Source organism: Ctenocephalides felis, unplaced genomic scaffold (genome assembly GCF_003426905.1).
Source record: "Ctenocephalides felis isolate EL2017-DRISC unplaced genomic scaffold, ASM342690v1 CF-g0.4_SCAFFOLD_01886, whole genome shotgun sequence".
NCBI classification, from domain to species: domain Eukaryota; kingdom Metazoa; phylum Arthropoda; class Insecta; order Siphonaptera; family Pulicidae; genus Ctenocephalides; species Ctenocephalides felis.
Genome location: NW_020538040.1, coordinates 109,421,955 through 109,494,043, shown reverse-complemented (window position 1 = coordinate 109,494,043; position 72,089 = coordinate 109,421,955). Strand labels below are relative to the sequence as shown.

Sequence of the window (72,089 nt, the reverse complement as noted above, 5' to 3'; positions counted from 1 at the left end):
TAGTATTTTGCGTAAAAAAGAATCGAAATATAATTATTTCAAATAATAATATTCATCAATTTCTATATATTAGTATTTTGCGTAAAAAAGATTCGAAATATAATTATTTCAAATAATAATATTCATCAATTTCTATGTATTAGTATTTTGCGTAAAAAAGAATCAAAATATAGTAAACGCAAAATACTAATATATTGAAATTGATGAGTATTATTATTCGAAATAATCATACTTTATTTGTTGAATATGTTTTTATAAAACATTTAAGGTACCTACTTTAAAATCCGTTTCATTTTACATAAGAGTATTAAATAAACATCTTTATTTATTAGTGTGCTCATATTCATTTTGGGTTTGTGAGACTGATGACCCTGAGGGATCGTTTTTGGACAATTCTTTGAACAGTTACGACCTCCTAGAGAGACTATTGTATTGCATTTGCAATGATTGGTGTTCATAGTTGGTCGATGAGTGGTGTTCATAGATTACGCTGTCGATTCTTTTTGAGTACTATCGACGAAAAGAATCGATATTGGAAAATAGATCGAGCTAAAAAATCGATAGCAAAAGTACTCACTATCGACCGCAAAGTATCGATATTTACTCAGTACTCGATATTTTGTTCTAACACTAGTTACACGTACCTATAATTCCTACATCTCAGCTATACACAAATGGATTAGATACACGATAGCGTGCAATATGCATAAATTGTATGAAGATGCTGCATTATTATCATTCATCCTTCTCTGCAACTATTCAACTTAATTTTTGAATAGAATAGGGCTGGGGTACAAAGGTCTAATTTGACTTTGAGTAGGTAATTATATTGCTCTTGTAAACCAAATAACACATATCAAACAAACACACACACACATACACACATACATAATTTTTTTCTAAGGTATGCCAAAATGTTCCAACATTTTGGCATACATTTGAGAAACATTTTGCAATTACTATAACTTACCCTACGGGAAGTTATACACTAGTGCCGCATAAGGCATTGTGCCTTAAGGCAAATGTTGGAATGTTCGCCGTTCCGTAATGAAATAATACAAAAATATTAATTTTTTTTGTTATAATTTATTTTTGTTAATTGAGACTAAAAATATTAAATGTTTTCAAATATATTATTATATTTATTTAGTTATTTATTCATAAGCAAGCCGTAATCAATAATAATAAATATTATTTCAGGCTTTTGTAAAGCTTATTCATATTTAATACTTAAAGGAAAGAAATTTTATAATATTTATAGTAGCTGCACGATTCTCGCTTTTGAAAAAAGAGCTAAAAAAAAGCATTCGAACATTAATTACAATGTTCATCATCAATGTAATAATACCAAAGTCTATTAGACTACCAGTCAAGAACATGGTAGAAAGTTATACTGATTTAAAACCGTAAAAATTGAATTAATAAAATAGCAATGAGAAACTTGTTGGTATTGGTATTTTGCCTTGAGGCCAGTTACATGAACTTTTCGATATATGTAAATACGACTCAATCAACAGAAAATAAATTATTTTATGAGTGATTCAAAGTATTCCGAGTGGATTTATTACACATCGGAGTATTTTCTAAAAGCAATTTTTCTCAAATCAATAATTTTCATAACATATTCGTAGGACTGATAAGCTGATTGACCTAAAAAAGTAACTTTTGTGAAATTATTATAGCTTTTTTTATAGTTTTAACAATTTATTGCATTATATAGAAAAAAGTAAATAAAACACTTCAAAATTTTAAATATAATATAATATATAATAATAATAATATAAAATAATATAACAATATTACAAAAAAAAAATATTATGATAACCATTGTCCTGAATGACAACAAGCAGGAATATTCATATCGAAAGTTCACAAATGAATTTAATCTGGTTTTTCCAAAGCCGAAAATTCTGAAATTAACCGTTAACACTCTAGTTTGCAAAATAAAAATCTATCTAATAATATATATTTTTTTATTTCAAATATGTAACAATAGGAATATGAGAATGATTTGTTTTATATATAATAAATCCTCGAAATAATTACAGTAAGAGCGGCAAGGTGATGTATTATTATTTAATGAGAAATATTTTACGTACAACAAAAAATTTAATATTGAATATATAAAGTTTACCTCATTTTATCCATATAAATAAAAATTAAATAATTCATTATTTTGCCCTTCATAATAATTATAACATTAAACTTTTTTCGAGTTTTTCGTTTTTCATTTACATCTCAAAAATATGGGTTATTCTATTGGAAAATAATTTCACTGCTCGAATCGGCATTGCGCGGCCCTTTCTTGTTATGGGCATTATTGTAATGTAGACGTATATTCCAAGATTAAGGCCAAGCTTCAGGTTAAAATTAGGCGCTAATATAATGTAAAACGTGAATAATTTGTTATTCAACTGCTATCGAACTACGTTTGAACAATATTTCGAGCTATTTATTAGCGACAAAATTCATTCCGTATTCATCCGCTGCAAATGTACAACATTAATGTTAAACTAGCTGTAAGTGGAATTCTGTCTTAAGGCAATTAAGGCATCGTGCCTTAAGGCAAATTGCTGGAACTTCCCGGTCCAAAAATTATTTTTTTAAAAACGATTAACATTTTTGAAAAAATTTTACTTCGAAAAAATTAGAGAGAAACTATAGTTTTGACAAAAAATTTTTGAAAAAAAAAATGTTTTTTTCATTTTGACATACTTTGGAAATTCTGAACTGTTTTTCAAAGCAATCGTACTGCTTTATCCGCATAGAAACAAAATGTCAAAGCGCGTAAGCGCCGCGCCGCCGTCTAACGGATAAGCATTGGTACGGAACCCTAAAAAATGTAAAAAAAAATTATACTTATTGTTAAAATCTTTATAAAATATCTGATAATTTGATGTGCATATGTCTAATGATCATTTTTGACCGCCAAATGGCATTTTTTTTTTACTTTTATCATTAGATCTCCGAAACCGCTAGACCTGCCTTCATGAAAATTTGATCAATTCTTCATCTTGTCAATACAAGTAAAATGTTTTTTGAATTATTAAAATCGGACGCTCCGTTCTCCTAAAAACTGAGTTACCGTTTTCGGCACTTTTTGCCCCGTATCTTTGGAACGGCTGGACCTGCCTTCGCCAAAAACTAATCAGCACGTCTCCTTATCAATACGAATCGAATGCTTTTTGAATTATTCAAATCGGTTGATCCGTGTTCCCGAAATCGTCGACGAAAATTTGTATCCGCACATACATACACACACGCACATACATACATACATACATACACATACACACACACACACACATACATCCATTTTTTCTAAGGTATGCCAAAATGTTCAGAAACCTCTGAAACGTAAAGATATATAAACATTTTCATTTTCGATTTTTTTGCGATTACCTTGCCCTACGGGAAGTTAATAAAAAGCTTTAATATAATTTTTATATAAAAAATCAACGTTTAAATCAAATGAAAGCAAAACTAGCTGTAAGTGGAATTCTGTCTTAAGGCAATTAAGGCATCGTGCCTCAAGGCAAATTGCTGGAACTTCCCGTACCAAAAATTATTATTTTTTTGAAAAAAATTTACTTCGAAAAAATAAGATTTTTGACAAACAATTAGACAAAAAATTACTTTTTTTGAAAAAGAAAAAATTTTTTTTAATTTTTTTTTTTTAATTTTTTTTTTTTGAAAAAAAATGTTTTCTTTATTTTGACATATTTTGAAAGATCTAAACTTTTTTTCAAAGCAATCGTACTGCTTTAACTGCATAAAGACGAAATATCAAACCGCGTAAGCGCCGCGTCGACGTCTAACGCGTAAACATTGGTACGGAACCCATAGGAATGTAAGCCAAAATTATACTTATTGTTAAAATCTTTATAAAATATCTCATAATTTGATGTGCATATGTCTAATGATCATTTTTGACCGCCAAATGGCATTTTTTTTTACTTTTTTCATTAGATCTCCGAGACCGCTGGACCTGCCTTTATGAAAATTTGATCGGTTCTTCACCTTATCAATACAAGTAAAATGTTTTTTGAATTATTAAAATCGGACGCTCCGTTCTCTTAAAAACTGAGTTACCGTTTTCGGCACTTTTTGCCCCGTATCTTCGAAACGGCTAGACCTGACTTCGCCAAAAACTAATCAGCACGTCTCCTTATCAATACGAATCGAATGTTTTTTGAATTATTCAAATCGGTTGATCCGTGTTCCCGAAATCGTCGACGAAAATTTGTATCCGCACATACATACACACACGTACATACATACATACATACATACATACATACATACATACATACATACATACATACATACATACATACATACACACACACACACACACACACATACATCCATTTTTTCTAAGGTATGCCAAAATATTCAGAAACCTCTGAAACGTAAAGATATATAAAAATTTTCATTTTCGATTTTTTTGCGATTACTATAACTTACCCTACGGGAAGTTAATAAAATTTGCAATTAAAGTCGATTTTATCTCATTACACCTTTGAAATATACATACTTTTTTCTCTAATGTTCAAGTATGTAAAGTAAAGAAAAATGAATGAAATTTTGTTCGATTGCCTGGGACACCAAAAAATTTTACAACTGGACATTTCTTGGTCATTTTATCATAAATTGCTCGGTTGTCTGGTTGCCTAGTAGGTGGGTACCTTTATGGTTCCCATCCACTAGGCAACCAGGAATCTGAGGAATTTATGACAAAATGACCAATAAATGTCGTGATGTAAAATTTCTGGGTGTCGAAGGAAATCGAACGAAATTTCATTCATTTTTCTTGAAGATCGGAAAAAAAAGTTTGTATGTTTCGAAAGTATGTAATGAGATAAAATCGACTTCGTTTCGATAAAATCGAATTTTAGTTTCTTTTAATTTCATTTAAACATTTATTTTTATATAAAAATGATATTAAAGTCTTTTGATTTGAATTTGATTTTCATATTTTTATTGTTACATAACTATTTGAAATAAAAAAATATATAAATATATATATATATATATATATATATATACAGTAGAATCCGATTAGTATGACGCCGGATATATTGACAACCGCTTATTATGACGTAATTTTAAAGGCAGTTTGGTTTCCATATAAAATTTCTTAAAAAACAGCTGTCTAGTCGGATATGTTGACCTCGCTTACATTGACATTTCGCTTATAATGACCCATTTTTGAAAAAAAATTTGGTCCAAGTATAATGACCGACATGATTTTACACCTCCGATAACATAAAGTTCATGTTTTTCATTGCACATTGTTATGGTATGGCACCACTGTGAACTACCCTTGTGTGTCAGGTCGCTACATACCTTCAGGTCTCTATGTTGCACGAGATTCGCGCTATGGAAACTTTGGCAACTTTCGGCATGGACGACCTCGTGCAAAAAATAAGTAGGCTCATTCTTGGTGTTCGAAATTTGGAAGCGATAACATCTGCTATAATTTACTGAATAAGTAAAGTTCTATATTTTTTACTATTTTTACCCAGTAATTGAAATTCAAGCAAAAATTACAGACTTCTTACATTAAAAAATGCATTGTTATGTCATATTTTTAATTAAATTTGTCAATTTGTTAGTATGTGTCATTTTTTACCTTAATTTTTGTATTAAATTACTGAAATTAATAACATATTCGCCAAAAAATGTTTTTTTTTTGTTTTTTTTTTCAGTACGCTTAGTATGACGACCGCTTAGTATGACGATTTTTCGCCGTCCCTTGAATGTCATACTAAGCGGATTCTACTGTATATAATTATATATATATATATATATATATATATATTTCTATATATAAGGTGTTAACAGTTAGTTTAGAGAATTTCGGGCTTTGGAAAAACCCGATTAAATTCATTTGTGAACTTTCGGTATGAATATTACTGCTTGTTGTCATTCATGACAATAGTTATCATAACAAAAAAGGATTAATGCATTAAACGTAACGTTACAATTTTCAATAATATATTTTTATATTTTATGAGAGAAAAAGTATAGTTTTGTCTCATTTTATAACTATGGTCTCATAAAATTGCCACGATATCTAGGTAAAATCTGGTTGCTCCGATCTCCGCCAAAGCTGCGGATTTGCTTTTGGTTTCGAGAAGTATAAATTTTTATCATTTTACTACGGATAAAATAAAAATCTTCAACCCGGGTGCTTCTTTTGCACTGTTAATTTTTTTATAATACTTTTTGAATCATATAATAAGCGATGTCTTGCGATATCGAAAATATTGCTTATCTTAAATAATATTAATATATTATATTAATTACATCTCTATTTTGAAACTGCCTAAGAGCCTGTGTTTCAGGATAGTAATCTGATGTCATGTTACAATATGACAGTTTTTGGTGTAATTTTTCTCGGAACTGTCATAACGTTGATGTACAATAGTTGTTTGAAAGTAACTCTGCTATTTTGTACTAGACGACAAGGGGCCGCACGAGAACCTCCCGGAGGCAGCATGCAGCTTCGAGGCCGCAGGTTCCCTACCTGTGGTATATACTATTAAGACCAAGTACTCTATCGATATAACACGTAATTCGTCTAATTTTAATTTTAACAAACTACTCAATTTCTCAAACTTTGATGAATTTTTAAAATTAAACTACTTGTCGTAAGGCCGCAATATTTCAGTAAGCTCTATAAGGCCACGATATATGTCGCCACAAAAAGTTCCATAAATTTTTTTTTTTCAATAGTTAATTACAAGAAAATGCCTCGGTAGATTTTCACCTAAAACTGAGCAGCGTCATTCCCAACTAATATCTTTCGAACAGCTTTTGATTTTTCAAAATCGATTTGGTAGTACAAGTATGAGCATAAATGTGAACAAAAAGTTTAATACTTTTTTCCAAATTACAAAAAAAAAAACGGCTTGGCCGATCGTCTCACAAAACTGAGAAACGATAATGGAGATAAATCAAATGGCTTTTAAATTTCTGAAATCGTTTCAGGCGTTTTTGAGCAAACGTTGATGAACGATCTAATTTCGACAAATGCTGAAAAAACGATACCAATTTTTGCAAACTTTGACGAATTTTCAAAGTTAAACGAGTTGTAGTGGGTCTGTAATATTTTAGTATGATCTATAAGACTATGGTATCTATCGGCAAAAAATAATTATGAAAATCGTCGATTTTCTTTTTTAACACTTTATTACAAGGAAACGGCCACGATCTCTACCAAAAATTTTTCAGCACTATTCCCAGCCATTATCTTTCGAAGAGTTTTGGAATTTTCAAAATCGATTCAGAATTGCGGGCTAAAACGTTAACAAATTTTGTTTCACTTTTTTGCTATTTATAAAGAAACGGCTCGGCCAATCGCACAAAACTGACAAACATTAGTCCTCATCGAAGTGCATCAAATAGCTTTTAAATTTTTGAAATCGGTCCAGCCGTTTTTGAAGAAACGTCGATTTACGGCAAATTATTTGTTCACACGTGCACACATACTTTTTCCAAATTTGGTCTCATTCGATTCAGAATGGCTTGAAACACCAAGAAAACCTAAAATTAGCAAATCGGATTTTTTGATGAAAACAAATTTTTCCTTCGGGTAGTTAATTAGCAAAATTTCATAAATAAAATTATCATAAGTAAACTTGAAAGAATGATTTGATGGTCGTTTTACGCTACATTATACAGATTGAGACTCAATCATACATACGCTCCGTTTCACCTGAACAGAATTGAGATCGATATCGATCCTAATTGCTATTGCTTGGGTGAAGCGACTTAGGCGAATGCAGAGCACGTCGTTGTGGAATGTAAAAGATGGGAAAAGCACAGACAAAACTATGAGATGAAATAATAAGTCAAAAAATCTCTCTTCCAACTAATTTTATAATACTCTTGACAGATATAAGAATATATGGTGCCCTATATACTTATATTAAATCCAATAAAATAAAATTATAAATGATTATAATGATTATAAATGAGAGGTGACAAGTAGGTATCATAGATTTATTAGAATAAGGTCTCTACATATAGTAAAAAACATCTGTGTAGATATTATGTAGGGTAGGGCGGGGCTAGTAGAGCAAATTTTAACTTAAACGGATGTAGCTCCTCAATGAAAAGTCTCAATAAATTGCTATATGGCTTAATGGATTTGTTGTTTATCGCTTAACAAAAGTGTTAATACTATTTATTGGTAATAAGTAAAATTTAAAAGCTACAGTTGTTTAAATGCAAAAAGTCAAGTATGCTCAATGTACCCCATAGGTGGGGCAAGTTGAGCACTAAGAAAGTATAATGAAATCATAGGTTCAATGTCGATTAGTGATGAAACTAGTCGGGCGCATGGCATTGTGCCTTAAGGCAAATTGCAGAAACTTCCCGTACCAAAAATTATTGTTTTTGCAAAAACGATTAACATTTTTATACGCCACGTCGCCGTCTATCGGATAAACATTGGTACGGAACCCATAGGAATGTAAACAAAATTTATACTTATGGTTAAAATCTCTATAAAATATCTGATAATTTGATATGCATATGTCTAATGATCATTTTTGACCGCCAAATGGCATTTTTAACTTCCCGTAGGGCAAGTTATAGTAATCGCAAAAAAATCGAAAATGAAAATTTTTATATATCTTTACGTTTCAAAGGTTTCTGAACATTTTGGCATACCTTAGAAAAAATGGATGTATGTGTGTGTGTGTGTATGTGTGTGTATGTGTGTGTGTATGTATGTACGTGTGTGTATGTATGTGCGGATACAAATTTTCGTCGACGATTTCGGGAACACGGGTCAACCGATTTGAATAATTCAAAAAACATTCGATTCGTATTGATAAGGAGACGTGCTGACTAGTTTTTGGCGAATGCAGGTCTAGCCGTTCCGAAGATACGGGGCAAAAAGTTCCGAAAACGGTAACTCAGTTTTTAAGAGAACGGAGCGTCCGATTTGAATAATTCAAAAAACATTTCACTTGTATTGACAAGATGAAGAATCGATAAAATTTTCATAAAGGTAGGTCTAGCGGTTTCAGAGATATGGAGGAAAAAGTTAAAAAATGAGCCATTTGGCGGTCAAAAATGATCATTAGACATATGCTCATCAAATTATCAGATATTTTATAGAGATTTTAACAATAAGTATACAATTTATTAACATTCCTATAGGTTCCGTACCAAGGCTTATGCGTTAGACAGCGACGCGGCGCTTACGCGCTTTATATTTTGTCCCTATGCAGTTAAAGCAGTACGATTGCTTGGAAAAAAAGTTCAGATCTTCCACAATATGTCAAAATAAAAAAAAATTTTTTTTCAAAAAAAAAAAAAAAAAAAAAAAAAAATTAAAAAAAAATTATTTTTTTTTAATTTTTTTTTTTTCAAAAAAAAGTAATTTTTTGTCCAATTTATAGTTTCTCAAAAATCTTATTTTTTCAAAGTATTTTTTTTTTCAAAAATGTTAATCGTTTTTAAAAAAATAATAATTTTTGGTACGGGAAGTTCCAGCAATTTGCCTTAAGTCACGATGCCTTAATTGCCTTAAGACAGAATTCCACTTACAGCTAGTTTTGTTTTGAATTTTTACGGGAAGTTCTAGCAATTTGCCTTAAGGCATGATGCCATGCACCACTAGTTTTTACTTTTTTTATTAGATCTGCGAAACAGCTAGACCCGCCTTCATGAAAATTTGATCAATTCTTTATCTTGTCAATACAAGTAAAATGTTTTTTGAATTATTAAAATCGGACGCTCCGTTCTCTTTTTTTGCAATTACTATAACTTGCCATACGGAAAGTTAATAAAATAAGTTTTTAATAACCAGTTCTATATTTATAGTCTGCATTGACAGAGAAAACAAAACTTATAGTAATTTGCTTTGAATAATTAATGAAAAGTAGAATCAACAAAACAATATCGTATCTTAGGAATTATTTTACCATTATACTCGTATTCAGTATTTTTGTTTAAAATCATTATTTCTTTATATTATTACTTATAGACTTAGCTTAAATCTTAAAAATAATAATTAATTTTTGGAAGTTAATGGTAATTGTATTAGTGATAGTACAAGTTTAGCAACTATGCTCAACTAACCCCAACTCGGAATTTCAAAATAAAAGTGAGTTTATAAAAAAACCGTCAGAATTATACTCAGAATCTCTGTGCATATTAAAAGTACTATAATTATATGGAAGAATAACACATAACTTTTGGTATATTACCAATGAAATGCGTATGTTAATTTATAATAATAGTTTATTAACAGTTTATGTACAGAGATATCTTATAGCGACAACTAACCGGGACCGACTGGCTGTTGAGCAATCTGTACGCACCATCCGGTTCGACCCTTACGATGGCGACATTGCCATACGCCAGCAGTACTCCCCCTCTAGTGACGAAGTTCAGGAAAATCCGGCCTGCCAAAATGCGGAAACCGAACTCGGCGTCCTAGTCTTGTTGAAGAGTTTGGTTGTGCAATTGGCTGAGGCTCTGTCGGGCTCAACGGTTGAGATCTGCTGTTGTTGTCAGATTCCAGCTGGATTGTTTGCGAAATCTCATTAGGCTGCGACGGAATGGATTCAGCATTTTCTTCTGGCGCTAGTGTGTATGCTGGTTTCAAACGGTCGATAGAAAGGTGACAATTTTGCCACGCATACATACCACAAAAGTTTTTGCTGATCTGGATTTTACCTCAAAAGGACCTTCATACAGATTCTGCAGAGGTCTCTTTGGGCCTTTGTTTTGAACGGAAACGCTCTCCGCAGTCGCTAAATGTTCAAAATCAAATGTTCTCTTCTGGCCATGCAGGTTATTCACAAAGTTTTTTTCGCCGTAATCACTCGTCGGTGTTACGTGTAGCATTGGTCCAGGCAATGGCAAGGCTTCTCCATATACGATTTTCGCAACAGTAGCTTGCAGATCTTCCTTCCATGCTACCCGAATTCCTAACATAACAGTCGGTAATATCTCTATCGATCTCTCACTGCTATGGTATCTGATAGCTGCTTTGAGCTGGCGGTGGAATCTTTCAACCATCCCATTGGCTTCGGGATGGTATGCCGTAGTCTTGTAATGACTATTCGAGACTCGAACTGCCTTCCCTGGTTTGACGTTAGCCGCAGCGGTGTACCAAATCTTGCAATTCAATTAGAATAAAAGGCTCGCGCTACGGTGAAGGCTTCTTGGTCTCTAATTAGAATTGCTTCCGGCCATCTAGAAAACCTTTCGACGCATGTCAGGCAATACCAATATCCTTCTGACAATGGTATTATCACTATATTGATATGCACGTGCTCAAATCTACCCGATGGAAGTTTAAATTGTCCCGTTGACGCCTGCACATGCCTACTGACTTTTGCCCGCTGATATGCGATGCAACATCGAGCCCACTCGCGGCAATCCCGTTTGATGTACGGCCACACATATCTCTGTGTAACTAGCTTGATAGTAGCATTCATACCAGGGTGTGAAAATCCGTGTAAGCTATCAAACACCGCCCGCCGTAACTTTGTTGGAACATACGGTCTAGCTGTTCTCGTAGGGATGTCGCAAAGGATGACACGTCTTAGTCCTCAAATCGAATAATTTTCAGTTTGAGTGACGTGTTGTTTTCGGTGCGCAACTTAACTACTTCTTCATCTATTCTCTGATCTGCTGCTAATAACTTCTTATCTATTCCGGCACTTCTTATAGACTCCACTCGCGGTAATGCGTCGGCGACAACATTTTTCTCTCCTGACATATGACGTATATCGGTCGAAAATTGGGTGATAAAGTCTAAATATCGGAATTGACGAAGCAAACACTGACTATCCTTTTTGATAAATGCGAACACTATTGCTTTATGGTCAGTAAAAATTGTAAAAGTTCTTGCCTCAACCATATGGCGAAAGTATTTCACCGCTTTATACACAGCATGTAGTTCACGATCGTAAGTTGCGTATTTTCGTTCCGTTGTGCTCAGTTTTCGCAAAAAGAATGTCAAGGGTTGCCAGCTGTTAGCGACCTGCTGCTGTAATGAGGCTCCAATGGAATGTTTGCGTCCCAGAAAATAGCTAAATGAGCATTAGCGTGTGGGTGGGATAGTAGTGCTGCTTGAGCCAGACTCTTCTTACACGCTTCAAAAGCAGCTGACGTATGCGCTGTCCACTCTACCAAGATTTTATTCTTCGGATCCTCACGCAGAAACTCAATTAACGCTTGAATTTGATGATGCCCAAAAAACCGCTTCAGCTCTTGCAATCGCTGACTTTGTGAATGTCCTAATAGCTTCAACCTTCTCTGGCAAGGGGCGAGCACTCTCAGCCAAAACCTCATATCCCCAAAACTTTACACTTGTTTGGCCGAATACACATTTAGCTGGATTTATTACTACTCCAAATTCCAAAAGTTTACCAAACAGAGTCTCTAGGTGCGCCATATGTTCTTTCTCGGACGACGAAGCTACAAGAATATCATCGATATAGGCGTAACAAAAATCTAACCCTTGCAACAACTCATCGATAAATCTCTGGAATGTTTGCGTGGCGTTGCGCAATCCTAACGTCATGTATGGAAATTCTATAGTCCAAACGGCGTTGTAAAAGCGGTTTTTGCGATATCTTCTTCCGTCACCGGAATTTGGTTAAGCGCTTTCACCAAGTCTAAAGTTGAGAATATAGTTTTCCTGTCTAAGGCCTGGGCGAAATCATAAATATGACGTACTGGATATTTGTCGGGCTTCGTTCGCGCATTCAAACCCATATAATCGCCACATAAACGCCACTCATCACACCCTTTTGGAACCATATTTAGCGGGGCTGCCCAACAACTTTTTGATGGTCGAGACGTTCCTAATTTCAGCATAGCTTCAAATTCCTTTTTAACAGCAAGTAGTCTGTCCGGGGTCAATCTCCGCGGTTTTTAAACCACCGGCGGTCCAGGACTAGTTTCTATATGGTGCTGCATCGCGTGTTTGCGCAACCTAACAGCGCCGTCTGGTCGTGTTAAACCAGGAAACTTTTCAAGCAACTTATGGACGATTTTTCACGCCCAGTCATTTTAGGTTAAATTAGGCAAGAATCTCGGAATGTGAGATACCCAGCTGTAAGTTTGTAAATAGTTGTATATTGACATTCTAAAAGTTGTCTCAAAACCTACATATGGTAGGGTGTGCAAACTATTGAATTTCGGGGTCAAAGGTCACAAAACTCGCGGTTTTTCGCTTTTTTTGTAAATATCTCATTTCTTATGGTTTGTTGCTAATTATGTTTATTATCAATATTGTAGAATACAAAATTCTCTGCAAATTTTGTTTGAAAAAAAATTTCATACGGTGAACCATTTTTGAGATAGAGCGCGGAGAGCGCGCGGTCACAGCATCACTTCAGGTCATCCGGTGCCTTCGGGTCTAAAACGCGCTATATATAGTTGATAAACTATCGATAGATCAATGATTATAAATATTTGTCAATTTTTATTAACTATTATATTATATTTTATCATTTTCTTCATGCCTTAAATCTATATCTATTCAATAATACTGATCACCGTTTCCTAAAATTAAAAAATAATTAAGGAAAAAACTTAAATCATAATATGATTATTATCCCATAAACTAGTATCCGACAATTGTAGTTTTGTCGAGAAAGTAATGCCGCTTTCCAGTGTTAACAAATCTGTAAAAATAAATGATTGTAAAGTTGCAGTGAATCCATTATTACTCATCCAAAGAATTACTGTCAGCAAATAATTTGAAAGTAATCTTGAAGAATATCTTCAATATGAATTGAGTCCGTATCTAACAGCTCTATTTGATAATAATGGCATTGTATGATAGTATGAGCCCAATAATTGATTTTGTTCTCAATGAAAATAATGTGACGTTCATTATTGATGGCGGATTTCTTCTTCATCATGTTGTATGGAGCAGAGAAGATACGTTTTCTATTATTTTTGATAAATATATAAATTATTTACAAAGGCATTACAGACTACAGACTACAGTAAGAACGTAAAAGCTATGAAGCAGCTGACAAGAACTGCACTTTCAAAATCATATTAAGTCATCATTCAAATCATTTCGATAAAACAATAGTTGTACCAGTTTCTTAAATTTTTTTTTATCAAATCAATTCAAATCAAATTTAAAGGCTGCAAATATAACTACTAAATAAGCCAGAGATGATGCGGATGTCCTTATTTTGAAAGTGCAATTCAAGTATCAATGTCTGGAAAAACTGCAATTATAATAGGACAAGATATTGATTTACACGTCATTGAGCGTACCCTGCCTCACAAAAAAGTAATTTTCTTTAAAAAAGTTGGGACAGGAAATGTAAAAACGGAGATATACTCGACTAAAATATTTGATAATTATCCTCATTGCAAAACACATAATTTATTTCTGCACGCATTAAGTGGATGTGACACAACTTCTGGGCTTTTTAAAAAGGGAAAAAAACATTTTTAAAAGTTTTTGAGGAACTGACAAATTGGTATGAACTAGCTAAAGCATTTGAGGAAGAAAATTGTTCGGCCCAGAGATTATTAGAGAGTGGTACTCAAACCTTATTGGCAGTCTATAATGCTCCGAAATCTGTGAAAGTTTCGATCATCTTCGTTATATGCATTACGTCAAGTCTACAAAACTTCATAAACCTGTTCAGCTTGCAAATATTCCACCAACAAGTGCAGCTGCTCATCAACATTTCAAACGTGTATATTATTAAGTTCAAACATGGTTAGGACATGATTTGGAACCAAAGGTATGGGGTTGGGCAATGCGAAACGATATTCTGGAGCCTATTATGACAATTTTACCACCTACTCCAGAACATTTGCTAAATACAATTTTCTGCAACTGCAAGACTGGTTGTGGTTCGCGATGCGGATGCAGGACAGCGGACTTGCAATGCTCTTTAGTTTGTGGCCAATGTAATGGGCAAGCTTGTTTCAATGCTCTACCATACCAGAGCGACATTAACGAAGATGGAACTTCTGACACCGAAATTATCGAAGAACTTGAGACAAATGACATTGCAGACGATAATGAAGACCAGTTTGAAATTTACCAGCAGCCGGAAGACGACGATGAAGAGGAAGATGATTAAAATTTTAAATTGTAGTTTTTGTACCCTTTATTTCATTTTTTTACTTAAAAAAAAATAAATGTATCAAATGATATTTTTAAATGAAAAAATAAATTCCTAATTTATTTGTTTTTTTATCATGTAAAATTTATTAATATTAATTAGGTTTAAATTCAAATATAATTCTTATATTTTCATTAACAATTTTGCAATTACATGAGCAGGTAAGTGTTGTTGAATAAATTAATACTGAATAAAAAGTGAACAGGTTAGGAAAAAATTATAAAATATAATATAATAGTAAATAAAAATTGACAAATATTTATAATCGTTGATCTATCGATAGTTTATCAACTATATATGGCGCGTTTTAGACCCGGAGGCACCGGATGACTGTGATGCTGTGACCGCGCGCTCTCCGCGCTCTATCTCGAAAACGGTTCACCGTATGAAATTTTTTTTCAAACAAAATTTGTAGAGAATTTTGTATTCTACAATATTGATTATAAACGTAATTAGCAAACAACCCATAGGAAATGAGATATTTACAAAAAAAGCGAAAAACCGCGATTTTTGTGACATTTGACCCCGAAATTTAATAGTTGCGCACACCCTACCATATGTAGGTTTTGAGACAACTTTTTGGATGTAAATATACAACTATTTACAAACTTACAGCTTGGTATCTCACATTCCGAGGTAAAATGCTAAAATGACTGGACTATACGACGAAGGGATGAACCGTCTCGTCGGTTCTCTACCTGTTTTCTCAAGTCAGAAATCTCCGCTCGCATGTTCCGCAATTCTGACGCGATGTTGCCATAAAAATCATCCGCGTGCGATGTGCTTGCAATCGCCATTGTTGTTGCACCCGATACTGTCTCCAATTCCATAATTCTGTCGGCGGCTTTCGCATTTAAATCTATGTCACTGTTTTCCCGTACAGATATTAACGCTTGCACATGCGTAGGCAATCGCGACGACCGCATTAAGTTTAGCATTTCTTTTGAAACAGCTGAACCCGCTAATGAGCGTAGGTGCCGTAAAAACTGTGATGAAGATCTATCACCCATTTACTGACCTTCCAACAACTGACGTAGTTTTGTTTCATTGGAAATGTCATACCGTTTCAACAATTCACGTTTCAACACACTATATGGATTGTCTTTAGGGGGTTTCAGAATTATACCGCAAACTTCCGACGTATACCGCGGGTCCAACTTACTAATGACCGTATGAAATTTTACACTTTCATCCTGCACTTTCCGCTAAAGCAAACCACAATTTTGGGTCCTGCTCGTAAAAATGTGGCACAACGTTATCGCGAGGCACTACTACTGGCGTACATGCCTAAACGGACGGTGAATAATTTTCGAGATATTTTGATTGCTCAACGTGCCCCTATGCTCAACTAGCCCCGCTCTACCCTAGTCATACTATGAAATGTTTAAATGAAATATTTGAGATTAAACTTATGTATATTGTAAATGGCTAATGTAGTCGTATAGAAAGTCAATAAATCAAAAAAAAAACTTGAAAGGAAAGAAATGGTTGTACAGTAGATAAAATGATCAGACTACTTAGATAAAAGATAGGGATTATGCAAAAAAATAGTTATTGAAATCAAATAGAGATATTTTTGCGATGTCATATAAAGCTAATTATTTAAAATGTTTAACCAAGGTAGTATGGAATTTTTTGTTGTCTAAGTTTTGGATACTAATGCGTATTAAGAATTGGCAACTGACCGAAAATCTTCAAACAAACTGAAATTATTATGATAGTCAAAAATGCTAGAAAACTACTATCAGGAATAATAGATAAGCTTACTGTCAAATTATATAACCAATTCCGAATTAGGAGAGCATTCGACCATACAACAATGCCACAGAGTGACAACGGCAATTCGCCAAGCATTCGAAGAAAATAGATACTGCTCCGCAATATTAATTGACATAAAACAGGCATTTAAAAAAGTGTGGCACAATGGTCTATTGTTCAAAATATAATAAAAAATTGCTTTCCGGGCATAAATTACATGTTAATAAAATCATATTTAACAAACATATCCCTTAGAGCAGTGATTCCCAACGTGGGGCGCATGCTCTACCGGGGGGCAATTTGTAAATTCAGGGGGGAATTTAAAAATGTAGGTGATTTGTATGTAATGTAGTATATGATCGGTAAAACAGTTACCAAAAAATGATTATTAGATCTAACTAAAGTGTGCCGGTTTGGTCGGTACCGTCCTAGTTTTTAACGTTGCTTTCCTGGTGTCGGAGTCATGTTTTTGTCCTGGGTTGACCTGAATAAATTTAGCTTGTATTTGCATTTTTCTCATCACTTTATGGAAAAATTATAACTACCCGTCATAATCTGAATATGATATATGCGATAAACTGCTTATATAAAACTAAACATTATGAAAGAGAATGTTGCGGAATGCAAAAATTTTAAATATCCACATAGCTCTAATCTTCTACTTTTAAGTTTTTATTTTCAAATTTACGAAAATCACAAAAAAATAGGTAAACGAAATTTCTGATTGCTTCGCACAAGTGCCTTAAAATCAGTGACAAGATTCATGCACAAGAAAGTGATATTTTTTACTAAAGTTAATTGGGAAGTTTAACGCGAACAGAATTTTATACAAGGCTTCAAAAGCGGAAAACAGGTAAACAAAAAATACGAAGTAAGTTTTTTACTCGCTGTTAGAAACTATAGATGGAATTAATTTAAAATAAACTGATTTTTATTGTTTCCTTAAATAGTTTAAAGGTCGGCAACTAACAATAAGTGCGGCTGTTAACATAACATTAATAACAATTTAATAGTGATTTTATCTTGAAAGTTAACATTTTTCAGGTACAAAAAAAATATATATAAGGGGGGCATAACCTTTTTAAATACTTCAATATGGGGCGGAGCCCAAAAAAGTTTGGAAATAACTACTTTAGAGTGAAAGTAGGCAGCGCAGTTTTGCAATTTTACGTTATAAACGCCAGAGTGCCACAGGAAAGCATAATGAAACCTCAGTTATTTACCCTATTTACACATGACATCCCAACTAATCCAAATACAATTCTTGAAACATTTGCGAACGACACCATAATTTATGGCAATCCACGACGACCCTACAATATCATCGCTAAATCTACAAGATCACCTTTTCGAATTGGAGCTCTGGCTCATAAAATGGAAAATTGATATCAACGAAAATAAATTGAAACACATGACATTTACTACAAAAAGTCAAAATTAATGTATTTATGGATGACATCAAAATCCCTACATGCAGTATTATAAAATACCTAGAAATAAAATTAGATCGCCGATTAAGGTGGAAACTACATTTTAAAGACAAGTGCAAAGAGATAAAAGCCAAAATTAAACAATTATATTGGATGATAGGAAAAAGGTCGAAAATGTCGCTTGAGAACAAACTGCTAATTTATAAGGCTGTTATAAGAGCGTTTTGGACCTATGAAATACAGCTGTGAGGAAGTGCAAGCGCATCGAACATAAAAAGAATACAAAATAAAATATTAAGAGCAATCGTTAATGCTCTATAGTAGTGACCTTAAAATCGACACTGTATGCGAAACCATAAATAAGTTCAGCAATAGATATCATTTAAAGATTGCTCAACATAGTAACCCAAGCATTCAACACATTGTACAGAACATACCGACCAGAAGACTCAAAAAAAATGGCCAGACCACCTCGAGTCAAGTCAAGTCATGTTTATCAAAATCAATGACAAGTTTGTGTCTGGTGTTGTAGTTGGAAGAGAAAAAAGCGATGTTAAAAAGTTCCGAATTGTTTTTGATGGAAGATAATGTTACCAGCAGAAAAATGCACGGAAAAGTTAGAATATTTTTTTTGGAAAAAGGTTCTGCTGGAGGCTTTACTAGGGAAAGGCAAAATTATTTGTATAGCTCTTTTCCGAAACTTAAATATTTTAATGAGTTCGGATGAAAAACCCCAAAATTGCAAAATTTTTGATACTTGCAAAAAATTATAAGCTGAATTATTGATAGTGAAAGAGGTAATATTATTGGATAAAGGATATTTTGTACAAAATGATATGATTTAAGTTTTATCGTTATTCAAGACGAGATTATTATCTATTCCTGACATAACCACACTTAATTTATGTTGTAATTCATTAGGAGATTTGGTAATAACGCTGGTGTCATCCGCAAAAAGTATAAAATCACAAATATTTGTACAAAAAGGTAAATCATTAATATAGATGAGGAATTAGAGAGGCCCTAAAATCGATCGAAATATTTGCTCGTAATCATTATTAACTTCCCAAAAAAGAAGTTTATGTTGTCATCAAAAATTCCGATTAGTTAATTTTATGTTTTCTCGACGTTTCAAGCCATGTTTGTGTGTATGGTTTGAAGGTTTTTTGCATTAAATCGACGTTTCCTCGAAAACGGCTGGACCGATTTCAAAAATTTAAAAGCCATTCGATGAATCTCGATGAGCGTTTCTCAGTTTTAATAAATATCTACGGTCTTAATAAAGATATGAAACTATTGAAGTCCTACGGAAACTGGTTAAAATATAAAAATTGTTGATTTTTGAACATTTGCTTCTAGAAAATAATCCGAGTTAACGTGTTCATTCGTTTTCAATTATGTGTAATAAATCCACTCGAAATACTTTAAATCACTCATAAATTAATACATTTTTTATTGATTAAGTCGTTTTCTTGTAATTAACTGTCGAAAAAAAAATTTAAACCGATTTTTATGGAACTTTTTTCAGCGATATATATCACGATCTTATAGAACTTATTGAAATATTATGGCTTTACGACAAGTAGTTTAATTTTAAAAATCCATCAAAGTATGAGAAAATGAGTAGGTTTTTTGACATCAGCTAAAATTAAAATTAGACGATTCACTTGGTATAACAATAGAGTACTTAGTCTCAATAAAAATACGAAATCATTAAAGTCTTCCGAAAACTGGTTCAAATATAAAAATTGTTGATTTTTGAACATTTGTTTTTGGAAAATAATCCGAGTTAACGTGTTCGTTCGTTTTCAATTATGTGTAATAAATCCACTCGAAATACTTTTAATCACTCTTAAGTTAATATATTTTTTATTGATTAAGTCGATTATTTACACATCGGAAAATTCATGTAACTTGCTTCAAGGCAGATTACCAATACCAATTAGTTTAAGTAAACGCTTTGTGTTCGATTAGACAGGTAAGATGCAAATAGTTTCAGTGAACGTCCGCAAATACCACAATTTTGTAATTTGTCAAAAAAAATTTATGAGAAAAACTATCAAATACTTTAAACAGATTGCAAAATATTGCTGTACAAAATATGGCTTCTTCAAAGGAGTTAATAATGTTATGAGATAAATTGTAAATTGAGTGGGAAGTAAAATGGTTTTTACGGAATCCATGCTGATTGTTATATATTTATTAACAAAATATATACAAGTATATATATATATATATATATATATATATATATATAACAAAAGATTTTAATGTGGTATACAAGGTTTTTTCTATTATTTTATCAAAAGAGATCAAAAGCGAAATGGGACGGTAATTATTTATACCGTCTTTATTATTTTTTTTAGAAAAGGGAAAATTCTCGAATGCTTGAGGTGAGATGGAAATATTTCTTTATTGAAACATTTATTTGAACATAGCATAAATTTATCTACGAAAATGGGATAAAATTCTTTAAGAATAAGACTAGGCATTTGATCCGGACCAGCTAAACTTGTAACTTTTATCGATAGGAAGGTTTGCTTTAGTTCTTCTAATTGGATAGAATAAAGAATGAATGTAAAATTATTACGCGCGGATACTGTTGTGGAGTATCGAGGCAAAGTATCGATACTGAATACTGAAAAAAATATCGAAGCAAAATATCAATTTCAAAAAAGTATCGTGGCAAAAGTATCGATACTACTCAGTATCGAATATTTAATAGTTTTCCTCAAAATCAAACATAACTGCAAGGAAGACCTGAAACTCACTAAAGATCGAATTACAATATTATGATAAATCCTATTGCCTGTATTTGATGCTGTTAAATCAGCATCATTTTTAATATTTTTATAATATATTTTAGTTTAAAAAAATATTTTTTCGATACTAATTTCAAATTCGAATTACATCAAAAAGAAAAATACTAAACAATTATAAAATAGTATGGTTATGTGACGAAACGACAACAGATAGTACATGTAAAATACACTTGTCAGAATCGGACAACACTAAATCTCTGTCAATCCTAAAGTTAGAAGATTTGCATATAAGCAATAGTCATTAGCGTTTAAGAGCTTGTTCGTCCGTACTAGTTTTGTGGTATATTTTCGAGAGTTAGATGTTATTTTATTAAATAAATACGTTATCAATCGCAGCCAGCGTTCCTTATTTGTGTTCTTGTAGTTAATTTCTTCTTCAGCATCCAATTCCAAGCAATCTGAGAATTCCGGACTTCAAGCCGCCATCCGACTGGGGCGCTGACCAAGCAGATGACATCGAGCTTTTTCCATAATATATTCAATTTTACAAAATTCTTGGAATAGCTATTGAATCAAATACAATAAGCTATTTCGAAAGGATCTAACCAACCCTAATCAGTAACATTAATCCTTCGACGCCGGATCCTAATTTTGATTAGGATTTATTGAATATATTAAGAAAATAAAATCCAAGATGGCACCTAAATTTGTCGTGGGTGCAGAGATTGACCGATTGACAGCTAAGAGTGAAATATATTTTTCAATAATGCAAGAAACGTATGACATTTCTCAGCAAATTAACAATACTTCAAGTAAGTTAAAATTTCTTGAAAATTCATACCTTATTAAGAATGCACGAGAACAATGCACAAAATTAAAAGACGAAATAAGCAAATTAAGACATTTAGAGGATCCGAGTTTTGTTCCTGAGCATGCCGACATAAGAGCCTTGGAAATCTTGTACGCGAAGATCAAGCATGTAGAAAAAATGTTGGATAATCATAATATGTGTAATTCGTCGATACCGGACAGTGTTCTGAAACATCATTTACCCTTCATAGAAGTTTCCAAATTTTTCGGCGATATACAACAATTTTATGAAACATTTAAAGCATTAATTCATGAAAATACAAGATTAGATAACGTATCCAAATTTCATTTTTTAAAAGATGCGTTAGGAGGTCCGGTATTAAAATTTTTTCATTCCATATTACCAACTGCAAATAATTATCCTATTTTATGGGAAGCACTATTACAAAATACTAGAATAAACGATATTTAGCCACCACTTACTTTAAATAGCTCTTATCGTTTAAAACCATTACATCTTCACAAATCGCATTGTTTCTAGAGCAATTTGATACAGCAGTACAAGTCCTTTCACAATTAAACATTCGTGATTCATTTGACTTTATGATAACATCTATGTCATTCTCAAAAGTCGATTATATTTTGCAAAAAAAAGTTGAACATTCTTATCAAGGAGAATTTCCAAAATACCAAGATCTCCTCCAATTTCTCCATAAGTCGCAACAAGCGAAAAAGTCAAGTTTATGGTATGACAAGTAGGGGGAAGTCCCGTAACGCCGGACGGCACCAAGCGTCAAACACTCTATTTAACACGTATTATGTAAGCAAGTATAAATCTTTTCATTTCAAAATACAAGTGAAAGGGGCGCGGGAGATACCCAGATACAGGATCACGCGCTAAGGTTCGCCTGTGACGCAAACGGCCACGGTGAAAGCAACCGTTTCCTGTTTTAGGCGCAAAATTACGGCGTCATCTAAATATCTATGGAATTCTAGCATATTTATGCATTTACATTTGAGTGGTATGCAAAGATAAAAGTTGTACTTGATTGTTATCCGTAAAATAGTAAAATATTATTAGATCTTTTAACAAATTTTAGTAGGTGCCACCAAATGATCGAAAATGTCTGTCCCTTAGCCCCGGACACTAAGTCGTCCCTTAGTGCCGGACAGTAAACATATTGATATTTCTTGTGAGAATATACGTAATTTATTCCAATTATTTAATTTTGATCTGTATGAGAGCTAATGGTCACTACATATCAACATTTTTTGTATTTCCTAGTCGAAGAATGAAAAGCTTATGGTGAATGCTGAAAGCATCAGTGTGGCCCAGCCAAGAGGGGGGATAAATAGTAACTTTTTTGTACAATATCTAAGAATATTCGTCAAAGACATATGCAGACATTCAAGAGTGTGGAGATGGCTATATATGTGATTAATGCAGGTTATTTTGAAATGTCCGGTACTAGGTGCCAATGTTTAAAATCATATTTTTTGATACCAAAGTTTGATTGATAGTATTAATTATTTTTTTCGGTTATTAATTATTAAAGATTGCGGTTTTGTTAATTTAGTTTGATTTCTAACTTTCTTATCTTACATAAATCATATTTTAATAAAAATTTCGTAAAATATTTTTTGATTTATTTATAACGCCACTAGGGTACTTCCCTCTATAACTAACAATTACACATATGATAAGCAAAATGACAAAAATCTAAAATTTGTCGATCATTTCTTTTAAAAAGTAAATATGAAAAGATGTGCTTTGTGTGTCGGGAACAACACGCAATATTTGCATGTTCAAAATTACTAGAAATGAAAATTTCTGATCGGCAAGCACGTATAAAAAATTAAAATTTATTTGTAAAATGTTTAAGCCATAAGACGGCAATTGCATGTCGATCGAATAAAACTTATATATAAGACAGCATCATACATTGTTGCATACTGATAAGAATTTTGCAAATACGAATCAGAACAATCCGTCTAATTCGAAATCTAACTAGTGGTGTGTATGGCATCGTGCCTTAAGGCAAATTGCTGGAACTTTCCGTACCGTAACAAAATGTTCGAGGAATATTAAATATTTTCAAATAGATTATTATAAATATCGTAATATTGTCTAATATTTATAAGAATTATATAAACTGAATTGCAAAGTTAAAAATATTTGTTTAAAGTATATTAGAACTTAAGTCAGAATTACAATTCAAATCTGAATTATTTTCGATATACAAAAAAAAAAATTGAAAAAAAAAATTAAAACAAAATATTTTTTTCAAAAGCAATTATTTTGTACTGAAAATATTTTTTCCAAAAGCGCGGGTGTACTGGTTCTGGTTTCTTCAATTTTTCAATGTGTTCCACAAATTTGATTTGAACCATATTTGCAGTACTAAAAAAGAAAACAATAAGCTTTTAAATAACGCTAATGATAAAGTAATTAAACAAAACGCACTATCCGAAAACATTAATTGAAAAATTATTTTATCCTTTTTAGCTAATAATAGAGGATTATTTAGCATATATTACTATACATTATGTGGTTTAAGCCAATATGAGTAGAATCACGTAATTTTTTTTTTGATATCTTTTATGGTTACGCCAAAAATTGAATTTGAAAAAGGGGCCACTTTGGCATATTTTCAATGATATCTCGGCCATAAGGTGAGATACAAAGTTGAAGTTTGGTATATCGGATGTTTTCAAAATGACCTTCAAAATGGCGTATAAATTATTCAAATACATGTGTATTAGTCAATTATGTATGTCGTGACTTTTATGTACTCGTCTGGCAGACCCTTGCAACCGTCAGAATGGGCTGGCTTTTTACATATGCTTTCTGAACAGTTAAAAGAAGACACCCTCAAAATTTGAGCCTTGTGCGAGCAAGTTATAAAAATTTTTTTTTTTACATTTTCACAAATTGAAGGGATGATGACGCAACCGCGGAATGACTGCCAGAATGGTACTTTCTTAATGAGCCGATAATAAAATATCATTAAAAAAATTTCTGGCTCTGTAAAAACAGGTTAGTCAAATAGTTCACTGGCTCTTAGACTATAACACACTAGTTAAGCGACCTGTGGTCAAACTCTGTCCTTTAGCTTTTCAATAACTATATTGTGTTAAGGCATTACAATTTATGTCGTATCGGCTAAATTTATATAAAAAAATCTCAACAATTATAAATAGTATCGTTTTGTGACGGAAGTATTTATTTATGAATTTAGTATCGACTAATTTATATCAAAAAGAAAAAGACTCCACAGTTATAAAATAGTATCGTTTTGTGAGGAAAGTATTCATTTACTTCCCGTAGGGTAAGTTATTGTAATCGTTGAAAAATCGTAATTGAAATTTTCTACATTTCTTTACGTTTTGAAGGTTTCTGAGCATTTTGGCATACCTCAGAAAAAATGGATGTGTGTGTGTGTATGTACGTATGGATACAAATTTTTGTCCACGTTCTTGAGCGCACGGATTAACCGATTTGAATGGTTCAAAAACATTCGATTTCTGTTGATAGGGAGATGTGCTGATTAGTTTATGGCAAAGACAGGTTCAGCCGTTTCGGAGATCTGGTGCAAAGTGTACCGAAAATAGAAATCGATATTTTGAGAGAACGGAGCATCGGATTTAAATGATCTAAAAATATTTAGTTTGTAATGATGAGGAGAAGTGATGATTAGTTTCTGGCAAGTCCAACCATTTCAAAGATACAGGGCTAATTCTGCTAAAAATTGCAGTTTTTAATAGAACTAAGCGTCCGATTTGAATGATTCAAAGAACTTTCGGTTTGTTTTAAGAAACTTATTGCTTTTGGAATAAAAATTCTTTTTTCAAATTTTTTTGTATATCGAAAATAATTCAGATTTTATTTTTAATTCTGACTAAAGTTCTAATATACTTTGAATAAATAATTTTAACTTTGCAATTCAGTTTTTATAATTCTTATAAATATTAGGCAATGTTACAATATTTATACCAATCTATATGAAAACCTTTAATAATTCTCGAACATTTCTTTATGGTACGAAAAGTTCCAGCAATTTGCTTTAAGGCACCCCACTAGTTTATGAATTTGTATCGGCTAATTTATATAAAAAAAAACTCAACAGTTATAAAATACTGTCGTTTTGTGACGAAGTATTCATTTAAAAATTTAGTATCGGCTAATTTATATTAAAAAGACAAAGACTCCACAATTATAAAATAATATCGTTTTGTGACGGAAGTTTTCATTTTTGAATTTAGGATCGGCTAATTTATATCAAAAAGAAAAAGACTCCATAATTATAAAATAGTATCGTTTTGTGACAAAAGTATTTAATCATGAATTTAGTATCGGCTAATTCATATCAAAAAGAAAAAGACTAAACAATTATAAAATAGTATCGTTTTGTGACGAAAGTATTCATTCATGAATTTAGTATAGGCTAATTTATATCAAAAAGAAAAATACTTAACAATCATAAAACTGTGTTGAATACTTCACTAACGACTTAAAAATGATCCAACTAGAGAATATTTCCAAACATTTTTCAATACAAAATATTCTGTACTTTTTGTCTATTGACAAACCTTCTACAGTCTTTGAACCATTTCCCGTATCATTAATGTAAACAAACACGGAACCTATAGAAATAAGAACAGAATTTATTCATTCATTTAAATAATTTGATGTGCATGTGTCTAATGATCATTTATACTTCATTCATTTAATTTTTTACTAGATCTCCTAAACTGCTAGACCTGCCATCATGAAAATTTAATCAGTTTTTCGTCTTCTCAATATAAGTAAAACGCTTTTTGAATGATTAAAATCGGACGCTCCGTTCTCTTAAAAACTGAGTTACCGTTTGTGGCACTTTTTGCACCGCATCTTTGAAACAGCTAGACGTGTCTAGCCAAAAACTAATCAGTACGTCAATACTTATCAATGGCAATCGAATGTTTTTTGAATAATTGATATTGGTTGAGCCGTGTTCCCGAAATCGTCGACAAAAACTTGTATCCCCACTCACACATACACACATACATAATTTTTTTCTAAAGTATGCCAAAATGTTCAGAAACGTAAACGTAAAGATATATAAAAATGTTCATTTTCGATTTTTTTGCGATTACTATAACTTACCCTACGTGAAGTTAACAAGCTGAGACATGAAATGAATACAAATTCCGAGGATTTATGCATTTACCTAAAATTATAATTTCAATTGAAGTTTTTAACTACCCTTTATTGCACACAGAAATAAAAGTTTGCTCTAGAAATAGAGTAACCATATGATTTTTATGATACATATGATACATTACCAAGAATTATTATTATATTATTTCATGAAGTTGCAAAAGTATCATTGTTTTGATTTAAAATAAGAATTGGGAATTAAAATTGTGATTTCAACAGAAATATTTGACGATTATAAATAATTACCTATTTACAAAATTAACGACTCTCAATAGAATTATTTAATGATCTCATTGAAAGATTTCAATTTAGAATTGAAAATAAAATAACATCAATAGAATTACTTAATTATTATAAAAGTATCGAATTTTAAATATGAAATCGAAAAAATAATAATTTTGATAGAAATACTCAATGGCTATAAATAAGTATTTATTTTTTTTATAAAGAAGTAGCGACTTTCAAATAAAATTACGCTATAATGTTCACAAATAGTTACTGCACATTTTATTATTTAAATTAATTACAAAAAAATTACAATTATAATCAGAATAAAAACTATATACAAAATTTTAACACCGCGTATACTATATAATGATGGCTTACAAAACTAATTAATATTAAAAATAGACAGAAAAACAAAATATAAATTAACATTACCATAATTACTTTTTTTATCTTTAAATATATAATATAAAAAATAAATTTTATAATATTGTAGGGTATGGTATATTTCGAAGCTTTTACCCAATCGATTTAACATATCAACTATACACCATATCTCCTCGACTGAAAACTAATGAGAAAATTCCGTAGAAAATTAGCATCAATTTGTACGGTGAATAACGCAAATCATTAGTCGAATATAAGAGATATAATTTGAAGAGGAATGAATTAAATTGATATATAATCGAAAACAATTTAATGCATTATTATTACGATATCTGTCGCTGTAATAAAAAATATTTAGAAAGATAATATTATTGAAATTATGTGGCTAGATACAACTAAAAAGTTTTTGATAAATAGTATCTTAAATTATATTATTGTTTAACAAAATGATGAACTGATGAAATTATGAACAACTAGATAGATCCAAACGGTTAAGTGCAGTTCGTTTAGAAAAAACCCGATAGCAGGACCAATGATTGTTGCAAACAGTAGCGGCGCGAGGCGTCGGCGGTGTCGGCGGCCGCCGACGGCCTCGCGCCTGGGGTGGCCTCGCAAGGGCCTCGCAAAATTTTTAATTTTTTCAAAATTAATTTTTCGATATTATTCAGTTTTTTTCGTATTGTTGCGCGAGCAAAAAAAGTGATTAGTGCCTTACTGGCACAATCAATATTGCCTGTCAACACCGTTGATTATTAAATTTTCGTATTTCTTAGGAGAGCATAATGTAAACAATCTTTCCTTCAATTTAATCAACACTTTCATATTATATCGTATAGACAACATTTTTTTTTAGTGCGTTGTGTAAAGTGAGTTAGTAAATTGAGTTAGTACCTTGAAGTTTAGCTTATTAGTGTAAAGTAATTATCTTTAATGAAAAAAGTGTTTTAAGTTGTGATTTGGATCATATTTTGAAGTTTATAAGGTAAGTTAATTACAACTTCTATAAATACTTTAAACATAATGATCTTATCGACATCAATATGTATAAATACTTATATTATTTCGCAAATATTATGTATTTTTCAACATAAATCAAAATAAACTCGGTGTAAGTGGCAATTGCAAAAGCATTCCAACATATGTAAATAATCGGCTTAATAAAAAGGAAATCAGATTTAGCAAACTGAGACGTTAATATTTCGAAATTCTGAATCGTCCGAAAAATTTTGAGCAGTTTTTATAATTAACTTTTTTAGGTCTATAATATTTCAATATGTTTGTTAAAACTATATCATTATACAAGGTTTTATCAAAATTTTCAATATATTTATTCACCACTCAATTGCAATCAAAACACAAAGAGTTTTCATAATGAGTTCACAAACGATTCATAAATTTTGGAAATCGTAGAGCCGTTGCTTAGAAAACGTTAGCTAAAAGTCTAATTTTTGTATCACGTACGAACACGTTGGATTCTGAATAGTTTGAAATTGGAAGAAGTATGAATGTTTGTGTGAGCATGTGAGCAAAACTTTACCTTTTATCGGTGTTATCACAATTTGATAAAATTTTATAAGAACTTGCGTTGATTAATTTTGCAAGACAATTGGCTGAGCCCTTTCTTAAGTTAGCATAAAAAATTCTAATTTTTTTGTGCACGTTTTGAATAAAAATCCTGAAGATATCAGCCGAGGCATTTTTTCGTAATCAATTGTGAATTTTTTTTGGAGAAACTTTTATACATGGGCCTACGACAAGTGTTTTATCTATAAAAATACATTGAATTTTAGAATAATGATCCGAGCTTTCAAATCATGTCTACTTGCGTTCCATGTGCGTGTTCGTTGCAAACAAACTATTTATTGCAATTACAAATTATGATTAATTAATAATCTAATTATTTAATTGGAAATTATATTGATTTGTTTTTAGGGTAAGAAAACCAATTAAAATTTTTATTTATTTGTTTAAATCTGAATTCTTATTTATTAAGTAGATTATTTATACGTATTCGGTTCATGAAACATTCTTCTAGATAAATTAACACCTACTAGTTCCAATTTTGTTGTCAAACGATTAAGAAGAACATGGAATGTCGATAAACCATACAATGAGTGAATCGAATTTATTGGTGAAAATAAACTTCTCGTTTGAGATAATGCTTTAATTTCAGTATTTTTCTAATTAAGGTCATCATGTCTGGAGGATCAGCTAGAGACAGAGATATAGGTAGAAAATGGGAATCCGGCGCATTAAAAAGAAAAAAAAATGCTGTAACTGTTATGTCCAACCAAGCTCTGAGTTCCAGTATGATGAAATTTCTCAAGAAATGTTCTACTGGTGTCACTGTTTCACAGTCACCAAAAGAAACTTCAGTTTCAGAGCTAGTATCAAACAAAAATTTAGCTGAAAATTCGTTACCTGGAACATCAGGCAAATCTGCTATGATCTAAGTGTCCGAACCCAATAAAGAGTTGGAAAGTGAAACGATGATTCAAAAAATCAAGCACAAGAAGTTTATTTAAAAGAGTCATTTATAGACTTAGATCCAGGAATGTGGGTATTGCCATTAAACAATGCACAACGTCATGACCTAATTCAAAACGGATCCAATCAAAATTTAGGGATATCTGACGAAAGTTACCCAAAAGACGCAAATAATAGACATTTTTCCAAATTTCATTTCACTCGAAAATTAAGTAACGGCGAAACGCAACATCTGCAAAAACCGAAAAGTTAGATTATGCTAGATTATGTAATATTCGTTTATTTTAATTATTTATGTTATTATTTTATTTGCAATAAATTTCATTTTATCATACATTACTTTAACTATAATTCAATTTTTGTAATTCAGCATTTTCCTAAAAAAAAGCGAGGTGGGGGGCCTTGCAAACTAATTTCGCCGACGTCTACAGATGGTCTAGCGCCGCCACTGGTTGCAAAGGTAAAAAAATTGACTAAGATTTAGGAGTTGCTGAAAATGTATGTAAGTATTCTGATGCTCAATAACATCAAGTTCCGACATGAAATTCGAATACTCGTTGTAGCTAGAAATGTAATTTCAGCAAACCAAGCCTTGCAGATAAATACAACAATTGTTAAAGATTCAATTTCGTTTCGAAAACATATATTATATATACATATACATATACAATGTATATGTACATATACCAAGTATATGTATATATATATATATATATATATATACTAGATGACCCGACAGACGTTGTCCTGTACCCACATCTACGTTTTTTTAATATCCTTTAATAATATTTATACCGTTCAGTTAAAAATAATCATTATTGGTTTTCGAATTACTATTTACACCAATATATGAGTGACGTTAGATGAAGAACTGTTTCAAATAAAATGATTATTCTCAATTCTCACAGTTAACACTTTAATTATTCATTTAAAAAATATTAAAAAATTGTGCAATAAAATTGTATATTAAAAATTATACACTGCAAATTTATTTCCAATAGCTCAATTTAATTAATTCCAAGGGTTATACAATTCTTCAGTCATACCTGTAGATGTGGATGTATAAATAAATGATTTTTTGTTTATTTACAACTAAAACATTGATTTTCCAAATTTATCAAACGAAAAGTCATCGTCTGCCTTTGTGATATATGGTCATAGCTCATAGCATAAGACCCACGTGTTGAAAATTTAAGTAGTTTAAAAGGTATAACAAATTCAGAAAGAATTAATATATAGCATTCGCGGGATAGTTACAATATCACCTTGAAAGTTTCTATCCAAAACAATTGCTTCAAAAATGTTGCCTATAATTTATATAATTGCGTACCATATTTGAACTGGAAATGTTTGGCAAATGACAGTATTCATTTGTTTTAATGTCAAACCATGCCTTAAATATTTTCAAGGGCAAACAATGATAAGCGGTTTTTTGTAACTTTTTCCATTTATTTCTAAAATCTAACTATATTTCTATGAATCTAAAAATTCTAGAAAATTTCCCGAACAAACTTCAAGTAGATTCATGAAAATCCGAATTATAGTTTAGGAGGATTAAATACACATTGAAATCGAAACCATGGTTGTTAGAGATAGCGTGGCCTACAAGTGTACTTTCCATACCATACAACAAAAAACTACACTCGTAGACCACGCTATCTCGAACAACCATGGTTTCGATTTCAATAATCCGCACATATTTTAATATGAAAAAAATTTATTTAAAAGAAGTATTGCAGAATCGATGTTAATAGCTCAGACGTATAATACAGTAAATTTACGGACAGATACCAATATATTACATGATACATATCTAAATCTTATTAATACTTTGTAGTTTTTTATGTACTTAGGTATGTATATGTATATATGTGTATGTTTATAAGTATAAGTGTATGTTTAATATGGTTGTATGTATGTGAGTATATGTGGGTGTTTTTATGTATATATGTAGGTATGTGTGATGTGTATATGTGTATGTATGTATATATGTGTTTCTGTATGTATGTATACATATGTATATATAATATATATACATATATATATATATATATATATATATATATATATATATATATATATATATATACGTGTGTATGTGTATGCGTATATATATATATATATATATATATATATATATATATACTAGCTGACCCGGCAAACGTTGGTTTGCCATCAAAAATATTTTGCCCCTTTGCAGTGAAAATTATAGTTATTATTTGAACAACAACAACATGGATCAACCTGGATCAATTCTATTGATAAAAATTTCCGTAAAACGATAAATTAAAGTTTAGAAAAAATTTATAAAATTTATCATAAGTAATCAAGCGATGCTTTTACTTATAAATGTATTCGATTTAAGTTGATTGTGAAGATTTTCTATTAGTATCTTTATTTTTCAATTTTTAATTAGTGATATTTAAATTATATATATATATATATATATATATATATATATATATATGAATTATATATTTAAATATTATTAAAAATACACTTCTAAATAATTCTCGTTTCAATTACGAAGAATTATAATATATAATATTCTAAGCAAATTTACTATTAATTTAAAACACCACCTATATAACTTTCAACATACATATATTTCATAAATACCATTATGCAAACATACAATTGACTGCATAATATTTTTCTAAACTTAAATATTACGACATATAAAAAATATATACTATATAATTAATTTATTATATTACATACATTATGCTTACTTATCTATGCATACATTATTCTAATTTTAATTATTTACTTGTTTCATATAGCTGTATCACATATTCCCATTCCATTATTATTACTCAATAATGAATGCTTTTATAAATCTAGCTTAAAACCAATTGATGCACAATATTTTGGACCAAATCCTCTTTGGTCAACATATAATTACCTGTGCAAAAAACATTGATTTTCTAATTCAAGTCCAAAAACGGGCATTGTTTGTCCCTGAGCCATGGTGATAGTCATCGCAAATGCTAATTGTATCAGAAATTGTTACCTCTTAAATGGTATCGTGCAATCTGATGGTATCGAAGAAATTTATTCTAAAAGAATCACTTCTTATTTAAAACTTTCTTGCAGCACATGGCTTCTTTTTTATTTCTAAAGTTCATTGCCTGAAAATATTGGAGCATGTTTGTTGCCTTCGTCAAAATTGGGCTGTAATGTTAACACAATGTGTTGAAGGCTGTAATATTAGCACATTTTATTCATTGTAGTTTCCTGTTTGATGAATTCACTATGAAACACTTCTATGTTTTAATACTTACATGGTTATTTTTCAATAGACTCAATAGTGTGCACCATCAATACAATTAACTTAATTAATAATAGTCAGAACCAACTGCACGTTAATCATCCATAGTAGTCATTTGAATATTTGAATTTTACCACTGTGCGTTATTAGATTTAGTTGTTATTAGAGTTAGTTGCTGTTAGGAAAATGATAAATTTGGTTATAATGCTTCATTTGTATCGTGTAATAATATAACGGTGTTCAATATATTAATATACATACCGTAAATGGTGATATTCTCTGCTAAAACTCCGCTTGCAATAAGCATTTGACATATAATAACCTAACCTCACAAATATATTTCACCGTATGCTTCTTATCAAATCACAATTGGCAACATAAAAATACATAATATGTTTCCAACCGTCACCGTAGCTCATAGAAACGCATCGTAATGCGTTAACTCCTGCATCAAATTTGTGACTCTATGGTTTTTGTCTAGAGTGGTAGACTCTCGACAGAACTCAAACTATGGCGAAATGTCAAAATGTTTTTTAATTAAATAATATAAAATTTCGGCTATTAATTGAGATTTTTATTATATCCCATGTCCTAAATGGGATCCATATGTACACGGTGAGCAAAACCAATTTTAAATCGGTTCAGTATTTTAGGCGTCCATCGAGGACAACGCCTGTGACACTAAATTTATATATATATATATATATATATATATATATATATATATATATATGAATATATGTGTGTGTATATATGTGTGTATTTATATATGTATTGAAATGATATAAGTAGTTGTTAGTAGGTCTAGGTATGGGTTGGGGTTCAATGTTGGTAGATCCACACTCCAGATCAGATTATAAACAATAATTAGTTACATTATTAGATTATTTTTATTTGATACAGTATGCAATCTAATATCATATGAATTCGCTCAAGTTGCATAATTATTGTGTGTCTGCTTTGTCAATACATGCAGCATTAAAATGATTATGTAGGCAAAATTTTGACCTATTTGATTTATATTGTTTACATATCAATAAACTTTTAAAAATCTATATCATACAATTTGATTAATTATTGGATCCATTATCACTATTATTAATTGGTTTCGAAATATAATGACGTTTCTACTAAGATTAGTAAAATAATAAAAACTTTTGCACAAGTTTCTATTAACAATGATAGCGACTACGATTAAAAGTGTCTTAATAACTTCGTAACTTAACTTCCATATTACTATGGTAAATATAGTGACTATTTATTTATGTATTTCTATCGTTATAATATAATAACAGTAACAATATAAAATATAAAATATAAAAAGCAAATAAAGTTTTAGGTATAATTTCAAAACAAAAAAACATTGCATATAAATATATAACCACAATAATTATATACATAAATATATGAATATAAAAGACATAAATGTATATATCTAGTGTTATTTTTTAAATATGTATTACCTTTATATAGAATATTTTCCGATGCGCGCCAAGCGCAATGTGCACTGGTTTGCTATTGAGAGACGCTACTTACACGGATATTCTACGGGTTCTGCGTGTACTACCTTCGTTTTTTTCAACTTTTTATAAAAAGTTCCACACCGATTTAAATATAATGTTGGATAATAAAAGTAAAATATACAGGCTTTTAAACGATGCTATTTAGAAAGTAGTCAAATTAACCGTTCTGGTCGAAAATTTCAAATAAAAACTTATTTTCAACTTTTCATCCAGTAAATGACAATTTTTTAACATTATTCATTATAAATAATATAGACAAGATCAGTACAAATAGAATGACGTAAACAGTTTTTCGATATCTCTCATATTTCCGACAAAATGTGAGTTTGAAAAAAGGGGCCACTTTTACATGTTTTCACTCATATCTCGGCCAAATGATTAGCTACGGATTTGAAATTTGGTATATCGAATTTTCTCAAAAATACCTATAAAATGGCATCAAAATGATTTAAATACCAGGGTGGGGCCAATTCTGTATGGAAACACGCCCATACCCTTTATAGTTTTTCAAAAATCTAATTTTTTCGAAGTAAATTTTTTTGAAAAATGTTAATCGTTTTTAAAAAAATAATAATTTTTGGTACGGGAAGTTCCAGCAATTTGCCTTAAGGCACGATGCCTTAATTGCCTTAAGACAGAATTCCACTTACAGCTAGTTTGTCTTACAATTGTGTGTTGTCACATACTTCTATATTAATAGATTCCTGGACTCTCTTGATTTTATAACTTTTATTTTCAAATTCTATTTTGAACATTCTATTTGTACTATAAAAATATACAATATAAAAATATTAATTTGAAATTATTTTATTTAGTATGTCAGTATTAATGAAATATGAGTGGCCATTCAACTTCGGAATCATTGATACAAATTATTATTATATTTTTTTTGTGTATTTTATTACCATGTGAATTATTGATACTATGCATCAAAATTACTTTTGTTATAAGTGAATAAATAATTAAGATGATAGAAATTCTATTTGTGTTATTGGTCTTATTATATCTGCTTTGAACGCTCGAAATTCATAGTTATTCATAATTATTATCCATAAAAATAAAAATACAACTATGAAAATATTAGTATGTCAAATGAAACAAAATGAATTACGATGAAATTATTTAAAAAGCAAAGCTAAAATATAAAATTAATGGAATTTCAATTGAATAAAAATATGACGCCAATTAATACTTCACCAAATTTTGTAGAATACATCAAGATTCATAAAAATTAGCGAAGCTAATACATCATAAGCAAATTTGTATTTCGTGTCTTGTTAAAATTTGAAACCGAATGTTGCGTGATATTTCTTTACTCAAATTTCAAAATAGAATTATGATAAAGCTTCTTATACTATTAATGCAAATAATTGAAATTACATTCAGTATGAACAATTATAAAAAATTCAATAAAAAAAAAAATATTATCGTTAATTTACGCAATTAATATAATAGAAAACAAATTTACTCAATCGCTTACTAATTTTGAAAATAAAATTTATTAAACTTGTAGAGAAGGAAATTTTACGTTCAATATAACGCCAATAAATTGAACTGAATTTAAAATGAAATCATTTTGTATCAATAATTCAAACATTGCACATTTCTATTTTCCATTTTTTCTTGCAATTTTTAATTCGAAATTCTATTCTATGGGGGTAGTTACATTGCTATTATTGACATTAATTTGAATTTATCCCCTTTATTTCTGTAACATTTTGGATTGTGGGCAGTTTATTAAAATAAATTATTATTGAAATTTGCATTTTCAAGTTCAATTATTTTCACACAAATCTTCAAAGTTCATTTTATGTAATATTCGATCACAAATTAAAATTTCATTCTTATGTAATATTTTTAAAATTATTTCTGTACTTAACATTAATAGTTGGAATTTATTCTCATGCAATATGTAATAATATCGATATAATCGATGAGCGTGTTTTGGTCCTAAAAATGAAAATAACGAAATAGAATTTGTTTGAAAGATTTTATTGACTCGTTCTAGCGGATGCGTGAGTCTCATATAAGTCATCAAAATTACGTCAAATATATTTAAAATCTCGAGGTTTTCACTAACCTTGCGAGCATTCGGGTTTTTCCTACCCTGATTATTTTTTTTTCATTTGTCAGATACCTATTGTTTCATTGAACAATTTAATATTAAGCTATCTGAAATGAAGGATTGGCACTATCGCCTAAAAAGTGGCACAATGGCTACACTAAATCCCTTAGGCATTTTGCCCTGATATTGGCATTTAAAGCCTAATTAAAAATCGTGGCGTTATAAAAAGATTTATAGAAGTAAATTGGAAACTCAAAGTCATTAACTAAAGTCACTTACTTCTCAATATTACTTTCTGAGTATTTTATATTATTATTCGATGACTTTGCTAATAATCTTTACAATTATTTTACTTTGTCATATTTCTAAACATATTTCTGTTATGAAATTCGGACCTGACAATGCTCGTGATTGTTTTTGTTAAAAAGTGTTTAGTTAACAATATTCACTTGAACTTAACCTTAACGGATATGTGAAATCAACAAAATAATAGTGGTGTAAACTATAATCGAACTGCCCATTGTTACGTAAATGTTACCCAAGTACAACCAAAATCCTAATACTTAAAAAAATATTCAAATCGACAAAATATTATTATTTATATTCTAATTGACAAATAAAATCTTTAAGAAAAAATTGACGACTATGATGTTCTGATCTGGATGTGTAGTTTATGCCAAAAGAAGGATTGGTTTTTCTGACTTGGGGAGTGAGCCTTAGTCAAGAAGTCTGCGTCGATTTGCGTAGTTCTGTCTGCGTAGTTTATCTCGGTAAAGCTGCCACCTTTAATGCCTTTAGTTCCTCTTGCTAGTCCTGGTCTTGCTGCTTGCTGGATGCTCTGCTTACTTGGATGACTCTGCAGCCTCTGGGTGCCAAGAAAACTTGATCCAGAATTCACTAAGCACAATTCACAAATCTGACACTTTACTACAAGATTTCTCACAACCAGATTTAGTAATTGGGACAAATTCAAAGAAATTCTTGATCATAATATAAATTGTAATGTTCCATTAAAATCCAGTGATGATATAAAAGAGGCTATTGCATCTCTCATAAACACAATACAACTAGCAGCTCAAAAATCTACTCCTACGATTGATAGTTCTTCTACAAAACAAATTCCAATTCACATTAAAGAAAAAATAGCCATAAAAAGACGTCTCAGAATAAGTGGCAAATTACTAGATCCCCGTCTGACAGATCAAACTTTAACAAAGCTTGTAAAGAATTAAAAAAGAGTCTACATGATATTAACAATGCCAACATGGAAGAAAAACTAGATAATCTAACAGCAACTAGTGACACTAATTATTCACTATGGAGAATGACCAAAAACTTTAAAAGAGCTGTTATACATACTTCACCAATTAAAAAAGATGACAATTCTTGGGCAAGGAATCGTCAGGAAAAGGCAAATGCGTTCGCAGATTATTTTGAGCAAGTTTTCCAACCAATTCCATCACAAATACCATGTCATAAAGAAAAATTTATACATGACTTTTTATCAACAAACGTTGAAGTATCTGAAGAGACTGTACCTATCCGATTTTCTGTTTAAGAAGTTAAGGAAATAATTAAAAACTCCAAATCAGGTAAATGTCCTGGCAATGACTTCATTACAAGCAAGATGTTAAAAGAGTCTACACCTAAAACAATAAGATTTATTACTATCTTATTTAATTCAATTTCGAGATTGAGAATATTTCCGGACGTATGGAAAACTGCCAGGATTATCGCCGTTCAAAAAGAAGGGAAAGATCCATGTATGCTGAAATCATACAGACCCATAAGTTTACTTTCTATTCTTTCAAAAATTTATGAGAAACTGTTGCTTAAAAAAATTTTAAGCGAATTAGAAAGTAAAAACGTTATACCCCAATACCAATTTGGATTTAGAAAATTGCATTCGACCATAGAACAGACTCATAGAATTGTCCATTATATAAATAAATCACTAGAAGAGAAAAAGTACTGTTCAGCAGCATTCTTACAACATAGCATTTGATAAGGTATGGCATACTGGGCTATTCTATAAATTAAAAATTAATTTGACGTACTCTCTATATTTAATAATAAGATCATATCTGTCAAATAGGAGTTTTTATGTAAATATTTTAGACACTGAATCATCAAATAAGACAGTTTCTTCAGGTGTTCCACAAGAAAGCGTCTTGGGGCCAATTCTATTTCTAATATACACATCTGACATACCAATAACAACTAATACTTTGATCGCTACGTTTGCTGATGATACGTGCATTCTAGCCAGCCACATAGATTCCAGTTCTGCATCTGAGTTACTCCAAAACCATTTAAATCTATTAGAAAAATGGAACAAAACCTGGAGATTTGAAATGAATTGCTTAAAGTCAGTACATGTCACATTTACGCTTAGAAGAGAGACCTGCCCACCAGTAAGAATAGGAAATACTCAAGTACCTCAAGAAGACCATGTGAAATATCTCGGTATATATCTCGATAGAAAACTTGATTGGCGAACTCATATAAAAAAAAAAAAACAGCTTGAGATAAAAACCAAAAAGCTTTACTGGTTACTAGGAACTAAATCCAAACTAAGCTCATACAATAAGCTACTTTTATATAAAACTTTATTCAAACCAATTTGGTGTTATGGTATACAATTGTGGGGCATCGCTCATAAGACTAATATAGAAATTATACAGAAATTTAAAAATAAATTTTTGAAAATTGCCTTAGGAGCTCCAAAATATATTCCCAACTGGTTGATTCATGCCGACACGAATACACCTACCATAAATGAAGTAATAACAAAAACAGCGCAGAAGTATAGAAACAAGCTAATCAATCACCCAAATACATTAGCAAACTCATTGATAACAGAGAACTATCGAAGAAGATTGAAAAGAAAAGCGCCATTGGATCTAAGCCATCAACTCTCCTGAGAAAAAAAAATAGAAATAACTTAATCATTATTTATAAGTAATTATTCAATAATAAAATATTGTGAATTTTATATAGAAAGGAAAAACAACTACTGAGTTGTTTTTTCCAACATGACAATGTAGTATACAATGTCCCTTCTCGGCGGACTATTGTAAATTCATTAAATTTACTAAATGTCCTTTACTGGACAGTTGTAAATAAAGAGTTAATAATAAAAAAAAAAAACTATAAGGAAATCCATCGCTTGACACCATGAAATGATATAAGTAGTTGTTAGTAGGTCTAGGTATGGGTTGGGGTTCAATGTTGGTAGATCCACACTCCAGATCAATGGTAACTACAGTAGGTTCTTTATCCAATTGGGTAATAAGTCCGTCCAACCTTTTCCTATTGCCTTGGGTTGAGCAGTAGGAGTAAGTTTGAGTTACTGGTTTATTAAAGAGGTCTCTTCGGAACAGTGAGCTCTTTCAGTAAGATATTAGCTGAAATAGATAGACTTCTTGCTTATAATCCAATATAAAATTCACTTGTTGTACTATACACTTTATTTATTTCTTCTTATTCCAATTCCGACAGACATAATCTTCTTGTAAGATATTCTAAGACTACTTTCTTAAGACATCATCACTTGAATAGACTCTCTCTTAAGATTCACTAGACTAGACTCTTTCTTAAGACTCATTGATTTACAATGATAATTTTGACTCTATATATTATGTACTGGACGTGACAAAATCCCGGAATGGCGTGCTTCCGCGTTCATGTAAAGATCTTGGACTTGGAATATTTAATTAACATTGAAGAATAAATTTATATTTTTATTAAAAAATACGTACAATCATGTTATTACAGAACAGTATGTGTATATTGTGGGTATATAGGTATTTGTATATGCGATGTTTTTGTACTTTAGGTATACATTTGTATATATGAGTATATATATATATATATATATATATATATATATATATGTACATACATTTTTTAATAACAATTTAAAACAAATTTTATAAACAAACCGTCTCATTCATAGAATATTTTTTCTCCTAACGACATCTATTTTTCAACTAAACCCTAATCCTTCCTTTCCTATCTGATTGCGTGACTATTCAATTTCAAGTGGTTTTCAAGTGGTTAGAGAATTTGGACATCGACGAACGTTGTCGGTTTTCATATTTTAAATTTTAAATTATAACACACTGATGATGAGACAAACCTAGTCTCGAAACGTTTGTGAAAATTATTATTTAATAAATTAGTGCAAAAAAGAGTGTTGTTTGTTCATATTTCCAAATTAATATACTCGTATATATATATATATATATACGAATATATATATATATATATATATATATATATAAATAAATAAATATATATATATATATATATATATATATATATATTACACAGGTCAACAAAGAAAATGGTGCAAACGATTTTAATGCTGTTTTTAAGTATATTTGGGGCGCTGATTTCAAAAATGACATTGGTTTTTTTCTATGAGCTTTAGTTTTCAAGATACGATATATATGATATATTTTACGATATTAGGTGCGCAACTAAGTTCTCGCTGTTTTTTCGATGAAAATGTAACTTCATTATAAAAAAAATGCATCAATTGAGTTCGATACAGTTCTCCAGTGATGGTTTCACTCAGTTTCAACAGCTCATAACAAATAACACCGACCTGGTTCCACCATATGTAGAGCATAACCTTCGCAGTAAATATTCGGCCAAACCGAGATTTTCTCGTCTTTGGAATGCTGTAATGTATTCATTTTTTATCACCTGTCACGATGTGATGAAAAACCTCTTCTTTTCTCGCCGCTGGAGCAGTTGTTTACAGGCGAAAAAACGACGTTCGACGTCTCTTGGCTTCAACTCACAAGAAACCGAAGTTTCTTGCTTCTAAATCATCCCCGACGCATGCTATAGCTTGGAAATGGTTTGATGGGTAACTCCTAATTCTAAAGCAAGATCTTCTTGAGTTTGGCACGAATCCTCTTCGAACAAGGCCTTCAATTTAGCGTTTTTGAAGGTTTTAGCCTTCTTTCACGAGGGTGGTCGTCAACATCAAAATCACCATTTTTGAAGCGACAAAACCCTTCACGACATGTTGTTTCGCTCAGAGCAACATTTCCGTAGGTCTCAATGCACTTGAGTTCCCGTTTTTTTTTTTGAATGAAAGACAAAAATCAACACTCCTAGCAAATCACGATTGTTTGGCATAAAATTGGACATATTCACTTAACCAGAAGTATATAATGCAAAAACGAAATGTGTCACAGCAGTTTGTTTACTTACTCTAAGCTTGCTTCAAGACGTTTTGGATTTGTCAAAATCGACCAACCCTTACTGATAGAGCCATATACTGACAAACATCGAGAACTTAGTTGCGCACCTAATATAAGGAACAAAAGTACAAAAGAGTAATACAATTCCGAATGTTATTTTAATGAGATATGACTACTCGTACATACAAACTTACAAGACCCATTCGGCCTTAGTTGGAACATTAGTGGACACTGTGAAAAGTTCTTTTTCGTGACGACCTCGAATGGACCTGGTTTCGGCAACTTCTGTGTATCTCAAAAACTAGAGCTGATACAAAAAAATGGTTTGCAGATTTGAAATCAGCGCGAAAAATACTATAAGAATCAGCTCTAACATTTGAGGCACCAAAAAAAAACTTTTTTTTGTTGGCCTGTGTTATATATATATATATATATATATATATATATATATATATATTATCGAGTGCACACAATGCAATGCTACCAATAACATTAAATATAGGAGGGCAATATGTGCTCCTCCTATTTCTCGTTTTTTAATATAATAGCATTTTATTATTTTACACAAATTTAGTGTTCAATCAACATCATAATTAATGTTTCCTGTTTTTCCTGGTTTGATTACTCAATGATGACACACATCAAGCGTCGAAACGTTTAATGGAATAAATAATTTTGTTATTTAATCTTTTTTAATTCGACGGTTGGGCTGCAAAAATATTACAAATATGTATCAACGTCGACAAAACTACCATCATATATATATATATATATATATATATATATATATATATATATATATATTAGGGTGGGCCAATTTTTTGCGTCTTGAGGCACCTCGCTAATTTAACTTTTTACATCATTTGAAACAATATTGTAAAAAAAAGCATAACCCGCAAATAAATTTAAAGCCAGCGAAAAATTTAAAACATTTTGTAATTTAAAGGAAAAATTTAAAAATCTCATGAAAAATATATTATGACATATATTGAGTTATACATCATTTTATTCGTAATTTTATTCTGCATCTTTCGTACGAACAAAGTTTTTTCGTATCTCTTACGGTTTAGATAGTATAGAGCAATTTGTGTAGTTGTTAACTTGTCAAAATGCAAAGTGCGGCTAGGTTGAAGCAACACTCCTCACGATTCGATATTTCTCTAAAGAAAACATATAAAGTATTATACATCATTAGAAAGGTCTCAAAATTCTTAGTTTTTTTCCATATATCGCAACTTCGAATTCCGAACGGTGTGGCCTACAGGCGAGTTGCCGTCGTAAAATTTCAGGAAAATCGGAAAATCTCGAGAAAATTATATGAACACACTTAACCATTCATATACCATTTTATTCGTTATTTTATTCTGCATCTTTCGTACGAATAAAGTTTTTTCGTATCTTTTACGGTTTAAGAGAAAATCGAGGAAAACTGGTTTGAACATTTTTTGTAAAATTAGAAAATTTAAACAAATAATTATAAAAAATAATATAACTATATATAAATTCGTTTTATATTCATTGAGATCTATAAAAATCAATAAATACATAATTTTATACAAAAGTTTAAAAAAAACCAAAAAACACCTAAAAAGTCAATAATTAACTATAATTCATATTGTCCATATATATAAAACTGTTTGAACATCTAACAAAATTTTCGACAAAAATTTTTCTATCATAAGGGTTCACAGTTCGAAATTTTCCCAGACTTTTGTCTTGACGATTCACACCGTAACCCGGAGCGACGCCTCGCCGCAGGTCAAAATCACGTCGCTTGGGACTCAGTCGAATACTTACGCTGTGGCCGCGCGCCTTATATAGGGGGATAGGTCGTGTCGAGTGCGATGTGAGCAAGCTCAGGCTAAAGTACGCTATGTTGTTCAGGCGGGTACGGACATCATTCCCCGGTGTAGTTTTTACATCATATTCGATACTTTTAGTCTGTCAATGATATACTAGCGTAACTTTTAATAATGTTGTGAGCCATATCTAGAATTATATACCCCGTATATATTCGGATGCTGGTTTGCGGCTATAGATAACTGGTGGAAGGATCATTCGTTTTTAAACGTTCGATCAGAGAGAGTTGAAATTATTTGGGTCTGCGGACCGCAAATATGAAACGTTTGACCGAAGCTAGTCGCAAAATATTGCGCAGTGTGCAAAAGCAGCGTGACGCGGTTTACAACCGCTTAGCGCTCTTATGCATTGTGTGAGAGCACTGCCATGTATATCTGCTCGGTATCGCCAGATGCCTGAGCGAATGACGAAGTTCGTTGTGAAAACGGCGTTCTTTTTGAATATTATACTTTAAACGCATAGCTCAATCAATTCTTTGGGCGCTAGATGAAAGTCTAGTGTTTTAAAGTCGATTGTAGTAAACGCTTGCGTTAGTATTCTATATACTCTGCACATTTTATTCAAATTGTGCAAATTTGAACATTGGCTTCATTGCGTTGTTTTAAGAAAATGAAAAATCAGAGAAAGCAGATTTTTGAATCTCACACACAGTGAAATATTCATATTTCAATTTTAAAGCGAGGACGTTTGTTTTTGGATCACAACGTGCTCTAAAATTGCTAAAGTGGTTGCGCGTCCTAGAGAATTTATTTTCTTGCGACCCGCCATATAGCCTGTCCAGACCATCGCGGTGATGGTTCGCACGGTAACCCGAGGCGACCCGTCGCTGCAGGTCAAACTGTCGTAGACCGTGTCTAGAATAATATACGCCGTATATGTTCGGATGTCGGTTTACGGACGGGTTCTGGACCTTATTTATAAGTGTTCAACCATACTGTACAGCATATCCGCGGGCATGTGTCGTTGACGCAAAGACTCTTATGCGGAAAATAAAATATATAAATGCAATCAACTCAATACTCTCCGAGCGAGAATAAAAGTTTGTTATAACGATGAATTCTTATAATGAATTCGCCCCGACGTTTTCAATCTAACGAAGGCTAACGAGACTGTTTGAAATTAACTGGGTCTGCGGACCGCAAATATCATGTACGGGCCGCCGTTTCGACGGTTGTTAAAGGTCTAGCCTCTGTGTAAGCGCAGAATATATAAAACTTAAAGTCGCGATATAAACTGTTCGTCATGTCCAGGGAATATCGTACGACTCAGATATATATATATATGTAATAAAATTCGTTGTTTAGAAATATTCATCGAACTTTTCTATACAAAGTGTGGTCTCTCGGGTGACGCCGAGGGACATTTACGCACTATGCTATTATATATAGCACCCTGGTTGACCCTGCCAGTAGTATATGCTTGTCTCAAAGATTAAGCCACGCATGTCTCAGTGCAAGCCACATTAAGGTAAAACCGCGAATGGCTCATTACATCAGTTATGGTTCCTTAGATCGTACCCACATTACTTGGATAACTGTGGTAATTCTAGAGCTAATACATGCAAATAGAGTTTCGACCAGAGATGAAAGGAATGCTTTTATTAGATCAAAACCAATCGGTGGCGGGCTTGCCTTGCTCACCGTTTGACTTGGTGAATCTGAATAACTTTGCGCCGATCGCACGGTCTAGTACCGGCGAATCTTTCAAATGTCTGCCTTATCAACTGTCGATGGTAGTTTCTGCGACTACCATGGTTGTTACGGGTAACGGGGAATCAGGGTTCGATTCCGGAGAGGGAACCTGAGAAACGGCTACCACATCCAAGGAAGGCAGCAGGCGCGCAAATTACCCACTCCCGGCACGGGGAGGTAGTGACGAAAAATAACGATACGGGACTCATCCGAGGTCCCGTAATCGGAATGAGTACACTTTAAATCCTTTAACGAGGATCTTTTAGAGGGCCAGTCTGGTGCCAGCAGCCGCGGTAATTCCAGCTCTAATAGCGTATATTAAAGTTGTTGCGGTTAAAAAGCTCGTAGTTGAATCTGTGTCTCACACTGTCGGTTCACCGCTCGCGGTGTTCAACAGGCATGTCTATGGGACGTCCTACCGGTGGGCTTAGCCCGTAAAACGGCGGCCCAACTCAAAATCCTACCAAGGTGCTCTTCACCGAGTGTCGAGGTGGGCCGGTACGCTTACTTTGAACAAATTAGAGTGCTTAAAGCAGGCTCATTCGCCTGAATATTGTGTGCATGGAATAATGGAATAGGACCTCGGTTCTATTTTGTTGGTTTTTGGAATTCCGAGGTAATGATTAATAGGGACAACTGGGGGCATTCGTATTGCGACGTTAGAGGTGAAATTCTTGGATCGTCGCAAGACGGACAGAAGCGAAAGCATTTGCCAAATGTGTTTTCATCAATCAAGAACGATGGTTAGAGGTTCGAAGGCGATCAGATACCGCCCTAGTTCTAACCATAAACGATGCCAGCTAGCGATCCGCCGAAGTTCCTCCGATGACTCGGCGGACAGCTTCCGGGAAACCAAAGCTTTTGGGTTCCGGGGGAAGTATGGTTGCAAAGCTAAAACTTAAAGGAATTGACGGAAGGGCACTACAAGGAGTGGAGCCTGCGGCTTAATTTGACTCAACACGGGAAATCTCACCAGGTCCAGACACCGGAAGGATTGACAGATTGAGAGCTCTTTCTTGATTCGGTGGGTGGTGGTGCATGGCCGTTCTTAGTTGGTGGAGTGATTTGTCTGGTTAATTCTGATAACGAACGAGACTCTAGCCTGCTAAATAGACTTACTTTCTGGTATCGCAAAGACCCTCCGCTTCGGCTTCGGTCGTTGTTCGTTGTGGTTCTCACTACCGGCGTACAAATATATCTTCTTAGAGGGACAGGCGACATTTAGTCGCACGAAATTGAGCAATAACAGGTCTGTGATGCTCTTAGATGTTCTGGGCCGCACGCACGCTACACTGAAGAGATTAGCAGGTTTTCCTTGGCCGAAAGGTCCGGGTAATCCGTTGAAGCCTCTTCGTGCTAGGGATTGGGGCTTGCAATTCTTCCCCATGAACGAGGAATTCCTAGTAAGCGCGAGTCATAAGCTTGCGTTGATTATGTCCCTGAGGTCTTCGGACCGGTGCGCGGCAGCGTTTCGACATTGCCGATGTTGCTGGGAAGATAACCAAACTTGATTATTTAGAGGAAGTAAAAGTCGTAACAAGGTTTCCGTAGGTGAACCTGCGGAAGGATCATTAACGTACATTTACTATTAAGTGAAAGAGACGTGTGCTATATGTCGCAATATAATGTTGCAGACTAAATGTTGTGCGCTCCCATAGTATAATATACTGTGGGCAAAAGCTTCTGGCAATGATCATTCGTTTCAATAACGTTTGACCGGAGCTAGTCGCAAAATATTGCGCAGTGTGCAAAAGCAGCGTGACGCGGTTTACAACCGCTTAGCGCTCTTATGCATTGTGTGAGAGCACTGCCATGTATATCTGCTCGGTATCGCCAGATGCCTGAGCGAATGATGAAGTTCGTTGTGAAAACGGCGTTCTTTTTGAATATTATACTTTAAACGCATAGCTCAATCAATTCTTTGGGCGCTAGATGAAAGTCTAGTGTTTTAAAGTCGATTGTAGTAAACGCTTGCGTTAGTATTCTATATACTCTGCACATTTTATTCAAATTGTGCGAATTTGAACATTCGCTTCATTGCGTTGTTTTAAGAAAATGAAAAATCAGCGAAAGCAGATTTTTCTAACTCACACACAGTGAAATATTCATATTTCAATTTTGAAACAAGATTTTGTATCTCGGACCGAAACGCGAAAGCTTTACGGTGTACTAATTGTAACCATAATAATCATACTAGTTTCAGAATCGCCCGAATTATCTTAAACGATTTCGAGGGAATCACGATCGAAACATGTTTAAATATATATAAAATCACCCTGAACGGTAGATCATTCGGCTCGTGGGTCGATGAAGAACGCAGCTAATTGCGCGTCGACATGTGAACTGCAGGATACATGAACATTGACATTTCGAACGCACATTGCGGTCCTCGGATACTGTTCCCGGACCACCTCTGGCTGAGAGTCGTATAACATTACCAGACTGCCGCTTGCTTTAAACGGCTTGCCGGCGAATGATGGAGTTTCGCGTATATGCGTGCTCTTAAATAATTCACTCAACGTGTGAGCCAGTCCATTTTGCAACATCGGACATTTCCGTTCGTTGACGTTCTGTGGGATTACGGCGGGTTGTGTGTCCTAGAGATTTTATATCCTTGCGACACTCCCGATAACCGGAAACCCGAACTCTTCGAAATGCGGTTTTGTTCCGGCAAATTTGGACGATTCAAAGGTTCCTCGTCGATTTTGTGTGCGCTTGCTTACTAACGTTTGCAAGCACATCATAATCATAATACGACCTCAGAGCAGATGAGATTACCCGCTGAATTTAAGCATATTACTAAGCGGTGGAAAAGAAACTAACTAGGATTTCCTTAGTAGCGGCGAGCGAACAGGGAAGAGCCCAGCACTAAATCCCGCGGCCGGAGACAGACGCTGGGAAATGTAGTGTTAGGGAGGATCCGATTATCTCGGTGCGTTGCGGCGAGTTCAAGTCCATCTTGAATGGGGCCATTTACCCATAGAGGGTGCCAGGCCTTTGAAGAGAGAGTTCAAGAGTACGTGAAACCGTTCAGGGGTAAACCTGAGAAACCCGAAAGATCGAAAGGAGAGATTCAATGTTATCGTTGTCTTCCATTTAGTGGCGTGCGATTGACCGGGATTCGTCCCGCGATACGCCGTCGGTTTATGTGTCAGACGGCGTTGGCATGCACTTCTCTGTCAGTCGCGACCCGTTTGGTGTCGATCTACGACCGCGGCGGTAGTCTGTCACAAATTTATTCGCGCCAGACCCCGCGTGCTCCGGCCGACTGCCAGACGGTATAAATGATATGGTATAGGGTCGCTTTTAAGCGTTCGGCCGGTTGCAAGCACGGACGGTTATTGGCCGTCGGACCTGGTCCGGCATCGATGCCGCCTCGAGCTGTTAGCTACCGTGTTTGCGAACGGACTCTATTACCGGTCAGCGATGCTATTGCTTTGGGTACTTTCAGGACCCGTCTTGAAACACGGACCAAGGAGTCTAGCATGTGCGCGAGTCATTGGGAAATACAAAACCTAAAGGCGCAATGAACGTAAAGGTTTGCTTAAGTAAACTGTGGGATGATGGACCGCATCTACGGATGCGTGCTTGCAATCCCGAGGCGTCTCACTCTCATTGCGAGAAGAAACGCACTCAGAGCGTACACGCTAGGACCCGAAAGATGGTGAATTATGCCCGGTCAGGTCGAAGTCAGGGAAAACCCTGATGGAGGACCGTAGCGATTCTGACGTGCAAATCGATCGTCGGAACTGGGTATAGGGGCGAAAGACTAATCGAACCATCTAGTAGCTGGTTCCCTCCGAAGTTTCCCTCAGGATAGCTGGCATTCGATGAGCGAGTCTCATCCGCTAAAGCAAATGATTAGAGGCCTTGGGGCCGAAACGAGCTCAACCTATTCTCAAACTTTAAATGGATGAGATCTCTGGCTTGCTTGAATAGTGAAGCCAGAGATTTGGATCAGAGTGCCTAGTGGGTCATTTTTGGTAAGCAGAACTGGCGCTGTAGGATGAACCAAACGCCGAGTTAAGGCGCCTAAACGACGCTAATGGGATATCATGAAAGGCGTTGGTTGCTTAAGACAGCAGGACGGTGGCCATGGAAGTTGGAATCCACTAAGGAGTGTGTAACAACTCACCTGCCGAAGCAACTAGCCCTGAAAATGGATGGCGCTGAAGCGTCGTGCCTATACTCGGCCGCCAGGGCATGAGAAACGTTCATAATAGTTTGTTTTGACGTCCTGGTGAGTAGGAGGGTCGCGGTGGTGTGCGCAGAAGGGTTTGGGCGTAAGCCTGCCTGGAGCCGCCATCGGTGCAGATCTTGGTGGTAGTAGCAAATACTCCAGCGAGGCCCTGGAGGACTGACGTGGAGAAGGGTTTCGTGTGAACAGCCGTTGCACACGAGTCAGTCGATCCTAAGCCCCAGGATAGCAATGAGTAGAGATGATGACAAGTTCAACAGTTCCCTATTGGTTAACATATGCCATAAAGTTGCGGAACTATCACCAGAGGAATTAAGGAAGCAAGTGAGCGAGTATCTTGAATCCACCTTCCCATATGAAAGAGTGACCAACCCCAAGAACAACAAGAAGGGGAAAGCACCAAGGTTAAATAAGAGACAGCAGCGCAGACACGAGTACAAAGTGACTCAAACGCATTGGAGAAAGAACCCAAGCAAATGTATTTCTTATATACTAGACTGCAAAGCTACCTCGACCCCCCCCCCCACCACCTGATGTAATGGTGCAATTTTGGTCGAATGTATTAACAGATTCAGTCGATGTATCACCAGATGTCCAAGCAGCGAGAAACGAAGATCTCTCGAACCTGTGGAAACCCGTGTCTACTGAGGAAGTTAGGTGTGCACTTCCAGACAGAAACACGGCCCCTGGTCCGGATGGTATATCAGCCAGACTGTTAAAGTCTATGCCAACCGACATTCTGGTTAACTTGCTGAATCTGTTAATGCTAATGGGAAGGATTCCGGATAGAATGATGGAATCATATACAACCTTGATTCCGAAGAAAGATAACGCTGAACACCCTGGTGATTACAGACCCATAACTGTCCCATCGGTATTAACCAGAACATTTAATAAAGTGCTGGCTAGGCGTCTTCTTAGTGAGGTTCAGATTGATAGTCGACAAAAGGCGTTCCAGCCAGTTGACGGATGCGCACATAACACATTAGCGCTAGATCACCTTTTACGGCACCATAGGCACAACAACAAGCCTGTGTTTTTAGCTTCGATAGATGTCGCCAAGGCCTTTGACTCAATATCACATGCTGCGTTGATTAACACACTACAATACTACAACTTACCACAACCCTTCACTCTTTACGTTAAGGAACTGTATAAACATGGGTGGACAAGACTTCGGTCAGGGCGCTGGACCTCGGATCCCATTAGTCCGAGGTGCGGAGTCAAGCAAGGAGATCCTTTGTCGCCCATCCTGTTTAATCTAGTTATTAATAGAATGATTGAGACCACCCCACCTGAGATCGGGGTAAAGATTGAAGGCATGACTTATAATGTTCTGGCTTTTGCTGACAATTTGGTTTTAGTGGCAGCGTCAGTAAAAGGATTGCAGACATTACTCAGTCATGCTGAGAATTTTCTCGCAAGTTGTGGCCTGAGGATTAACACCAACAAGTCCTTTACTGTAGCGATTAAGAACGTGCCGCACGTGAAGAAGTCATTTGTCGATAAGGATATTATCTTCAAATGTGGGACGCAAACACTACCTGCAAAGTCAAGGGTCGACGGCTGGACTTACTTGGGGGTGGAATTCACTCCCGAGGGTGCCAATATCGGTGATCTTAAAGCGAAACTCCAGTCAACTATTGAAAAAATAACCAAAGCACCATTAAAACCACAACAACGGTTATTTGCGCTAAGAACCATTGGCATTCCTAAGTTAATGCATCAATTAACATTAGGTAATGCCAAATTAGGGTTTCTGAAGTCGCTCGATGGTGCAGTCAGGAAGGCAGTTCGTTCATGGCTGCGACTACCTAATGATATTACTAATTCATATTTTTATGAAAATAGTAAAGATGGGGGCCTATCTTTCCCATCATTAAGGTAGTTAGTTCCTCTTAGGAGGAAAAATAGACTGATGAAGTTGAACTGGGGTGAATCCAGCTTCCACCAACTGGAGATTGAAAAGTGTGACAAGAAACTAATGGAGAATAACATCGTCGTTGTCTCTCAGGAGCAACTGGATGAACGATGGGCTCGGCTACTGCACAAGTCAGTGGACGGATCCCCATTGATAAAATCATCCAAAGTACCATCACAACACCGGTGGGTGACTGAAGGCAACAAGTTCCTGACAGGGAAAGATTACGTGAATTGCATTAAATTCAGAATTAATGCAATGCCTACGAGATCCCGAACAACTAGAGGTAGAACTGAGGACAGGAACTGTAGGGTTGTAATGCTCCAGAGACGCTAGACCACGTCCTACAAACTTGTCACCGTAGCCATCGTCAACGTATAGAACGACACAATGCAGTCTGTAACTACGTCAAACGAGCGTTGTAGAAATCACACTCTCGTGTTGATTGGGAGCCTACCTTCAAAACACCTGAAGGCACTCGGAAACCGGATTTGATCGCGTCACAGGGTCAGAAATCAATTGTACTGGACGCCCAAATTGTAGGAAGCTCTACTAATATGGCCGGAGCCCACAGACGGAAGATCGAACATTATAAAAATCTGGAGGACGTAGTGAAACTGAAATACAATGTGTCAACAGTGGTTTACAACACGATTACCCTTAACATCAGGGGTGTCTGGCACGAGGAATCGGTTAATTTTCTAGTGTCGGAGAAGATATTAAATAAGAATGAATTGAAGGTAATCTCTACTAGAGCGATAATCGGAGGACTAAACGGATTTGCGAAATGGTCAAAAACAACGACTACAAGACACGAGCCACAAGGAATCGGATGACCACCTGGATTGCACGCGTGCTGCCTGCGCTCAACATCCCCCAGGCACAATACTAGGAGTTAGGTTTAGTGGGTATTGCCTTCGGGCCGAGTCCCACACTATTGGTCAACCTGGCGACCATTGTACATAAATGTATTCCCCTCCTAGCCAAAAAAAAAAAAAAAAAAAAAATAGCCAAATGCCTCGTCATCTAACTAGTGACGCGCATGAATGGATTAACGAGATTCCCACTGTCCCTATCTATCTAGGCACCAGCCGACACCTTGGCTTGCCCAGGCACTGGGAGCGCTACCTGGGTCGACTGCTAATCTCCTATACTCGTGGGAACAATGATGAGCACCCAAAAATCAAAAATTAAAACGGACAACTCGTTGTCCAAAACGGGCGCTGCCCAAAAGGCAGAAGCCAAAACCCAAGAGAAAGTGCTGGAGAAGGGGGATACAACTCCTAAAGAGAAAGTGGCTAAAAAAGGGGATGCAACCCCTAAAGAGAAAGTCGTGGAAAAGGCAGAAGCCAAAACCCGAGAGAAAGTGCTGGAGAAGGGGGATACAACCCCTATAGAGAAAGTGGCTAAAAAAGGGGATGCAACCCCTAAAGAGAAAGTGGTGGAAAAGGGGAATACAACCCCTAAAGAGAAAGTGGTAGAGAAGGGGGTTACAATCCCTAAAGAGAGCACAACCAATCTATCTGCGGATAGTTTGAATAAGGTTTGTGGGGTGGTCCCACATATAAAAATCAAGACACTATAAATGAAAAATAAAGTTTATTACAAAATTATAATAATTTACAAAATCTTCTTGGTTGAATTCCGGTATTCTTGGTATTCCTCGATTGGACTCCGTAGTTTTCCTAGGTGTTGCCTGCTCGACCAGTAGAAGAGAAAAGAGAGCGAGGACGGTAGCTGCTTTGGTTATATACCTGGTAGCCTGACCCCCTCCACACATTAGGGTCCCTAATAGTGTGGAGGCTAGTGTAGCTCTTTACTACTATTTTTCAATAGTAGGAGAGCTAGTGTCGCTGCAATACCCCCCTGGCGAGTCAATAAAATTGTATTAATTTTATTGGATGCGAGGACGAACTACCCGTCCAAACCGTGTTCTATATTGATTGGAGGTATGTTGTGTAGCGCTGGATGGAGTTGGACTCGTACTTTGGTCGTCTTCTGTGGTGAAAGCGGGCTTGACACGATTGATGGATACTCCCACATTGCGTTCTCCAATTTTAATTTTCAATGTTTTGGAGTTTCGATCTATGACTTCATACGGACCTCTGTATGGACAAGAAAGCGCTGGTCGCAGAGCGTCTTCCCTAAGGAATACAAATTTTGCATTACTTAGTTCTTTATGTACAAAAGTCTTTTTCGATCCATGTGCAGATGTAGGAGTTGGATGTATTGTTTCGAAATGTCGATGTAGATTTCTCAAGAAATCGCTTGTTGGTATCTCCTTGCGTGTGCTGATTAAAAATTCGCCAGGTAGACGAAGCGGCTCTCCATATACTAATTCGGCGCTGCTGCTTTTAATGTCTTCTTTAACAGAAGCTCGAATTCCTAATAAAATAATTGGTAGAGAATCCATCCATGACGGGTCTGCATGGCACATGAGGGCTGTTTTCAGTGGCCTGTGAGCATTTTCAATCAATCCATTCGATTGCGGGTGATATGCTGTAGTAGGAATGTGGGAAATTCCTAGTAGTTTGGTTACTCCTTGAAAAACAGCTGAACAGAATTGCCGTCCTTGGTCGCTAGTTACTTGAGAAGGAACACCAAAGCGTGAAATCCAAGAATACAAGAAAGCCCAGGTTACACTTTCTGCGGTAATATCTGATAGAGGAAAAACTTCAAGCCAGCGTGTGTAACGGTCTATAGCGGTGAATAGGTATTTGAAGCCTTTTTATTGTGGAAGTGGTCCGACAATGTCAATGTGAACATGCAGAAATCTGGCGGGTGGCACTTTGAACTCTCCAAGTGGTGTGACTATATGCCGACCAATTTTGGAGCGTTGACATGAGATGCAGCTTCGAGCCCAGGTTCTACAATCCTTGCGAATGCCAGGCCAAACAAATCTATCCGTGATGAGTTTAGTTGTGGTTTTTATACCTGGATGAGATAGATTGTGCAGAGTATTAAAAATATGTCGTCTATGTTCAGCAGAAACATAAGGACGTAATCGATTTTGAGAAATGTCGCAATATAATTGTTCTTTGGTTCCTGGAATAGCGATGCGTTTCAGGTTGAGAGCAGTATCTGATTTTAAGAGCGTTACCAATTCTTCATCTTCGTCTTGCGATTTAGCAATAACGGAGTGATCCAAAGGCGATGTTATGGCTTCTGCTCTTGAGAAAGCGTCGGCTACAATGTTTTGTTGTCCACTAACATAGCGAACATCTGTTGTAAACTGCGACAGAAAACTTAATTGATTTAATTGTATTGGCGGCAGCTTGTCTTTTCGCTGGGAAAAGGCGTGAATTAAAGGTTTGTGGTCAGTAAACCAAATGAAATGTCTGCCTTCCAGTAAGCTTCGAAAATGTTGCACTGCTTCGTATCCAGCCAAAAGTTCTCGATAATATGCTGGCCATAGTTGTTGTTTCTCAGATAGTTTTTTTGAAAAGGAGCCCAAAGGTTGCCAAGTGCCATTGACGTACTGCTGTAATACTGCACCGATAGAATGGTTGGATACATCGCTAAATAATGCTGTTTGAGCATTTGGAACAGGGTGTGCCAGTAATGTTGCTTTAGCCAATTCTTTCTTACAAGTCTCAAAGTTATCTTGAAGCTGTGGGGTCCAAGAAATTGGTTGTGATCCAGATTTGGTAGATCCTGAGAGCAACTTGTGTAGCGGAGCAAGAAATTCAGCTATGTGAGGAATAAACCTTCGATAATAATTAATCATTCCTATGAAGCGTCGCAGCTTTGAGTAGGTTGCCGGTAGCGGATATTCTTGGAGATCGTTGATACGGTCTTGTGGTGGCAAAGTTCCATCTTTAGAAATTTCATAACCAAGAAATGTAACTTTGGGTGCACCTAATACGCATTTCGCTGGATTTATGACAACGCCGTGGTCTTTCAGGCGTTGAAATAATTGGCGGAGATGATCTTGGTGTTCTTCTAACGATGTAGATGATATAAGAATATCATCTAGGTATGCGTAACAAAAATCCAGACCATGTGTAACCTCATCTATAAATCGCTGAAATGTTTGTGCTGCGTTCCTCAGTCCAAAAGTCATATACGGGAACTCAAACAGCCCAAATGGTGTTATTATTGCTGTTTTTGCAATATCATCAGGATGGACTGGAATTTGCTGAAAGGCTTTCACTAAGTCAATCACTGAAAATATAGTACATTTTGCTAAATTATGGGCGTAGTCCGCAATATGACGAACGGGATATTTGTCTGGAATTGTGCGTGAGTTGAGTAGCCGATAATCTCCGCATGGACGCCACGTCGAATCCTTTTTCTGTGTCAGATGTAGAGGTGAAGACCAAGAACTATCGGAGGATCTTGCAATGCCTAATTCTACCATATTCTTAAATTCTTCTTTGGCTACGCGAAGTAATTCAGGCTTGAGGCGCCGTGGTCTAGAAGAAACTGGAGGTCCTGGAGTGGTTCTGATATAATGAAATGTTTTGTGTTTGCTTTCTTGACACAAGCCTGATGGTCTGGTGATGGATGGAAAATCAGCTAATAATTTATTGTATGCACTATCTCCAAATATAGACTTGACACTTTGTATCCGAGAGAATGTGACACATCCTGGAGATGACAGTGATGTCAGGTTGTCATGTAGACGAGAATTCTTTATATCAATAATGATATTGTAGTACGCCAAAAAGTCTGCTCCAAGTATAGGCATTGTTACGTCTGCTACGATGAATCTCCAAGTAAAATTTCTTCTTAGTCCAAAATCTAATTGTAAAATAATATCTCCGTACGTGCGTATGTTGGTTCCATTGGCTGCAGACAAAGTATAGTTTAGTTGTGGATTAGGTTTAGCAGTTAAGCGCCTTGGATACACGCAAACGTCTGAACCTGTGTCGACCAAAAACTGTACCTTAGTTCTGCGATCACTTATGAAGAGGCGACGGCTTGATGAAGAACAAGGATAGGTCGCCATCACTCCTTGCCGTTGGAGTTTTCCTCTCTGAACGTACAATGACTCTCGCATTTTCTTGCCTTCTTTCCGAATTTGGCGTGGTACCAACAGAATGTATTACGGTTGCGCGATCTAGAAGTACTTCTCGGCCTGAAGAAGTGGTTAGACCTGTCTTGTCGAAATGGGCTACGGTTTCTATTTGCTGATAGGTCGAGTCTGCTACGATAGGTGAACTTGGCTAATTTCTCTGAAGAAGTGGTTAGACCTGTCTTGGCGAAATGGGCTACGGTTTCTATTTGCTGATAGGTCGAGTCTGCTACGATAGGGGAACTTGGCTAATTTCTCTGCAAGATCTTCCACACGCTGTGTTAGTTGATCATTTTTATCAATTAGTTTTTGTATGATGTCTTGCTGTTGGTTGTTACTAGTTGCTGCGACTACTGCGGTTGTGCAATCTCACATATTTTGTCGGCGAGCGATGCAAGTTCTTCTAGGTCTCCATTGATCTGGGTTTGCAATATTTGTTGAGACTGGACCGGTAGTCGTTGAATCCAGATTTCTCGTAGGAGTGAATTGTCGACTGTAGTTGTTCCGACCAATGAACGAAGGTGACGTAGGAACTGAGAAGGACTTCGATCACCAAGTTCTTCTTGCAAAAGTAATTGTCTTATCCTTTGCCGTTCGGAAATTGATAGCCTTTTGATTAATTCCTCCTTTAGTTTTATGTATTTATTCTCTGCAGGCGGAGAGTTTATAACGTCCTCTATCTGGAGTAAATATTTGCAATCTAGGTGAGATATTACAAATTCATATTTAGCCAGGTCATTGATGATGCGGCATCGAGAAAATATTGCTTCTGCTATTGTGAACCACAATGTCGGTTTCTCACTCAGAAATGGCGGTAGATGCGGAGTGCGTGAGATTGCATCCAGTTCCCCTTTAGTGTCCTGCATGTCTTCATTCATTGTTTTTTATTGTCTTCTGTACGGATAGTGCTCTATAGTAATTCAGCTCACACCAATTATGTGTTCCAATTCAGCGTCGGGGTCACCAATTATGTGGGGTGGTCCCACATATAAAAATCAAGACACTATAAATGAAAAATAAAGTTTATTACAAAATTATAATAATTTACAAAATCTTCTTGGTTGAATTCCGGTATTCTTGGTATTCCTCGGTTGGACTCCGTAGTTTTCCTAGGTGTTGCCTGCTCGACTAGTAGAAGAGAAAAGAGAGCGAGGACGGTAGCTGCTTTGGTTATATACCTGGTAGCCGTAAAATTAATACAATTTTATTGACTCGCCAGGGGGGTATTGCAGCGACACTAGCTCTCCTACTATTGAAAAATAGTAGTAAAGAGCTACACTAGCCTCCACACTATTAGGGACCCTAATGTGTGGAGGGGGTCCACACATTAGGGTCCCTAATAGTGTGGAGGCTAGTGTAGCTCTTCACTACTATTTTTCAATAGTAGGAGAGCTAGTGTCGCTGCAGGTTAAAATTGAAAGAAAACAACTTAAAAGTTTTCTTTTTAACGACTCAAATAAAGTGTCCAAAGGCGCAATTAAGTTCATCCTTGAAAAATGGTCTAATTTGGAGCTTATGCTTCAAAAAGAAATTTTAGAGCGCGGAAAAACAGAGACCAAATATAAAGAGAGAACCACAAACAAGTCATATGCAAATGTGGCATCTAGAGCACCCAATAAAGTCCCAACGCAAACAGTGCAACAGCAACCAAAAAGCGAATTCATATACATTAAGCCTGAATGCTCCAAAGATCAAGACGCAAAATGCGTAAACTGCGTAAGAAATAAACGCAAGGAGACAGGCCACAAGGTGACTTGGAAGTTATGTCCTGAGTACGAGAAACAGCTTCAAATTTACAAAAATAAAATTTCATGGGACTAAAAGCAGCCCAAGTTAACGCACAAAGGTCTAAATCCGCAGCAGCCAACCTAGAACTTATTTTTCATCAGTTAGGACTTGACATACTCTGTATTCAAGAACCTTACTCAATAACGGGCATGATAAAAGGGTACACCTCAGCAGGACTGAGAGTACTACAACCGGAAACGACCAATCCTTGGGTTGCAATCGTAATAAGAGACGGAGAATATGATATCTTTCAAAGGTCAGAGCTGGAATGTGATCATATAATGTGCGTAGAGATATGTACTTGTAAAGAAAGCTTGTATCTCGTAAACTGCTACATGCAGTTCTCAGTCGACATAAGTATCTTCCTGCGAAAGCTGGACAGAATCCTCAGGAACCTGGCCGGCCGCCGCATCATACTCACGACAGACGCAAATGCAAAATCTGGTCTGTGGTTTTCGAAAACTCTGGATAGCAGAGGTAAGGAACTAGAGGAGTGGATCGCCTCTAATAACCTAGTTGTTTTGAATGAGCCTAGTCACAACTACACATACCAAAGTGAAGCTGGGGACACAAATATAGACGTAACACTTACAACCCCGAATATGTCTTCAAAAGTGATCAACTGGAATGTGAGTGATATAGCGACCACCAGTGATCACAGCCTTTTAACATTTGAAGTAGTGCTTGAAGCATCAGTCACAAGACAAATAAAGAACCAAACAGGCTATAACACAAGAAAGGCTAAGTAGGACAGGTTCGGGGAACTGGTGGAGAGGGAATTCGACCAACAAAGTCTGGAGTCTCTGCAGAGGTTAGACCCAAATAGGGCTATTAAGATATTTAACAGAAAGCTAAAAGCAATCTGTGACAAATCCATGCCCAAAAGGAAAGCCGGAAGCAAGGTCATGCCATGGTGGTTGGAGGAGCTGACTTGTCTAAGGCGGGAAACTAATAGAACCAAAAAGTGTCTCTTGCGGGCCAAGAGACTATGTCTTGATGACGTACCAATCAAAATGCAGGCATACAAAAGAGCAAGAAATAACTATGTCAGAGAAATTAGAGAACGTAAAACAACCTCATGGAGAGACTTTGTGACAAGCGTTGGTAACGAAGATCCCTGGAGTATAGTATACAAAATTGTATGCGATAAAATAAACAAGAAGGCTTCTCTATGCTCACTAGAACTCCCTTCCGGGAACTTCAGTGAAACATGGAAAGAAACTGTAAACGTCCTTCTTAAAAAGTGCCTGCCTACAGACGATCAGCAAGAGAACGCTGATCATATTAAAATTAGAGAAAATATACGCCAATATCGAAACCAGAACCTCGAACCAATCATCGACTCTGTCGATGTAGAACGGGCATTACTAAAACTAAAAGATAAAAAAGCCCCAGGAGAAGACGGCTTCACTGGCGAAATAATTAAAAAATTATGGAGTCATAACAAACAAGCAATCCTTAGTACACTAAATAAATGCTTCGAAGATGGCAGTTTTCCTACCGATTGGAAACAGGCAAACCTATGTCTAATTCCCAAACGAGGGAGCAAAAACAGAAGGCTTGCCAAATCATACCGTCCAATTGCCCTTCTGCCAGTGATGGGAAAGATCTACGAGAAAATACTCGTAGAGCGTATTAAGACAAATTATACAGAAATGAACATGTGCAATGCACGACAATTTGACTTTAAGGCAGGCGTCTCCACGGAAGACGCACTGCTAACGTTTAGAAAATGCATGGCAACGAATATGAAGTATGTACTTGCTATATTTGTGGATATTGAAGGTGCCTTTGATAACCTGTGGTGGCCCGCCATCACACATAGGCTGACGCAGGCAAACTGCAGCAGCCACATGGTAAATATAGTCAAGGACTACTTTAAAAGGCGAAGCGCCTATGTAAGAGGCAACACAAAGAAGGTTGGAAGAAGCATGCAGAAGGGATGTCCACAAGGATCAATAATTGGTCCTGTTGCATGGAACTTCTGCATGGACGTTCTTCTAGACGGTCTAGCTCAGCTAGGAGAAACTGTAGAGCCCGTTGCATACGCAGATGACTTGGCGTTAATAATTGAAGGAAACTCCAGAAATGATCTGGAGAGAACTGGTATTATGGCTCTTAAATGCGTTGAGGACTGGTGCGTGACGCATAAAGTGAGAGTCAGCAGTGGAAAAACTGTCGCAATGATGATAAAGGGCAAATTTAATGAAGGGAGGCAACCGATCATTAAAGTTGACAACAATAGCCTGAACGATACTTGGGAATTACTATAGATATTAGGCTAAACTTCAGACAAGTCGTCCCACACGCACAACCTTAGAAACTTGAACGCCGCGCAAAGAATAATTCTGCTGACACTTACCAAGGCGTGCCGTACCACCGCAACAAATGCATTACAAACAATAAGTGGCAAAATGCCACTAGACCTAGAAATTACACAACAAGGCATCATAAACCTTGTAAAAAGTAATGAGAAAATTAGCTGGACCAATTATAATTACAATCCAATAGCGAACCCAAGCAGGGAAACCCTCAATCTGGAGGTTAAAATGATAAATGAAGCAATAAAGCTGGAATGGCAGAAAAGATGAGAATTGGCAAATACGGGTAGGATAACCTACGGTTTCATTGGCGATATAACATACGCTACAAGGAACAAGTGGTTTAAACCCAGTAGGGAGTGCGTGTATATTCTGACCGGATACGGTCCGTTTAGGCACACACTTTACACAAGGGGCGCCGCAGAAGACGACAAATGTCCCTTCTGTGGAGAAAGCGAGACAAGCGCCCATATGCTGGTCATGTGCGACAGATATGATGAACTAAGAAGGCAAGTCTCTTTGAAATAGCAGGGAACACAAACTTCTATGTGTACCTGGAAACCAAAGCCAATTACCTGGGGCTTGTTGCTTTTGCAGCACAAGCCATTAAAACCAGAAATGCAGTGCAAAACCAAAGCTAAAACCTAATTCAAAACTAAAGCTAGAAAGGCAGGACCGCCTCCACGTGGTTAGGGATGGAAACGTCAGCCCACTGACGGCCAAAGGTCCTGCACAATACCCACAAATATAATATTTAAATTTGAGAAATAAACAATTATTAAGTTGACGCTACATAGCAATGAGTGAAAGCTCGAGCTATATGGAATAAGAATAAATAATGAATGAATGAATGTCCCTATCTACTAACTCCGCCTGCAGATGTCCTCGCGCACTGCTGCCGGTCCTAAGCCCGGGTAAAGGAGGAAGGTTGTGGGGCGAGAACAACTTTGATCCCACATAAAAGCGGCACATACCGCAAGCTCTAGGTCATGTCTCTGGAGAGCGGGGTCCTTGGCTTAATCGCCCGGGTCAAGAGGAAGGATCCTCTATAAAAACAATCTCAACTCTAAGGTAGGGCGCGCGCCGAAGGAGTGGATGGCTGTGAGGGAAAACAGCTACGAGCGACCAACTCCGAGGCACCGGCCGACACCTCGGCAGTAATAGGCTTACCCAGGCATTGGGAGCGCTACCTGGGCCGACCACAATCCTCCCGTACTCGTGGGAACAAATATGATTTCTCAAAAAACAACCAAACTTAAAACTGACAACTTGTTGTCAAAACCGGTTACTGCCCAAAAGGCAGAAACCAAAATTGAAGAGAAAGGCATGGCAAAAGGGGAAGTAACCCCTGAAACAAGCAAAAACATTCTATCATCAGTTAGAATGATTTGCATCAAAAAAGAAAGAGAAGCCCTAGAAAGCTTCCTCTTTACCGAATCTAACAAAATTAATAAATGTGCTATTAAGTTCATATTAGAAAAGTGGTCAAATCTGGAGACTATGCTCCAGAATGAATTAGTCGAAAGGGAGAAAGTACAAGCAATGTACAACGAAAAATGTAAAAATAGCGCCAATATGTCGTATGCAAACGCAGCTGCAAAGGCAGCAAACAAGGCTAGTACCCAAACAATAAAAAAAACCAAAAGCGAATTTGTATATATTAAGCCAGAGTGCAGCAAAACTGACACTCGCTCAAATGACGAATTGAAGGACAATATCAAAACTGGCCTTAAAGAAATCATTAAGCAAGTAAAAGTTAAAAGCATGAGACAACTTAGAAACAAAGGAATTGTCATCGAAGTTCAGGCTAAAAAAGATGTAGAATTAATAAAGAAATCTAATCTAACCGCACAAAAATTAATTGTTGAGGAGCCCAAAAAGCTACAACCTCAAATAATTGCATATGATGTAGAAAATGACTGCGAAGAAAAAGACTTTCTGGATAGTCTAGTTGCAAAAAATTTTGAATATTTAGAAGAAACGGAGGCTGAACTTCTGAAAAACAGTATCAAAATAGTAACAAAATTTAAAAATAAGTTTGGCAAATTGAATAAGATAATTAAACTGCCAGGAAAGTACGCCAGTAGACTGCTAAATGAAGGCAGAATCTACATGACCTGGCGCACATATCGGGTAAGCGAATATGTAAAAATACCCAGATGCTATAAATGTCATGCATACGGTCACATAGCAAGGGTATGCAGGGTTGAGAAGCCAATATGCAAAAAATGTGGTAGCAGCGAACACATTTCGAGTGACTGCACCATGGACGCAAAATGCGTCAACTGCATTAGAAATAAGCGACAGGATACGGCCCACAAAGTGACCTGGAAATTGTGTCCTGAATACGAGAAGCAACTACAAATCTACAAAAATAAGATTTAATGGGATTGAAAGCAGCCCAAGTAAACGCTCAAAGATCCAAATCTGCAGCTGCTAATTTGGAGTTTATCCTACATAAATTGGGACTTGATATACTGTGTATACAAGAACCATACACTTTAAAAAGCAAAGTGAAAGGTTACACCTCAGCTGGACTGAGAGTGCTACAACCAGAAACAGACAATCCCTGGGTTGCGATCGTAGTCAGAGAAGGGGAATACGACATTTTCCAAAGATCCGAGCTAGAATACGATCATATAATGTGCGTAGAAATATGCACCTATAAGGAAAGCTTCTACATTATAAACTGCTACATGCAGTTCTCAGTTGACATAAACAGCTCTCTACGTAAGCTGGACGCAATCCTCAGGAAACTGGCTGGCCGCCGTATCATTGTCACAGCCGACGCTAACGCAAAATCCGGTCTGTGGTTCTCTAGAACACTGGACAGCAGAGGCAAAGAGTTGGAGGAATGGATCGCCTCCAACAACCTAGTCGTCTTAAACGAGCCAAGCAATAATTGCACATACCAAAGTGAAGCAGGAGACACAAATATAGATGTAACACTTGCAACTTTAAACATGTCTCCAAAAGTGATTAACTGGAATGTAAGTGACATAGCGACCGCCAGTGATTACAGTCTTTTAACTTTTGAAGTGGTGCTCGAAGCGCCAAACACAAGCCAAATAAAAATCCATACAGGCTACAATACAAAAAGGGCAAAATGGGAAAGGTTCGGGGAACTGGCAATTCGACCAACAAAGTCTGGAGTCTCTGCAGAGGTTAGACCCAAATAGGGCTATTAAAATATTTAACAGAAAGCTAAAAGCAATCTGTGATAAATCCATGCCCAAAAGGAAAGCCGGAAGCAAGGTCATGCCATGGTGGTCGGAGGAGCTGACTTGTCTAAGGCGAGAAACTAATAGAACCAAAAAGTGTCTCTTGCGGGCCAAGAGACTATGTCTTGATGACGTACCAATCAAAATGCAGGCACACAAAAGGGCAAGAAATGACTATGTCAGAGAAATTAGAGAACGTAAAACAACCTCATGGAGAGACTTTGTGACAAGCGTTGGTAACGAAGATCCCTGGAGTATAGTATACAAAATTGTATGCTATAAAATAAACAAGAAGGCTTCTCTATGCTCACTAGAACTCCCTTCCGGGAACTTCAGTGAAACATGGGAAGAAACTGTAAACGTCTTTCTTAAAAAGTGCCTGCCTACAGATGATCAGCAAGAAAACGCTGATCACATTAAAATTAGAGAAAATATACGCCAATATCGAAACCAGAACCTCGAACCAATCATCGACTCTGTCGATGTAGAACGGGCATTACTAAAACTAAAAGATAAAAAAGTCCCAGGAGAAGACGGCTTCACTGGCGAAATAATTAAAAAATTATGGAGTCATAACAAACAAGCAATCCTTAGTACACTAAATAAATGCTTCCAAGATGGCAGTTTTCCTACCGATTGGAAACAGGCAAATCTATGTCTAATTCCCAAACGAGGGAGTGAAAACAGAAGGCTTGCCAAATCATACCGTCCAATCGCCCTTCTGCCAGTGATGGGAAAGATCTACGAGAAAATACTCGTAGAGCGAATTAAGACAAATTATACAGAAATGAACATGTGCAGCACGACAATTTGGCTTTAAGGCAGGCGTCCCCACGGAGAACGCACTGCTAACCTTTAGAAAATGCATGGCAACGAATATGAAGTATGTACTTGCTATATTTGTGGATATTGAAGGTGCCTTCGATAACCTGTGGTGGCCCGCCATCACACATAGGCTGACGCAGGCAAACTGCAGCAGCCATATGGTAAATACAGTCAAGGACTACTTTAAAAGGCGAAGCGCCTATGTAAGAGGCAACACAAAGAAGGTTGGAAGAAGCATGCAAAAGGGATGTCCACAAGGATCAATAATTGGTCCTGTTGCATAGAACTTCTGCATGGACGTTCTTCTAGACGGCCTAGTTCAGCTAGGAGAAAATGTGGAACCCATTGCATACGCAGATGACTTGGCGTTAATAATTAAAGGAAACTCCAGAAATGATCTGGAGAGAACTGGTACTATGGCTCTTAAATGCGTTGAGGACTGGTGCGTGACGCATAAAGTGAGAGTCAGCAGTGGAAAAACTGTCGCAATGATGATGAAGGGCAAATTTAATGAAGGCAGGCAACCGATCATTAAAGTTGACAACAATAGCCTGAAATATACAAAAGAAGTGCGATACTTGGGAATTACTATAGATAACAGGCTAAACTTTGTAGCGCACACTAAGTTTCTGAGGGAGAAGCTAGTCAGCTTCATCTTGAAAATCAGGAGGGTTGCAAAGGAGGAATGGGGCCTTAAAAGAAGCACCCTTGACACTTTGTACAAAGCTGTGATAATACCTATAGCAACATACAGCGCTGCTGCGTGGTTCGCCAAGTCGTCCCACACGCACAACCTTAGAAACTTGAACGCCGCGCAAAGAATAATTCTGCTGACACTCACCAAGGCGTGCCGTACCACCGCAACAAATACATTACAAACAACAAGTGGCAAAATGCCACTAGACCTAGAGATTACACAACAAGGCATCATAAACCTTGTAAAAAGAAATGAGAAAATTAGCTGGAACAATTATAATTTCAATCCAATAGCGAACCCAAGCAGGGAAACCCTCAATCTAGAGATTAAAATGATAAATGAAGCAATAAAGCTGGAATGGCAGAAAAGATGGGAATTGGCAAACACGGGTAGGATAACCTACGGTTTCATTGGCGACATTACATACGCTACAAGGAACAAGTGGTTTAAACCCAGTAAAGAGTGCGTGTATATTCTGACCGGATACGGTCCGTTTAGGCACACACTTTACACAAGGGGCGCCACAGAAGACGACAAATGTCCCTTCTGTGGAGAAATCGAGACAAGCACGCACATGCTGGTCATGTGCGACAGATATGATGAATAAAGAAGGCAAAGCCTCTTTGAAATAGCAGGGAACACAAACCTTGATGTGTACCTGGAAATCAAAGCCAATTACCTAGGGCTTGTTGCTTTTGCAGCACGAGCCATTAAAACCAGAAATGAAATGCAAAACCAAAGCTTAAACCTATAATCCAAACTAAAGCTAGAAATGCAGGACCGCCTCCACGTGGTTAGGGATGGAAACGTCAGCCCACTGACGGCCAAAGGTCCTGCACAACACCCACAAATATAATAATTAAATTTGAGAAATAAACAATTATTAAGTAGACGCTACATAGCAATGAGTGCAAGCTCGAGCTATATGGAATTAGAATAAATAATGAATGAATGAAATGTCCCTATATACTGGGCCTATCTACTGGGCCTATCTACTGTCCCTATATACTGGGCGTCACAGAAGACGACAAATGTCCCTTCTGTGGAGAAAGCGAGACAAGCGCGCACATACTGGTCATGTGCAACAGATATGATGAACTAAGAAGGCAAAGCCTCTTTGAAATAGCAGGGAACACAAACCTTGATGTGTACCTGGAAACAAAAGCCAATTACCTGGGGCTTGTTGCTTTTGCAGCACAAGCCATTAAAACCAGAAATGCAGTGCAAAACCAAAGCTAAAACCTAAATCAAAACTAAAGCTGGAAAGGCAGGACCGCCTCCACGTGGTTAGGGATGGAAACGTCAGCCCACTGACGGCCAAAGGTCCTGCACAATACCCACAAATATAATATTTAAATTTGAGAAATAAACAATTATTAAGTAGACACTACATAGCAATGAGTGAAAGCTCGAGCTATATGGAATAAGAACAAATAATGAATGAATGTCCCTATCTACTAACTCCGCCTGCAGACGTATCCTTGCGCGCTGCTGCCGGTCCTAAGCCCGGGTAAAGAAGGAAGGTTGTGGGGCAAGAACATCTTTGATCCCCACATAAAAGCGGCACATACCGCAAGCTCTAGGTCATGTCTCTGGAGAACGGGGTCCTTGGCTTAATCGTCCGGGTCACGAGGAAGGATCCTCTATAAAAAAACACCCTCAACTCTAAGGTAGGGTGCGCGCCGACGGAGTGAATGGCTGTGAGGAAATACAGCCCTGAGCGACCAACTCCGAGGCACCAGCCGACACCTCGGCAGTAACAGGCTTGCCCAGGCACTTGGAGCGCTACCTGGGTCGACTGTTAATCTCCTGTACTCGTGGGAACAATAATGAGCACCCAAAAACTTAAAACTAAAACGGACAACTTGTTGTCCAAAACGGCCGCTGCCCAAAAGGCAGAAGCCAAAAATCAAGAGAAAGTGCTGGAGAAGGTGGATACAACCCCTAAAGAGAAAGTGGCTAAAAAAGGGGATGCATGTCATATGCAAATGTGGCATCTAGAGCACCCAACCCAAAAGTCCCAACGCAAACAGTGCAACAGAAACCAAAAAGCGAATTCATATATATTAAGCCTGAATGTGACAAAACAGACAGGAGATCGAATGACGAAATAAAAGACCACGTAAAAACTGGTCTTAAAGATATTAATAAACAAATAAAAATCAGAGGCATACGGCAACTCCGAAATAAAGGAGTTGTCTTAGAGGTTGAAACAAAGCGAGATATAGAAATAATTAAGAGAGCAAATCTGAGTGCGCAAAAATTAGTCGTGGAAGAGCCCAAAAAGCTACAACCACAAATAATTATGTATGATGTAGAAGAAGACTGCCAGGAAGAAAACTTCCTGGATTGTCTAATTCTGAAAACCTTCGAACACTTAGAAGAAGCAGAGGCAGATCTTCTAAGGAAGGAGTGCAAAGTAGTAACTAAATTCAAAACAAAATTTGGCAAAAACAACTGGGTAATCCAATTACCCGAAAAGCACGCCAGTAGACTACTCAACGAGGGCAGAGTCTACATGGACTGGCGTACATACAGGCTCAGCGAGTATGTAAAAATTCCTCGTTGCTATAAGTGCCATTCATATGGACACATAGCGAGAGTATGCAGAATCGAGAAACCTGTATGTGAGAATTGTGGCAGCAGTGAATACACCACAAATGACTGCTCCAAAGACCAAGATGCAAAATGCGTAAACTGCGTAAGAAATAAACGCAAGGAGACAGGCCACAAGGTGACTTGGAAGTTATGTCCTGAGTACGAGAAACAGCCTCAAATTTACAAAAATAAAATTTCATGGGACTAAAAGCAGCCCAAGTTAACGCACAAAGGTCTAAATCCGCAGCAGCCAACCTAGGACTTGACATACTTTGTATTCAAGAACCTTACTCAATAAGGGGCATGATAAAAGGGTACACCTCAGCAGGACTGAGAGTACTACAACCGGAAACGACCAATCCTTGGGTTGCAATCGTAGTAAGAGACGGAGAATATGATATCTTTCAAAGGTCAGAGCTGGAATGTGATCATATAATGTGCGTAGAGATATGCACTTGTAAAGAAAGCTTGTATCTCGTAAACTGCTACGTGCAGTTCTCTATCAACATAAGTATCTTCCTGCGAAAGCTGGACAGAATCCTCAGGAACCTGGCCGGCCGCCGCATCATAGTCACGACAGACGCAAATGCAAAATCTGGTCTGTGGTTTTCGAAAACTCTGGATAGCAGAGGTAAGGAACTAGAGGAGTGGATCGCCTCCAACAACCTAGTTGTTTTGAATGAGCCTAGTCACAACTACACATACCAAAGTGAAGCTGGGGACACAAATATAGACGTAACACTTACAACCCCGAATATGTCATCAAAAGTGATCAACTGGAATGTGAGTGATATAGCGACGACCAGTGATCACAGCCTTTTAACATTTAAAGTAGTGCTTGAAGCATCAGTCACAAGGCAAATAAAGAACCAAACAGGCTATAACACAAGAAAGGCTAAGTGGGACAGGTTTGGGGAACTGGTGGAGAGGGAATTCGACCAACAAAGTCTGGAGTCTCTGCAGAGGTTAGACCCAAATAGGGCTATTAAGATATTTAACAGAAAGCTAAAAGCAATCTGTGACAAATCCATGCCCGAAAGGAATGCCGGAAGTAAGGTCATGCCATGGTGGTCGGAGGAGCTGACTTGTCTATGGCGGGAAACTAATAGAACCAAAAAGTGTCTCATGCGGGCCAAGAGACTATGTCTTGATGACATACCAATCAAAATGCAGGCATACAAAAGGGCAAGAAATAACTATGTCAGAGAAATTAGAGAACGTAAAACAACCTCATGGAGAGACTTTGTGACAAGCGTTGGTAACAAAGATCCCTGTATCCCTGTATACAAAATTGTATGCGATGAAATAAACAAGAAGGTTTCTCTATGCTCACTAGAACTCCCTTCCGGGAACTTCAGTGAAACATGGGGAGAAACTGTAAACGTCCTTCTTAAAAAGTGCCTGCCTACAGATGATCAGAAAGAGAACGCTGATCACATTAAAATTAGAGAAAATATACGCCAATATCGAAACCAGAACCTCGAACCAATCATCGACTCTGTCGATGTAAAACGGGCATTACTAAAACTAAAAGATAAAAAAGTCCCAGGAGAAGACGGCTTCACTGGCGAAATAATTAAAAAATTATGGAGTCATAACAAACAAGCAATCCTTAGTACACTAAATAAATGCTTCCAAGATGGCAGTTTTCCTACCGATTGGAAACAGGCAAATCTATGTCTAATTCCCAAACGAGGGAGTGAAAACAGAAGGCTTGCCAAATCATACCGTCCAATCGCCCTTCTGCCAGTGATGGGAAAGATCTACGAGAAAATACTCGTAGAGCGAATTAAGACAAATTATACAGAAATGAACATGTGCAATGCACGACAATTTGGCTTTAAGGCAGGCGTCCCCACGGAGAACGCACTGCTAACCTTTAGAAAATGCATGGCAACGAATATGAAGTATGTACTTGCTATATTTGTGGATATTGAAGGTGCCTTCGATAACCTGTGGTGGCCCGCCATCACACATAGGCTGACGCAGGCAAACTGCAGCAGCCATATGGTAAATACAGTCAAGGACTACTTTAAAAGGCGAAGCGCCTATGTAAGAGGCAACACAAAGAAGGTTGGAAGAAGCATGCAAAAGGGATGTCCACAAGGATCAATAATTGGTCCTGTTGCATGGAACTTCTGCATGGACGTTCTTCTAGACGGCCTAGTTCAGCTAGGAGAAAATGTGGAACCCATTGCATACGCAGATGACTTGGCGTTAATAATTAAAGGAAACTCCAGAAATGATCTGGAGAGAACTGGTACTATGGCTCTTAAATGCGTTGAGGACTGGTGCGTGACGCATAAAGTGAGAGTCAGCAGTGGAAAAACTGTCGCAATGATGATGAAGGGCAAATTTAATGAAGGCAGGCAACCGATCATTAAAGTTGACAACAATAGCCTGAAATATACAAAAGAAGTGCGAAACTTGGGAATTACTATAGATAACAGGCTAAACTTTGTAGCGCACACTAAGTTTCTGAGGGAGAAGCTAGTCAGCTTCATCTTGAAAATCAGGAGGGTTGCAAAGGAGGAATGGGGCCTTAAAAGAGGCACCCTTGACACTTTGTACAAAGCAGTGATAATACCTATAGCAACATACAGCGCTGCTGCGTGGTTCGAGAAGTCGTCCCACACGCACAACCTTAGAAACTTGAACGCCGCGCAAAGAAAAATTCTGCTGACACTCACCAAGGCGTGCCGTACCACCGCAACAAATGCATTACAAACAATAAGTGGCAAAATGCCACTAGACCTAGAGATTACACAACAAAGCATCATAAACCTTGTAAAAAGAAATGAGAAAATTAGCTGGAACAATTATAATTTCAATCCAATAGCGAACCCAAGCAGGAAAATCTCCAATCTAGAGGTAAAAATGATAAATGAAGTAATAAAGCTGGAATGGCAGAAAAGATGGGAATTGGCAAATACGGGTAGGATAACCTACGGTTTCATTGGCGATATTACATACGCTACAAGGAACAAGTGGTTTAAACCCAGTAGAGAGTGCGTGTATATTCTGACCGGATACGGTCCGTTTAGGCACACACTTTACACAAGGGGCGCCACAGAAGACGACAAATGTCCCTTCTGTGGAGAAATCGAGACAAGCACGCACATGCTGGTCATGTGCGACAGATATGATGAATTAAGAAGGCAAAGCCTCTTTGAAATAGCAGGGAACACAAACCTTGATGTGTACCTGGAAACCAAAGGCAATTACCTGGGGCTTGTTGCTTTTGCAGCACGAGCCATTAAAACCAGAAATGAAGTGCAAAACCAAAGCTAAAACCTATAATCCAAACTAAAGCTAGAAATGCAGGACCGCCTCCACGTGGTTAGGGATGTAAACGTCAGCCCACTGACGGCCAAAGGTCCTGCACAACACCCACAAATATAATATTTTAATTTGAGAAATAAACAATTATTAAGTAGACGCTACATAGCAATGAGTGAAAGCTCGAGCTATATGGAATAAGAATAAATAATGAATGAAATGTCCCTATCTACTTTCTAGCGAAACCACTGCCAAGGGAACGGGCTTGAAAAAATTAGCGGGGAAAGAAGACCCTGTTTAGCTTGACTCTAGTCTGGCATTGTGAGGAGACATGTAAGGTGTAGCATAAGTGGGAGATAGTAATATCGGCGGTGAAATACCACTACTTTCATC

At 35.8% G+C, this 72,089-nt stretch overlaps 1 protein-coding gene and 1 non-coding gene across 2 annotated transcripts; one reads left to right on the top strand and one right to left on the bottom strand.

Moving 5' to 3' along the window:
• The first annotated feature begins 48,103 nt into the window (after positions 1 to 48,103).
• On the top strand, positions 48,104 to 48,258 carry LOC113378880. Its single transcript, XR_003367236.1, has one exon. It is a non-coding gene; the product is annotated as a 5.8S ribosomal RNA (ribosomal RNA).
• Positions 48,259 to 57,317: 9,059 nt separating this feature from the next.
• LOC113375680 lies at positions 57,318 to 57,845 on the bottom strand. Its single transcript, XM_026615616.1, has one exon. The coding sequence runs from the start codon at positions 57,843 to 57,845 to the stop codon at positions 57,318 to 57,320; it is 528 nt and encodes a 175-aa protein (XP_026471401.1).
• Positions 57,846 to 72,089: the final 14,244 nt, after the last annotated feature.

Excerpts from the sequence above, each read along its gene's own strand:
- LOC113375680 (XM_026615616.1), bottom strand. The coding sequence starts at position 57,845 with ATGAATGAAGACATGCAGGACACTAAAGGGGAACTGGATGCAATCTCA.